The sequence below is a fragment of the Sapajus apella genome, unplaced genomic scaffold (genome assembly GCF_009761245.1).
Source record: "Sapajus apella isolate SASKATOON/1434 unplaced genomic scaffold, GSC_monkey_1.0 scaffold51, whole genome shotgun sequence".
NCBI lineage: Eukaryota > Metazoa > Chordata > Mammalia > Primates > Cebidae > Sapajus > Sapajus apella.
In genome coordinates, this window is record NW_022436991.1 from 8,420,757 (window position 1) to 8,492,057 (window position 71,301).

The 71,301-nt window shown below is 42.0% G+C and overlaps 3 protein-coding genes and 1 long non-coding RNA gene across 5 annotated transcripts in view; 2 read left to right on the forward strand and 2 right to left on the reverse strand.

The window, feature by feature from the left end:
* Positions 1-2,869: 2,869 nt before the first annotated feature.
* On the forward strand, positions 2,870-29,609 carry LOC116526541 (cytochrome b-c1 complex subunit 2, mitochondrial). Its single transcript, XM_032242902.1, has 14 exons — positions 2,870-3,256; positions 6,510-6,593; positions 6,692-6,841; positions 7,800-7,864; positions 12,022-12,078; positions 12,325-12,449; positions 14,910-15,007; positions 15,341-15,398; positions 17,729-17,824; positions 18,117-18,316; positions 20,985-21,065; positions 23,249-23,325; positions 27,954-28,107; positions 29,062-29,609. Exons 1-14 carry the CDS (start codon positions 3,224-3,226, stop codon positions 29,143-29,145), a joined length of 1,362 nt encoding a protein of 453 aa, XP_032098793.1. The 5' UTR covers positions 2,870-3,223; the 3' UTR covers positions 29,146-29,609.
* Positions 29,610-29,679: 70 nt separating this feature from the next.
* PDZD9 (PDZ domain containing 9) lies at positions 29,680-45,683 on the reverse strand. Its single transcript, XM_032242706.1, has 4 exons — positions 45,641-45,683; positions 42,573-42,752; positions 34,970-35,159; positions 29,680-30,593 (listed from the first exon to the last, which is right to left on the reverse strand). Exons 1-4 carry the CDS (start codon positions 45,681-45,683, stop codon positions 30,200-30,202), a joined length of 807 nt encoding a protein of 268 aa, XP_032098597.1. The 3' UTR covers positions 29,680-30,199.
* Positions 45,684-53,143: 7,460 nt separating this feature from the next.
* On the reverse strand, positions 53,144-54,368 carry LOC116526544. Of its 2 annotated transcripts, none has more exons than XR_004258190.1 (2): positions 54,230-54,368; positions 53,144-53,796 (listed from the first exon to the last, which is right to left on the reverse strand). It is a non-coding gene; the product is annotated as an uncharacterized LOC116526544 (long non-coding RNA). The 2 variants fall into 2 exon arrangements; XR_004258191.1 differs by lacking the exon at positions 54,230-54,368 and adding an exon at positions 53,914-54,223.
* A 96-nt stretch (positions 54,369-54,464) lies between these two features.
* The window catches only part of MOSMO (modulator of smoothened), a 75,916-nt gene continuing 59,079 nt past the window's right edge, over positions 54,465-71,301 (forward strand). Inside the window, exon 1 of the mRNA XM_032242903.1 lies at positions 54,465-54,745. Within this exon, the coding sequence (XP_032098794.1) occupies positions 54,640-54,745 (106 nt within the window). The 5' untranslated portion in view covers positions 54,465-54,639. The remainder of the gene's footprint in view (positions 54,746-71,301) is intronic.

Consider the following 71,301-nt stretch of genomic DNA (forward strand, 5'->3'; position numbering starts at 1 on the left):
TGGGATTACAGGCACCTGCCACCAGGCCTGGCTAATTCTTGTATTTTTAGCAGAGATGGAGTTTTGCCATGTTGGCCAGGCTGGTCTTGAACTCCTGACCTCAGGTGATCCACCTGCCTTGGCCTCCCAAAGTGCTGGGATTACAGGTATGAGCCACCATGCCCGGCCCAGGAAATATTTCATCAGAGATAGTATTTGACTGGGTAGGATTCTCAAAGGAATGGAGAAGGAAATGCCAACATCAAAATTATGCATTAGGGGAGCCAAGATTAATGCCTCTGGCCCTAAGATTGCAAGGTAATGTTGTTCCCAAGTATAACCCACATCACTTTCCTCTGATGTGTATTACCACAACTCTTGCCTACTTTCCTTTCACATTCTCCCACTGCATAAACAAAGACACTCACCACTAGGGCTGAGGGTAGGTTGTTGGGCTCCATAGAGTCAAACATGTTAACAAAACTAACAATTGGAGCTTTCCAGCAATGAACTCATCTGCTCTTCCCTCTCTACTCTACCTGTCTGCTTATTTCCTCTCCCAGGGCGTTCAACGTCTTCTACGCAGAAACCAGTTCAAGGACTGGGCTTTCTTTTTTTTTCTTTTTTTTTTTTTTTTGAGATGGAGTTTCGCTCTTGTTACCCAGGCTGGAGTGCAATGGCGCGATCTCGGCTCACCGCAACCTCCGCCTCCTGGGTTCAGGCAATTCTCCTGCCTCAGCCTCCTGAGTAGCTGGGATTACAGGCACGCACCACCATGCCCAGCTGATTTTTTGTATTTTTAGTAAAGACGGGGTTTCACCGTGTTGACCAGGATGGTCTCGATCTCTTGACCTCGTGATCCACCCGCCTCGGCCTCCCAAAGTGCTGGGATTACAGGCGTGAGCCACGGCGCCCGGCCAAGGACTGGGCTTTCTTCTGCAATAAAATGCTAGAGTTGTGGCAAACATCTCCACCATGAGAGCAGCCATGGAGTTGGGTAAGAAGGGACATGATGTGGAAGAGGTAGATGTGTCCACAAGAGGGCACTCCTAATTTGTAGTTTAATGCTTAATAGGAAATTTTGCAATGGACAAACTTGGGATTTTATGATTTATGAAGCTGATATCTAACATATGAACTATGTTTTAAATACTGCCACATTTTGAACATAATTTATTTTTGCCTCTTTCTGATATTGGGTCATAACCTAAGAATGAGAGGACCTTCTAAGCAGGTGCGTGTGTGTGTGTGTGTGTGTGTACACACACATGGGTGCGTGTGCACTTGACTGTGGACACTTGTGTGTTCCTCCTACCCAACTTGAATTGTTGAATGAAGTTACAATGACTGGACTCAGGTGCAGCTAAACTGGGAAATGTAATTTTGAAGTACTGGAGACAGCTTTGTATGCCATGTTAATGAATTTGAACTTTATCTTGAAAAACGTGGCTGTGCTTGAAGAATTTTAAGCAGGCAGGTGGCGTGGTCAGAGCACTGCTTCCCAAATTTCACTGAATGGTACCTGTATAACACATTCATGATTTTTGCCGTATCGCTGTATCAAGTTACTTAACGTTTTTACACCAACTTTTATTTTATAAATGTACTCAAAGAGGAAATTCACTACTAGCATTGCTTGCCATAATCAAGATAAATATAGTATTAAAATGGAACAGTGCAAAATAAGGTGTACACATGGACATAGTGTGGAATGAGACACTGGAGACTCTGAAGGGTGGAGGGCAGGAAAGAGGTGAACGATGGGAAAGTACTTGTGGGTACATGTATATTATTCAGGTAATGGGTGCACTAAAAGCCCGGACTTCACCACTACTGCAATATATCCATGTAACAAAACTGCTTGGGTCTCTTAAATTTGTAGATTTTTTAAAAGGAAAAAAAAAAGTGTTTATGTACCAACTTAAAATCATCTCATGTACCATAGTGTTAAGTCTACCACACATGGGGAAACTGTGGTATGAATTGGGCTGGGGGTGTCCCCAGCAGGCACAGAAATTGGGTTGCTGCCAGGTTCTTAATGCCCGGATCTTAAATCGTTAGAAAGCCCGAGTCTGTTGTAGGCCTGGAGTTGGAGCAATTCCGACACAAGGCAAAAAGGACGTGAATTTGCCTATGCCTTGTAACATCTACACCACCAGCATTTCTGAAACTATTGTGCATACGAAATCATCTCAGGATCTTGTAAAAACACCGATTCTGATCCAATAGGGACCTGGAGTTCATACATTTCTAACCAACTCCCAAATGTTATTAATGCTGATATTGTCAGTTTCCCAACCACGCAACGTAGCAAGGTACGAAACTGCAGGTCCCTGAAGGGCAGGGACCACGCCTCCCGCGTTAGCACCGTGCGGGCCCAAGGCACTTTCTGGGTTAACACTCACTGAGGACCGCAGAGAACGCTGTCACCTGACTGCCTTTCTCCAACTGCCGGTTTCGGCTCACATACACACCTACTATCCAAAACATTTCTACTTTCCTCACACAAAAACTACAGTTAAGTTTTTATGTTCTATGTAGCCCCAGCTTCGGACGTAAATTCCACAAGTAGAGACCTTGTGACGATTCCCCCAGGTTGCGGACTCTCCCGGTGTGTCCCGGGCCTGCTCTGGGAGACACTACGGCGAATAAGTTGAACAAGGCCCCTGTCTCACGGAGCTAAAGATCCAGGAAGGACTTCACCCATAAAGAGGCAATTAAGCTGGAATTCGATGCCCAGGACCTCCGCAGAGAGGCGGAGAGGCAAGAACCTCCTGAAGTCCCCAGTGTCCAGAGACGGGGAAGCCCAGGGCCCAGGACCCACCGTGCAGGTGTCAGCCCGGAAGGCGCCCGCGGAGTCCCGGGAGAGGCGCGTCCCATTGGTCAATCCCGAGCAGAAGAGCCCAAGGCTGAGGGGGCAGTTATGACTGGCTGCGGCAGATGTTCTTAGCAAAAGGGTGATACTGAATATTCAGGCCAGAAAAAGAACCCGAAAAGCAGTGACGTACGTTATCTTCTGCATATTTATTGGGAAATTGTGCGTCTCCCTATTCTAAGTCTTGGAGGAATTGGACTGGTCCAATCTTCCTCGGGGAGCAGTAGAGCGCGGCAGTATAGAGAGTACGCCTAATAAAGAGGGCGTGAGAAAAGCGTTCGCGGGGAACGCTGGGAAACTCCCGGCCTCCGCCACCATCTTGCTTTCCTATAATCCGGCAGTGACCGTGGGTCAGAACCGTCTTGAATCATGAAGCTACTAACCAGAGCTGGGTCCCTCTCGGTGAGCTCAGGTGGCGGGTTTGGGAACAGGCTGGGGAGGAGTGTGTCAGCAAGGTGATACGAGGTGGAAGTGCCTAGTCTGGGGTACTGGACCTTGGTCTTCTGTCTGCCCTTCATCTGAACCCTGCGGGCCTACTGGGCTGCAGACTGGGTCTGGCTTTGGAGGCCCAGCTCGTGCTGTGAGCAAGAGACCTAACATCGGGAAACCTGAAGAGAGGGGCAGGACCTGAGAGCGGAGTTGAAACGACTCCCTGGAGAGACTTCTGAAGGTCACCCCGGCACTCAAGTGCTGGAGAGACTGTGAAACCCGGGGAAGCGGGAGGACGGTGCAGACTTAGCCCCCCACCTTCATTTTATCCACTGCGGCCTCCGCTCCTTGGTTTATCAGGGAGCATCAGTTTCCCCAGCGAGTAAAAGTACCAGAAAGGAACTAATGCAAATGTAATACTCATCACAGTGTCTGGAACTGCGTTGTTAATTATTACGGTGTCTTAGTAGTCTAACGTTGCTCTCCTTGATCGTATGCTAGACGGTTCCTCCAAGACGTCTCTGTCCTCGAAAGCTCCTTACTTAAGTTTCCCCCTTCAAGCCTAAATTAAACATAGCTGTCACTTGGGGAAATCTCACACATCAGGGTTATATTACTGTGGAACAGTGGTTATTAAGAGGGGTAAGAGGGAACACTTGAAAAAAAATTATAGCGAGGGACAGTATGCCCGCGGGGAAACGGTGGCAATGTCTGGAGAAATATTTAGTTGTAACAACTTGTAAGGAGGTTGCTGTTGACATCGAGAGGCCGGGGAGGCTGCTAAACATCACCTTACAACAAAGAATTATCTAGCCCCAAGTGCCAATAGTAGTACCTGTGTTGAGAAAACCCCCTAGAGGGAGATGCAGAAGACCAGACATGGGCATGGAATGTTCTTATGCTTTATGTTTACATAAATGTACTGTGGTTATATAAATTTAGGCTGTATTTGCATTAACCTAACTGGTATACTTAGACAAACCAGTGATTAGCTGCCCTTTGAGGGCAGCACGGTTAAATTGGCTAAAGACCCCAAAATTTCCTTCTCCACTCTGTTTTGCGATAGGAAAAGCTCAGAGAAAACCGTTGGAGAGGCCCAAAGTAAACAAATTGCAGTCAACTTGAAAGCAAGGCCGGGCGGAGTGGCTCAGGCCTGTAATCCCAGCACTTTGGGAGGTCGAGGTGGGTGGATCATTTGAGGTCAGGAGTTCGAGAGCAGCCTGGCCAACAAGGTGAAACCCCCGTCTCTACCAAAAATACAAAAATTAGCCAGGGGTGATGGTGCACGCCTGTAATCCCAGCTACTAGGGAGGCTGAGGCAGGAGAATTGCTTGAGCCCGGGAGGTGGAGGTTGCAGTGGGCCGAGATCGCACCACTGCACTCCAGCCTGGGTGACAGAGCGAGACTCCATCTCAAAAACACTAACCAGATGTCACTAACTGGGCACATTTGGTTGGAAAACACCTAAAATCTCACTTGGTAACAGAGCTATAGATTATTCATATTTGAATTGCTATGCCCATATATCTTAAAGTTTACTTTTTGGAAAATCAGCCCAAAATAACAAAGAGAGTTAACTATACCATACCCAGCAAACTAAATTGATGATGATAAAGCAAAGCTAATTGTAATTCATAACTGAAAAGCAGTACTAAAAGCAAATGATAACCAACAGCCAACCTAGTACAGCATTCATGCTAGATGTACAACAAACAGCCTTGTAGACAGCACAGAGTGGAGGCATCGCAGCCTGTGTGGGGACGCTTGGGAAACTCCAGCGAGGTGTTCATTGGGTCTTGGGAGCACTAAGTTTTATTCATTCATAATCTCCTCTAGTAACCTCTTGAACTTCAGTCATAATCAGAACGATTTTTATGGCATTGTGTAACATTTGCCCAAACTGAATAAAATGAGTGCATTTTGGGTCCATTGTCTAATATTTAAAGGAACCCTTTTAGTGTACCAGTAAACTGCAATTTATATGTTGAGAATCTGCTGTGGATGAAGCCATTGTTAATCTCAGGATGACATACATGTCATAAATACTTTATTTAGTCAAAAAGGCGTGTGGTCTTAATACAGCACACAACAGAGTGAAGATAAAATGGAAAATATTGAGGGCTCGGCGGAAGTTGGTATACACTTTGTCTTTTTTAAAGGTTACTAAGATGATTAAGAAGATGAAACAATTTCAATTGGAAAATAGACTAAACAGGTGAGACTCATTGGGCAGATAAGGGAAGCAAGAAGCTGAAACCTATAAAAGGCCAGGCCCAGTGGCTCAGCTCACGCCTGTAATACTAGCACTTTGGGAGGCCGAGGCAGGTGGATTGCTTGAGCTGAGGAGTGTGAGACCAGCCTGAGCAACATGGTGAAACCCCGTCTCTACTAAAATACAAAAAATTAGCCAGGCCTGGCAGCATGCACCTGTAATCCCAGCTACTCGGGAGACTGAGACAGGAGAATCACTTCAACCTGTGAGGCAGATGTCGCAGTGAGCCGGGATCGCACCACTGCTCGGCTCACTGCAACATCCATCTCCCGGCTCACTGCAAGAGTGAAACTCCTTCTCAAAAAAAAAAAAAGAAAGAAAAAAATGTTGTGGATGTGGTGATCTGACACTTTCTTAAAAAATGCCAAAGCATTAGAAGCTACAAAGAACTATGAAACTTTAATAAGGTAACTGAAAGGTAAAAGAAAATACAGTGATTCTCTGTATCATAAAAATGAGCATCAAGAACTCTTATAAATACAGGAATAAATAGAGGTTTAAGAATGGCTTGGGGAAACTGGTGAATTAGTAAGTCCATAATAAGTTATGCAGCTAGGCTGGGTGCAGTGGTTCACGCCTGTAATCCCAACACTTTGGGAGGCTGAGGCAGCAGATCACTTGAGGTCAGGAGTTACCAGCTTGGCCAACATAGTGAAACCCTGTCTCTACTAAGAAATACGAAAAAAAATTAGCTGGACATGGTGACACTCACCTGTAGTCCCAGCTGCTCAGGAGGCTGAAGCAGGAGAATGGCTTGAACCCAGGAAGCGGAGGTTGCAGTGATGCTCTGTCATTAAAAAAAAAGTTACGCAGCTGAATCCTCCCATGGAGGTGGTTATTGCTCCTTTAATACCCAAACACCCTCTGTCACTTGGGTACACTAAGGTACCATGCTTTTATATAGAGTACTGTTCTTGTGAGACATGTGTGTAACCTGTGTTTTTTTGTGTTTAGAGATTTTATTCTCTCAAAGTTGCTCCCAAAGTTAAAGCCACAGCTGCGCCTGCAGGAGCACCACCACAACCTCAGGACCTTGAGGTTAGTCCCACTGACTTGCTCGCTGGAACCCCTACATGCCTTACTCTCCTTGGTAATATGAATACATTCGTTATATCTCTACTTTATTTTAAATACAGTTTACCAAGTTACCAAATGGTTTGGTGATTGCTTCTTTGGAAAACTACGCTCCTGTATCAAGAATTGGTTTGTTCATTAAAGCAGGCTGTAGATATGAGGACTCTAACAATTTAGGAACCACTCATTTGCTGCGTCTTTCATCTGGTCTGGTGAGTATCTTCACTACTTCAAGTGTTTGCAAATGCTGTAGTATCTTGGTCCTATGAAAAAGGAAAACTAAAGTCAGTGTCTTTATTTTTGCTTCCTTGACCTGCCATAACAAATTACCACGGACCGGGTGACTTAAACCAAATAAATTTATCCTCTCACAGTTCTAGAGGCTAGTAGTCAAAGTCAAGGTGTCTCAGTCAAGCCAAGATACCCGCAGGGCTGTGATCCCTCTAAAAATTCGAGGAAGGCAGAAATCCTCCCCTGCGTTTTCCTAGGTTCTGGCAGTTGCCCACAGCCCTTCATGTTCCTTGGCCTGCAGCTGCATCACTGCAGTCTTTGCCTCTGTTATCACGTGGCCTTCTATCTGTGTCCACATTTCCTCCTGATAAGGATACCAGTCATATGAGATTTAGTGCCCACCGTAATCCAATATGATGTCATCTCAAATACTTAAATCTGCAGAGACCTTATTACCAAATAAAGTCACATTCACACATTCTGGCTGGACATAAATTTGGGGGGAACACTGTTTAACCCAGTACACTCCCCTAATGTAAAATGAGAAATTAAAAGATATTTGCCACAGAGAAGTACTAAATTAGTATCCATATGAATGTTGCTGTTAGAGCATAAGAAATCAGTAAACAAATTTTTAAAACAAAGTGTCATAAATTGAAAGACAATTAACTCTTTTTCCCATATGCAAGTCTCTTTCAGAATAGACTAGTGAATCCAGTAAGCATGTATTTGACACAGGAAATTTTACATAAATGTACTTGATATAAAAATCTATACTTAAGCTTTTTGTTGAGGCTTGTTTTATTTCTTAAAAGGATGCAAGAATTTAGTAAAATTCTTTTTAAGGCTGCTCATAACAGACAACAGATGATCAAGTGTGATGTTTGGCAAACTTGGCATTGAAAAACTACAAAGATAATCATTCTTTTCTTTTTCAAGACGACTAAGGGAGCTTCATCTTTCAAGATAACCCGTGGAATTGAAGCAACTGGTGGTTTATTAAGGTTTGTTAAATAAGTAATAGAAAATAGTGAAAATGCCAGAATATACTCCATTGTAAGGGAACTTTTCTCTGTTATCAAGAGGTTGAGGATTTCTTAAGCAACACAAGAAGGAAAAAAACGGATGAATTTGACTACATCAAAATGTAAAACAAATCTTTATGTCTTAAAGTAGAATTTTAAGTAACTGCCTGGGAGTAGATATCTACAGTGTACAGGCATACCTCAGAGACGTTGTAGGTTCTGTTCCAGACCACCACAATAAAGGGAATATCGCAGGAAAGCAAGTCATATGGATTTTGTGGTTTCCCAGGACATTTAAAAGTTATGTTTACACTGTATGGTAGTCTACTAAGTGTACAATTAGCATTTTGTCTTGAAAAAAATTTTATAGCCTTAATTTTAAAATATTTTATTACTTTAAAAATGTTAACAATTAACTGAATCTTTAGCAAGTCATAATCTTTCTGCTGGTGGAAGGTCTTGCCTCCATGTTAATGACTGCTGACTGATCAAGGTGATCGTTGCCGAAGATGGGGCTGACTGACAATTTCTTAAATCAGTTAACAGTGAAATTAGCTGCATTGATTGACTCTTCCTTTTATGAAAGATTTCTCTGTAGCATAAGATGCTGTTTTTAGCCTTTTACCCACAGAACTTTTCAAAATTAGAGTCAGTAGTCTCAAACCCTACCACTTTTTTATCAGCCAAGATTATTTAATATTCTTTGTTGTCATTTCAACAGTGTTCACAGCATTTTCAACTAGGAGTTGATTGTGTCTCAGTAAACCACTTTATTGGCTCATCCATAAGAAGCAACTCCTCATCTGTTCCAAGTTTTATCATAAGATTGCAGCCCTTCAGTCACATCTTCTGGCCCCACTTCTAGTTCTCTTGCGATTCCCACCATATTTGCGGTCTCTTCCTCCTCTGAAGTCTTGCCTCTCATAGTCGTCCATGAGAGTTGGAATCAGCTTCTTCCAAACTCCTGTTAATTAACGTTGATACTTTGACATCCTCCCAGGAGTCACAGATGTTCTTAATAGCATCTAGAATGGTGAATCCTTTCCAGAAAATTTTTAATTTACTTTGCCAGGATCCGTCAGTGTTTTCACTATCTGTGGTAGCAATAGCCTTACAAAATGTATTTATTGAATAATGAGACTTGAAAGTAAAAATTACTTCTTGATCCATAGGCTGCAGAATGGATGTTGTGTTAGCAGACATGAAAACAATATTAATCTCCATGTACATCTGCATCAGAGCTCTTGGGTGATTAAATGCACTGTCAGTGAGCAGTGATATTTTAAAAGGAATCTTTTTTCTGAGCAGTGGGCTTAAAATATTCAGCACCCATGCTATAAACACATGTACTATCATCCAGGCTTTTTTGTCCCATTTACAGTGCACAAGCAGAGTAGATTTAGCATAATTCTTAAGGACCCTAGGATTTTGAGAATGGTAAATGATGTCAACCTGAAGTCACCAGCTGCATTAGTCCCCTAACGAGAGTCAGCCTGTCCTTTGAAGCTTTGAAACCAGGCATTGACTTCTCTAGCTGTCCTGGACAGCATCCTCTTCCCATGTAAAGCTGTTTTGTCAACATTGAAAATCTGTGGTTTAGTGTAGCCATCTTCATCAATGATCTTACCTAGATTTTCTGGATAACTTGTTGCACCTTCTATATCGGCATTTGCTGGTTCATTTTGAACTTTTATGTTAAGAAAATGACTTCTTTTCTTTTTTTTTTAATTTTTATTTTTATTTATTTATTTTTTTGAGACGGAGTTTCACTCATGTTACCCAGGCTGGAGTGCAATGGCGCGATCTCGGCTCACCGCAACCTCTGCCTCCTGGGTTCAGGCAATTCTCCTGCCTCAGCCTCCTGAGTAGCTGGGATTACAGGCACGTGCCACCATGCCCAGCTAATGTTTTGTATTTTTAGTAGCGACGGGGTTTCACCATGTTGACCAGGATGGTCTCGATCTCTTGACCTCGTGATCCACCCGCCTCGGCCTCCCAAAGTGCTGGGATTACAGGCTTGAGCCACCGCGCCCGGCCAAGAAAATGACTTCTGAAACCTCATGAACTAACCTCTGCTAGCTTCAGACTTTCCTTCTGTACCTCACCTCTCTCAGCGTTCATATAATTGAAGAGAATTAGGGCATTGCTCTGGACTAGGCTTTGACTTAAGGGGATGCAGTTTGATCTGTCCAGACCGCTAAAACTCTATTATCAGCAATAAGGCTGTTTGACTTTCATATCATTCATGTGTTTAGTGGAGTACCACTTTTAGCTTTCTTCAAGAACTGGACTGGTGCAGAAGGCCTAGCTTTTGACCTGTCTCAGTTTCTAACACACCTTCCTTACTTCCTCAGAAGCTTAATCACTTCTAGCTTCTACTTTAAAGTGAGACATGAGACACTCTGTTTCACTTGTATACTTAGAGGCCATTGTAGGGTTATTAATTGGCCTAATTTCAATATTGTGTCTCAGGAGTAGGAAGGCCCAAAGAGAGAGAGACTTGGGGAACAGCTGATCAGTGGAACAGTCAGGACAGAAACAGCATTTCTTTTTATTTATTTGAGACAGGGCCTTGCTGTGTTGCCCAGGCTAGAGTGCAGTGGTGCAGGCATAACTTATTGCAGCCTCGAACTCCTGGGCCCAAGCAATCCTTCTCCCTCAGCCTCCCAAGTAGCTAGGACTGCAGGCACAGGCCACCATGCCCAGCTAATTTTTTATTTTTTTGTGCAGATGAGGATCTCACTATGTTGCCCAGACTGGTCTTGAACTCCTGGACTCAGGTGATCCTCTCACCTCAGCGCAAAGTGCTGGCATTACAAATGTGAACCACCACACCTAGCCCAGATTTTCTATATATTGCGTTGTCAGTGATAAAGATGATAGAGACTCTCTCATTCTGCCAATAGGAGTATAAATTGATATCACCACTTTGGAAAGAATCAAGGAATATCTAGTAATATTGAAAAACCCCACAGTTTTTACTCACATGTGCAAAGGTATTCTTTATAAAGACCAGAAACTATCTTTAGGAAAACGGCAAAGTATGACAGAGTCGTGATGGGACTACTACACAGCCATTATGGAATGAACTAGATCTATACATCAACGTAGCACAACTGAAGGGGAAAATAGTGTGTGAACAAGCAAGATTCAAGATTTCTTTAAGGTGTTAGAATTTTTAAAGCAGAACAATACTGTAGTGCTCAGGATTGTGGTTTCCAGAGTGGGAGAGAGTAGGGCATTGGCCTTGGAAGGGTATGAAAAGACCTTCAACTATATTTGGCATTTTAAAAAATTGTGGTCAAATGTATATAACATAAAATTTATAATTTTCTTTCTTTTTTTTTTGAGACAGTCTCACTGTGTTGCCCAGGCTGGATTGCAGCGGCATGATCTCGGCTCACTGTAACCTCTGCTTCCTGGGTTCAAGTGATTCTCCTGCCTCAGCCTCCCAAGTAGCTGGGACTACAGGCGTGAACTACCACGCCTGGCTAGTTTTTGTGTTTTTAGTAGAGATGGGGTTTCACCCTATTAGCTAGGCTGCTTTCGAGCACCTGACCTCAAGTGATTCGCCCGCCTCAGCCTCCGAAAGCGCTAGGTTTACAGGCACGAGCCACTGTGCCTGGCCCAAAGTTATCATTTCCTAAGTGTGCAGTTAAGTGGCATTTGGTAACCTTCACCAACATTTATTTATCTCTAAAACATTCCTGTCTTATCTCACCTGAAACTCTATACCTGTTAAACAATAGCTCCTCATTCTCTCTCTTCCCTCAGCCTCTGGCAACTGCCATTCTCTTTTCTATTTCTGTAAATTCGACTACTCCGGGTACCTCATAAGTAGAATCATACAGTATTTGTCCCTTTGTGACTGGCTTATTGTACTTAGAATAATGTCTTCAGGGTTCGTCTGTGTTGTAACGTGACTGATTTCACTCCTTTTAAGGTTGAACTATTTGCAGTTTTTTAAAAAAAATTTAAATTTTAGTTGATGAATCTGTGTGGCTTTGTTAAATTATTGTTCACACCATTTATAATTCAGAAATTTTCTTTGCAAAGGAATTGGTTGATAAGATTATAAGGGAAATCTCACTATTGTGATTCAGATTATTTACTGTAGTTTATATTTTTCAATTCAGTGTGACTGCAACAAGGGAAAACATGGCTTACACTGTGGAATGCCTGCGGGGTGATATGTAAGTACCCGTGTGTGTTTAGGACTTCTGCTTTAAAAGAAATACTAAGCTGCTCACTTCTGGCCTTTGTAATGCATCATTGTGACCTCTGACTTCCGTTTTGGATTATTATTCATAAACTGCTCATAAACACTGTGCTTATTACAAGGCCTAAAGTTTCATTTTGAGAGCATTACAGCTATATAGAATCTCAAATGTTGGTTTTACATTTTTGACTCGTAATTCTTGTCTCAATGTCTTCTGCAGTGATATTCTAATGGAGTTCCTGCTCAATGTCACCACATCACCAGAATTTCGTCACTGGGAAGTAGGTGACATTCAGCCTCAGCTAAAGATTGACAAGGCTGTGGCCTTTCAGAATCCACAGACTCGTAAGTACATTTCCAGATCACATTCAGTTGTTTCTAACACACTGGCTTTTTTAGAATATCAATTTGTAGAAGGAAAAAAATGCTCTCAAAATTTTTATCTATTTTTTTTTTTTGAGACAGTCTCATTCGTCACCCAGGCTGGAGTACGGTGGCACAATCTTGCTTCACTGCAACCTCCGCCTCCTGAGTTCAAGGAGTTCTGCCTCAGCCTCCCTGGCAGCTGGAATTATAGGCATGCACCACCACACCTGGCTAATTTTTTCTATTTTTAGTAGAAACAGGGTTTTGCCATGTTGGCCAGGCTGGTCTCAAACTCCTGGCCTCAAGTGATCCACCCACCTCAGCCTTCCAAAGTGCTTCAGTTACAGGTATGAGCCACCATGCCTGGCCAAATTTTTTACTACTTGAATTTGAAAATATCTTTTTCAAAAATTTATTTAGATACATTATTCTTTTGTTTCTAAACAAATCATTTTTCATGTTTGATGGTAAGTAAATTGTTTGTAGGATCCTAGAACTTCTTCCTGTTTTCTTCCGAATGTTTTGTTTTTGTTTCTTTGTTTTTGAGACAGGGTCTTGCTTATTGCCCAGGCTGGAGTGTGGTGGCACGATCTCACTGCAGGCTCAACCTTCTGGACTCAGGTGATCTGCCCACCTCAGTCTCCTAAGTAGCTGGGACTACAGGCACATGCCACCACACCATGCTAATTTTTATTTTTATTTTTTTATAGAGATAGGGTCTCACTATATTGCCTAGGTTGGTCTCAAACTCCTGGGCTGAAGTAATCCTTCCACCTCAGCTTCCTCAAGTGCTGGGATTACAGGCATAATCCCCCATGCCTGGCCCCCACTGATTTTTAAGAGTTGTTTTTGCTTACATCAAATCCTGCAGCAGTTTATTGCCACTGCTGCTACTATTATTGCTTACTGTTGTATTGCTGTTATTGTTTAGCCATCTCCTATTGAGTCTTTCCAAAGTAAGTAACTTAATTTTTTTAAATAGGAATCTTTTTTTGCGTTTATGTTTTATGTTTATATAACATCTTGTTATATAATCTTGATGAGTACAACTGGTAAAACAAGTCTGTAAACAACTGCTGTTGACTCTTTGGAGTCATACAACTTCTGGTGGAAACAGAAATATGCAGCAAGTGCAGAAATAGGTCAGTTCAGGGGCTCAGCATGGGACAGGCTCCCCTCCGCATGCAGGCCTGATGTTATTTCATGATGATGCTTGGTGTCACAGGAGCATGATCTTTGTTGCTCAGAATTTCTGCTGAAGAAATAGATAGAATGGTACAATTTTAGAAAAGATGACCTGTGTATCCACAGTGGCTTCTTCCCCACTGACAGCAGTGAGGCACCAGCCCACATCCATTCTGCCTGAACAGTGACTGTGTGGTCTCCTGGCTGGCGTCTGCCTCCAGGTTTACATCTTGAGTCCATCTCCCACACTGCCATTATAGTGATCCTTCTGACATGAAAGTAAGCCTTCTTATTATCTGTGGGACAAAGTCCAAACAGCATATATGTATATGGCCTTGCATGATGTTACCCCAGCCTACTTGTCTTACTTTGTGCTCTACCCTCTTCCCCCAGCTGCAATTCCCATTTGAATCTAATTACTATTATACTTAATGACTTTGCCTTGTCTGCTTCCTATACCTAAAATGCTGTTCCCAAATGATTTCCCCTGGGAAACACCTATTCATTCTGTAAAATGGATCCCACATATTACTTGTATTAATTGTTTTCTAATTCCCACTGCCCTTCCCTTATGCCTCTACTGGACTTTTGACACACTGCTGACATTGCACCCATAATACTTTATTTCAGATTTTCATCTTAAAATTTGAGGGCAGGCATTGTATATACCACATCTCTGTATTTCGAGCACCTAGCACAGTGCCTCGAATAGGGAGGTTGCCAGATAATGGGCAAGTAAAGGAACACTGCAGGCAAAAAGGCATTGAAGCAGGGAAAGCACCAAGCACAAAGGAGGAGTAAGTCCTGGTGGAAGCTCGCATTGGTCCCCCAAAAGCTGCCTGACAACCTCCTTATACCTAGAAAGGAAACCTAGGAGTAAGTAAGATCCAGACTAAATGACTTGTACCGTGTCACATGGCAAGATGGCAGCAGAACCATAACTAGATGGGGACTTCCCGAAACCTAGGCCAGTATACCTTCCAGGGGATACCAGCTAGGTTAAAATTAGAAAAGTGGTTTAGGTGGACTCCAGTATACAGAAGCTGCTGCTATGTAATCTCTTTTATTTTTTCTCAGCACATTCTACTGGCAGAAACTGGCAGTTGCTAGAGATTAAATAATAATAAATTTCAAGTCCTCTTAATGCCAGAAGATGACCAAATTTGTATAGGCTTGATGCTTTCTAGGTTTTAAATATGTTGTTTTCTTTATTGAAAGTGCATTTCCCTAAATGTTTCTTTACTTATCTCATAGATGTCATTGAAAATTTGCACGCAGCAGCTTACCGGAATGCCTTGGCTAATCCCTTGTATTGTCCTGACTATAGGATTGGAAAAGTGACACCAGAGGAGGTACCCAGCCTCTTTTCATTCCTTTGTTAAATAACAGCTTTATTGAGATGTAATTCACCATACTAAGCAACCTATTTAAAGTGCACACAATTCAGTGGTTTTCATTATATTCACAGAGATGCGCAACCATGACCACAATTAGGTGCTAGTTGTTTTAAGCAATAGTTTTTATATTAAAATCCCAGGGTAATTCAGCTCAGTTAGTACCATGTAGTTCATTACAGCAGCTTTTAAGACTAAGTATTTATTTTCTTCCAAACTGTACTTTTACATTTTTACAGCTTTTTATATTTATGCCAATATAACCTAATAAGTGTTTTTAACTTCCCTCAGTTACATTACTTTGTTCAGAACCATTTCACAAGTGCAAGAATGGCTTTGATTGGACTTGGTAAGTTAAGTATTGTCTGTTTGCTTCCGTTAAGAGCAATTCCTTAAGCTGTAATTACGTGAACATAGGATTGAACAAAATTTGCAAACTTCAGCCTACTATTTATGCCAGACAGGCAATATATGATAGGATTTTAGTTGCTAGTCATTTGTTTTGGAAAGCAGAATCCAGCATTTAAATTCGTAAACCACTGGCCGTAAATTCTTTTCAATACTTGCAAACCAGTGACAAAGGTGAATTTCTCAAAGAGCATTTACTATTTTTTAAAAGGAAATGTAGCTTACTAGAAAAACAGGCAGAGGGCATAGACAGTTCATGGGAGAAATATGTATGTATATGTGTAGCCAACTATCTGTTTTAAATGATCAGCCTCACTAATAAGAAAATTTTAAACTGTGATATTGGCAAAATTAAAAGATTGACACTGCCCAGAATTGACCAGGGTATGAAGAAATAGGCATTCTCACAAATTGTTAGTGGGAATGTAAACTAGTACAACATTTTGGGAGATTTATTTGAATATATCTGTTAAAATTCCAGGCTAGGTCCAGTGGCTCATGCCTATAATCCTAGTGCTTTGGGAGGCCGAGGCGGGCAGATCACCTGAGGTCAGGAGTTCAAGACTGGCCTGGCCAACATGGTGAAACCCCATCTCTACTAAAAATAAAAAAATTAGCCAGGCATGACGACACATGCCTGTAATCCCAACTACTTGGGAGGCTGAGGAGGAGAATCACTTGAACCCAAGATACAGTGACTGCAGTGAGCCGAGATCGTGCCACTGCACTCTAGCCTGGGCAACAGAGCGCGACTCTGTCTCAAAAAAGAAAATTCTAAATGTTTATACTTATAGACCTAGTGACTTTTAAGAATTTGTCCTACAGAAACATTAGGTCAAGTTTACAAAATAGTTGCATGAGAATATCAATTGTAATGTTTTTTGTTTTATTTTGCAAATAACAGCTTGAGGTATAATTCATGTGCCATAAAATTCACCCTTTTGGAGTGTATAGTTCCGTGGCTTTTAATAGATTCAGCTATTACCACTACCTAATTTCAGAGCTTGTTCATCATCCCAAAAGGCCCCATACCCATTAGCAATCACTCCCCATTCTCATCTTCCCCCTGCTTGTGTGGCATCCACTAATCTTTCTTTTTTCTTTTTTTTTTTTTTTTTTAAGAGATGGAGGTCTCATTCTGTTGCCCAAGAGCTGAAGCACAGTGGCACAATCATAGCTCACTGCCTTGAACATTCCTAGGCTCAAGTGATCCTTCCACCTCAGCCTCCTAAATAGCAATAATCAACTTTTGACTGTTGTGGACATTTCATATAAATGGAGCCATACAATATGTGGCCTTTTGTAACTGGCTTTTCTTAATCTGCATAACATTTTCAAGGTCCATACTGTAGCATGTGTCAATGTCTTATTTCCTTTTATGGCTCAAGAATACTCTGTTACCACATTTTGTTTATTGATTGATTGACATTTGGGTTGTTTCCACCTTTCGGCTGTTGTAAATATAAACATTCATGTGTACAGTTTTCTTAGGACATCTATTTTTAGTTCTTTTGGTAACACCTAAGAATAGAATTGCCAGGACATATGGTAACTCCGTTTAACCATTTGAGGAACTGCCAGACTGTTTTCTCAAGTAGCTGCACCATTTTACATTTCCACAAGCAGTGCACAAAGGTTTTAATTTCTCCACATTCTTACCTACACTTATTGTCTGTCTTTCTGATTATGACCATCCTACTGGGTGGGAAGTGGTCATTGTGGTTTTGATTTTTATTTCCCTAATGACAAATGACATTGAACATATTTTCATGTGCTTTTTGGCCATTTGTATAACTTCTTTGTTTTTTGAGACAGAGTCTTGCTCTGTCGCCCAGGCTGGAATGCAGTGGCTTAAACCCGGGAGGTGGAGATTGCAGTGAGCCATGATCATACCACTGCACTCCAGCCTGGATGACAGAGCGAAACTCTGTCTCAAAAAAAAAAAAAAAAAAAAAAAAAAAAAAAAAAAAAAAAAAAAAAAGAAACAATATCAATAGAATGAAACATTTTAGAAATAAAGCAATTGAGGATAATAACTGCACAGAAAAAAAATTCTAGATGAATAGTAATACTAAGCATATAGTAAATAGTTTAATAATAATAAACTGTAATTGGGTATCTTTGGGAGAGTGGCATTATGGCAAGAAGACTCATTGTTTATTTCTGTAATGTTTGGATTTTATAATCATATTTTTAAAACAAGGAAAAAAATTTTATGATTGTGTTTTAGTAATTCTGGTTCTAGCTTTGTTTTTGCTTCTGTTGAAACAGGTGTGAGTCATCCTGTTCTAAAGCAAGTTGCTGAACAGTTTCTCAACATGAGAGGTGGACTTGGTTTATCTGGTGCAAAGGCCAAATACCGTGGAGGTAAGCATTTAATTCTATTAGGGTTAATTTATCAGAATGGTGTTTCCCCACTAGAATAGCATGTTGAGGTGGAATAGGCCTGAATGTTTACTACTGAACAGTCTCAGTGTAGAATGGATGGCTTGATGTTACATTTTAAGCATACATTTTGTGTGTTTGGGGATAGGATGGCATGGGAAAGCACGGAGCCACAGAAAAGGCTCGTGGGTTAATACTATGTTGTAGGAAATACTGAAGAATGAAACCAGTGGTGAACAAGTCATTTTCTTCGCTGTCCTTCACATGGCCTCAGGTGAAATCCGAGAACAGAATGGAGACAGTCTTGTCCATGCCGCTCTTGTAGCAGAAAGTGCTGCCGCAGGAAGTGCAGAGGCAAATGCATTTAGTGTTCTTCAGCATGTCCTCGGTGCGGGGCCACATATCAAGAGGGGCAGCAACACCACCAGCCATCTGTACCAGGCTGTTGCCAAGGCAACTCACCAGCCATTCGATGTGAGTCTGAACAGTTGATATCTCTCCTTTTGCTTTCAAAGTTTCAGTATTTAAAATGTAATTCTCATAATCTACTCTTAAAATGTAAGACAAACACACAGAAAATCTTTGTACAATTGAAGAGATAGCCAAGTTTGAGATTTTAGTATCTTTGAGGGTCTATCAAAAACTCACTGGCTTTTCTACTTTGTCTCTTACTTGTCATTAATAATATAGAAAGAGGAATTGAATGCTTAGAAATAAAGGGAATTCACACATCTGTTCCCTTTAGAATAAAGTTGTAGACATTAAACTTTCCCTTAGATTCTAACTAGTCTTTTTGTCTAGATTTTTTTCTGTCCCCTACTGTTCTTGTGTCTACTTCCTGAATCTCACTGTTCTTGGTTTTCCAACCAAGCGTACAAGCTGAATGCCAAGAAATTGTTTACAGACTCACTCCTTCAGCTTGAGATTAAATTTAAAAAGAAAAATGAGAGGCTGGGCGTGGTGGCTCACGACTGTAATCCCAGCACTCTGGGAGTCCGAGGTGGGCAGATCACTTGAGTTCAGGAGTTTGAGGCCAGCCTGGCCCACATGGTGAAATCCCCATCTCTACTAAAATTAGCCAGGCCTGGTGGCAGGAGCCTGTAATCCCAGCTACTTGGGAGGCTGAGGTAGGAGAATTGCTTAAACCTGGTAGGCAGAGGTTGCAGTGAGTTGAGATCACGTCACTGTACTCCAGCCTGGGGGATGACAGAGCAAGACTTTGTCTCGATCTATAGATAGATAGATAGATAGATAGATAGATAGATAGATAGATAGATAGAAATAGAAGGTGCCTTTTTATGACAAAAAAGTACTAATGCTTCAGATGTCAAGTAGATATTATTAAATATTAAAAAAAGAAAAAGTACTAATGCTTTCCAAATAATGCTATTGGAGCAAGGATAATGTAAAATGTCAGCGAACAAAGTTTTTGCTTTTTTGAGATGGAGTTTTGCCCTTGTTGCCTAGAGTGCCTGATGTGATCTTGGCTCACTGCAACCTCTGCCTACTGGGTTCAAGCGATTCTCCTGCCTCACTCAGACTCCTGAGTAGCAGAGATTGCAGGCATGCACCAGCACACCTGGCTAATTTTGTATTTTTAGTAGAGACGGGGTTTCACCATGTTAGTCAGGCTGGTCTCGAACTCCCAACCTCAGGTGATCCACCCACCTCGGCCTCCCAAAGTGCTGGGATTACAGGTGTGAGCCACCGGGCTCGGCCACAAGGTATTATTTAATTAGTAAGCATTGTTTGCCCAATGTAATATCCTACCTGACCTCCAGTAATACGCCTTTAAAAGGTGACAGATGGACTAAGTTGTCAGATTGAGCATTGTTTATGATTATAGTTGTTAGAGCACATGGCAAATATTGATTTATGCTTCAGTCAGTGTTTGGCCATTTGACACTTAACAGTGGAAATTAAGATCTTTTTGTTTTTATTCCTTTAACACTTGAAGTGGTAGTTTTTGAACTTTTTTTTCATTCAGCATAGCGGCCTTTGTTTCCATATGATTTTCCACCTGTGGTGCACAACATAAAAGTTGTAGCTTTTAAAGAAATTTTAAAGACTTGACTGTGAAACCCTTCGAATCTTCTGTACAGAGCCTTGGGTTCCCTGGAGCACAGTTCAAAAGCCATTAGCTTAAATTAGCCCTAAATTAAAATTTTGCTGCTGCTTTTTATATTTCCTCCAGATTTTGTTTCTCTTTGTTCATCGTCAGCTCTGTTTTCTTTTCTTCACACCTCTGTTTTCAACACTGATTGTTAGTGATGGCTTTGTGTGGCTGGAGTTTAATCCTAATCCAGTGAAGTAATTTAATAGAAATTCCTACTTCAGAACTTGGCCAGAAATTTAGAGTATAAATAGGATGGTCTCAGAATTATAATTAAAGACATTGAAGTCCATTCCTAGGCTTTACATGGACTGACCCAGTGGTTTTCAAAATTTAAGGTACGTAGCAATCACCGGAACACTTACTAAAAGTCTGGGCTCCCAGGCCACATCAACAGGGATCTGAGTCAGTAGGTCCATCTCAGGAATCTGAAAGTTTGTATTTTTAATAAGAACTTAGGTAGTTTTTATGTAAATGGCTCACATAAACACTGTAAATCAGGTTCACCCTAGGGAGCTAAAAGCTCTGCTCAGACTCGATAGCAATTTCCCTGTTATTCAGAGGCTAGATCCTTGCTACCTGGATAATAACCACTAAGCAGAAATTTTTCTCTTTTTGACTGGATTGTATAAGAGAAGTGAAAGTAAATTGGTGAAAACGTCCACACTGACAGCAGAGAGAAGAAACCAGGTCTGCCTTACGCAAAAGCCCATCTGTATTATAATAATGTTTGCAGATTAGTGTTTGCATTAACCTTTAATCATCCAAAGAAGATTAAAAAATACCCAGCATAAAGGAAAGTGAGCAGTCATTTTAGAAAGATTTAAATGAAAAAACAAAGCCGTAACAGTTCTGAAAGAGGTAACCTATATACAGAATACTTCAGTTCTTGACAGACCCTGTTAAGTAAAATATTAATCTATTTTGGCTATACTGTGAAGATCCAAGTTTTTTCTAGGCAACCTTAGAGAAATTGTGTCCTGTTTTACCTGGTAGACTATTATACAGTAAAGTCTCATTATATTTCAGGTTTCTGCATTTAATGCCAGTTACTCAGATTCTGGACTCTTTGGGATTTATACTATCTCCCAGGCCACAGCTGCAGGAGATGTAAGTTACAAACTCACCAAACTTGTTTCATAAACAAGTGTTTCTTTCCCCCCACCATGAACATGTTTTTAGTTAAAATAAGGAATGTTTGAATGCAATGCAATGACTTAGCAGAGCTCAGCATATTATGATATCATTGAAGCATTATCTGCTATAGGGAAATTTACACAGGTATACTAATGCCTCTAGGAAAGAGGAGAGAATTGCCTCCTTCATATTTTGGTTCTGGTTGGACAAGTTGCATTGCCTTGGCTCTGAGACTTACAAATTGAGAACCCAGGAGAGGGAAAGGCTATGATGTTTATTTGCAAGTCTTCAATGTAGAAATTGCGTTGAAATCAGGGATGTGTATGAGTGATTGTAGGAAAAGAAAACTAAAGCTCAGTTTCTGGGAAACAATACCATCTAAGGAGCAAGTGGCAAAGAAAAATGGCCCAGGAAAAAAAGAAAAAGAGAAACTGACATATTTGAAGGCTAGGAAAGAGAGAATGTTTAACACCATTTTGACCCGTAATGAAATAACATTGGTTACCACTAAGAAGTCTGGTACTTTTAGCAAACTAGGACATCATGGATGATCTTAACAGTTTTGACTAGAGTAGTGGAAATTAGCTAAAATGTGTAGTGATTAAGGAATGAATGACAAGTAAGAAATGAGAGGTTGGTGTGGGGCTAGTGGAGCTTAGACATTCAAGGAGCAAGCTGTTTTAGGAGAGTTTACACTGAGATTAAGTTGAAGGAGACATTCATACTAAACAAAAAGAAAGATCATAGCAGATATTGGAGATAGAAAATTATAAATGATCAGGTCTGAGAAAGGAATATGTGAGATGCATTACACAAGTGGCCCTTTTAGCCTTATGGACAGGCTAATGTTGGGAGATATTGGGAAGATGGGGAAGTACCTCCTCAGTGAGATAGGAGGCTAAGTCATGTTTTGACAGAGAAGGGAAGAAAGTTTCAAGAAAATACTGAAGTTTGGGACAAACGAATAGTGAGGTACACGAAAAGTGAGCATTTGCTGCAGTGTACGTATATCCTTGAAGTCAGCAACCACAAATTCATAGTACAGTCAGTCAGCACTGTCAATGTAATTTTTCTTCAATAGCATTCACAAGCCTAACGGAGAAATGGAGGAGGTAGGTACTACGGTTAATCCCAGGTTGGAATCCTGCAAAGTAGGCAGGTCAGAAGTATGAGGAGATAGCAAGGGAGTTGGGAGCATTGGCAAGAGTGATGAAAAGGATGATTCAGGGATCTAGGCTAAATAGAGAAGTGAAGCCAGAGGGGGCCTAATCAGTTGAAAGACTAGACAAGTCAAGGAACTAGAGATCCTGATAAAATGGAAGAATAAGGATAGTGAGATTAAAGAGTGAGGTTGGGATCTTGGAACTGAGCAGAGGTAGACAAGTCTAGGCTATGGTCAAGTCTGAGGTGTGGCTATGGAAATGGATAGCTAAAATGAAGGGGAAACTGAGGTCCTAGAATTTAGGTGATCGGGGGAAAACTAAGTAGCAGATTCAGGGTGGTGCCAGCGTTGGAATGGAGAAAATCATGACCAGATTTATTTATTCAACAAATATTTACCAAGTACCCACATCACTGGAGCTTTATCCTTTGTTTCTTTTTTAAAATACCATACAAAGATTCAGATTTCCTTCTTGACTCTGGCTTGGCAACTATGGACAAACCTTACAAATTGGCTGTGTATGGATTACTATTCTCAGTGAATAGTAGGAGATAGCAGTATTAATGGCATGACACTGCGAGAGTCTGGGGAAATTTTAAAGGTGCTTATTCTTTATGGGTGATTAGAAATCCATGTGTTTGCTGGGTGTGGTGGCTTACACCAATAATCTCAACATTTTGGGAGGTTGAGGTGGGAGGATCACTGGAGCCCACACATCTCTACAAAAAAATTTTAAAAATTAGCCATGCCAGGCCTGGTAGCATGGTCCCAGCTTCTTGGGAGGCTGGGGCAGGAGGCTTGTGTACAAACAGCTGCTTTATGGAATAGAGGAAGAATAACAAACCCATAGTGATGACAGCATTCCACATGGACACTGTGCTATTTCTCTGGAACTAACCTTGTCTGTGTTTTTGGCTCAGTAAAGGAGCATGTCAGTGCTGCAGGAGACTCTGCTACTGACCACAGATGACCAACTTTTACTTACCTGTCCTAGGTTATCAAGGCTGCCTATAATCAAGTAAAAACAATCGCTCAAGGAAACCTGTCCAACACAGATGTCCAAACTGCCAAGTAAGTCTCAGTATTAACTGTGTTTCATGTTTTTGTTATTTGAAAGTTGTATTCTTTTCAGATTATAACGATATAATATATGCTCATAAGGACTGAGAAGTACAGAAAAGCATAAAAAGGGAAATATACCTATATCCTACCACCTAAAGATACAATTGTTAACATTTTGGCCAGGCACAGTGGCTCATGCCTATAATCCCAGCACTTTGGGAGGCCAAGGCAGGTGGTTCATTTGAGACCAGGACTTTGAGACCAGCCTGGGCAACATAGCAAGACCTCATCCCTGCAAAAATTAGAGAATAGTTGTTTATATTTTTCTTGGTTTATTGATCATGCATTTTTAAACATAATTGTTAATACTGTATATACAGATGCTACTTGATTTACATGGGTTACATCCTGAGAAATCTGAAAATGCATTTAATACCCTGATAAAGCCAGTCATAAAGCCAAACAATCATAAGTCAAACCATCATAAGTTAGGGACCATCTGTATACTTTTTTATCGTATTTAAATAGCATACTTATAGAAGTTTGAAAATTACAAATAAAAGACAAAAATGATCTGATTCCCTACCAATGATTCTATGTTTCCATTGATTCAAATTACTAAATATTTAAACAATATTCATTGGTGTGTAAAAATACACTTGTGCATTTTCTGCATTTATAAACATATCTTTGGGCTTAAAATCTTTTTGTATTTCATATTACTTTCTTGGTGTAGATTCCCATAACGAAAGGCTCCATGTTAGGGTGGGTGTATGTGTATATGTTTAAATAATATATTTGACCAGGCACAGTTGCTCATACCTATAATCCCAGGACATTGGGAGGCTGGGGCAGGAGGATCGCTTGAGGCCAGGAGTTCAACCAGCCTGGGTAATGTGGCAAGACTCTGTCTTTACAAAAAAATATTTAAAACTAGCCAGATGTGGTGGTGTGTGCCTATAGCCCCAGCTACTTAGGAGGCTGAGGAGGGAGGATTGCTTGAGCCCAGGAGTTTAAGGCTACAGTGAACTAAGATCATGCCACTGCACTCCAGCCTGGGCAACTGAGCAAGACCCTGTCTCTTTAAAATAAAATTTAAAAAAGTATATATTTCTAAGTCACAAATCTAAAGAGATCACACCAGTTTATAATCACACCACTAGTATATAAGAGTACCTATTCAATAGTTTCTTTCTTCATTACTAATTTATACCCCAAAAAGACCTGATTTTGTTTTGTTTGATAAGAAAGACAACTAAAATACATGTCTGCTATTTGACAATTTATAAATCCCCACTGTCTAGATTGCTGACAACACCCCTAATTCATTAGTAGTTCAGGGGTTTTCTCTAACTAAAAGAGACAGACTTGGGACAAAGTTAGAGATCAATCTGCATTTTCTTTTTTTTTTTTTTTTTTTTTTTTTTTGAGGGGGGTTTTCACTTATTTTACCCAGGCTGGAGTGCAATGGCGCGATCTCGGCTCACCGCAACCTCCGCCTCTTGGGTTCAGGCAATTCTCCTGCCTCAGCCTCCTGAGTAGCTGGGATTACAGGCACGCACCACCATGCCCAGCTAATTTTTTGTATTTTTAGTAGAGACGGGGTTTCACCATGTTGACCAGGATGGTCTCGATCTCTTGACCTCGTGATCCACCCGCCTCGGCCTCCCAAAGTGCTGGGATTACAGGCTTGAGCCATCGCGCCCGGCCAATCTGCATTTTCATACAGCAGTTTAAGACATTTAAGTTTGACTCCATTTACTTAGGACAATTCAAAATGTGAATCTTGCAACTCCAGTGGTGGTTATGATCATTTAGTATTTGCCCACAGAGGAAGCATGACAGGGTGAATTACAACCAAGGATGGAACAAGCTTTTAGTCACTTCTGTTCCCGTTAGTATTGTTAGTTTTGTTATGCTGAGCACACTACAAAGTTGCATCTCTTGTATAAGCACAACACAATTTCTTAAATATTGTATACATAGAACCAAGAATTGATAGGATGCAGGGCTGCTTGATTGTACCAGAAACAAAACATTATGAGACAACATTGAAAAACTGGATTTACTTAAGAAAAACCTCAATTTTTCTAATTTATTTGAGAAAATATATTTTCTTAATAAGTGTAACACAGTTCTCATAAGGTATGGTAATATGTAGAAAGTAGAATTTTATTATTAATGTCAAGATATGTTTTCTGCCATTTTGATGGAGTTGATACCTTGTCTTGTAAGGTTCTTAATCTTTCTATAGTGAAAGAGAAAGTGAGGTGTCATTGCTGCAGAAACACACTAATAACCTCTTGGTAGTTGATTGCAGGTAAAATAATGTTTTAGCTAAGCTGACAACGTGGTAAAATTGCAGCATTAAATTGTAGTTATTCTTAAATGGAAGTCTTGCTATAGAGTGTTAAAGGATGATCTTTTTTTGAGGCTTAAATAACTCAACTGTCTTATCAAACACCATGTCTATAAGGAATAAGTTTCTGGGAGGATTATGAATTGGATTTTGTTTTATTTCAAGTGGAGCTTTTGTGCCCATATTTAAGCTGCTGCTGCTTACAAGACCTGTATTACCCTCCCCACCTGCCTTTTCCATCATGGCCTGTGCTTACTGAGACAAATCTCAGCAAGAGGCAGGAGTTCCTTCACTAATCAAAACCTCAGATTAAAATAGTTTTACCTAGATCTAAGGTCTAGTCCAAAATCAAAACACAGTCTGTGGAGTTTTCAGTATAGTTTTGTACTGACACCTTTCCAAACAGTAATGTAAACAGTGCAGTGCTTGGCGAACTGAAGAAATAGAATGGAGACCGTTAGCGCGGTAAGTTGTTAGTTTGCTTCTCTACCAAAAACACATTGAAGAGTTTTGGGGCACATACCTTAAAATTGCCCTATTTCTAAGAGGAACTGGCTTGACTCTACTTCACCCTTGGTGGAAACAAACAGGGCCTAAAAGAGGCAGCAACAGCTGAAATGGATATCAGAGAAATAAACAGAAGAAGCTATTCACACCCCCGAAACCTGCCAAAACTCAAAAGGTAATACAAGTGAAATGATAGTGTAAGAAGAAAATAAACATGAGAATCTTCAAACTGTCAAAAGACATCAAAAGTTATCCTCTATCCAAGAAGAGAACCCAGTTCATACAAGAAAAAGGCAAAAGGAAAAGGTCAAGACTGTGGCCTTTATAACACTGTGGCCCTAGCCATGGGCCAGTTAGAGTTGTCTGTGGTGACACCAACTCCAGGCCTGACACCGTGCTTTGACAGGGTTTTTAAGACCCCTGGTCTGCACACTCTAACAGCCAGAAGGTAGGCTTACAATACACAGTGTCCCCAACTTGCCATGGATCAGCTACAATTTTTCAACTTTACTATGGTGCAAAACCATCGCAATTCAGCTTCCAGTCGTGTGTCACATAGTGATGGGGATACGTTCTGAGAAATGTGGTGTTAGGTGGTTTCATCACTGTGTGAACTTCATAGTGTACTTACACAAATCTAGCTGATACAGCCTACTACACACATAGGCTGTATGGTACAGTCTATTGCTCCTGGGCTACAGACCTGTATAGCATGTACTATAGTACTGAATACTCTAGGCAGTTGTAACACAATGGTTAGGTGTTTGTGCATCTAAACATAGGAAAGGTACAGTAAACATACAGTACAAAAGTTAAAAATGGTATACCAATATAGGACATTTACCATGAATGGAGCTAGCAGGACTGAAAGCTCCTGCTTTCAAGTGAGTCACTGCATGAGTGGTGAGTAAACGGGAAGGCCCAGAACATTACTGTACAGTACTGTAGATGCTCAACACTGTAAACATAGGCTGCACTCAATTTATATTTTTTAAATTGCACTACAACATTATGTTGTCATTAATGGGAATTTTTCAGCTCCCTAATAATCTTAACGGGACCACCATCATATATGTAGTCCATCATTGACCAAAAATGTCATTATGTAGTGTATGTCTATACCTTGAATTTTGATCTTTTCCTAGGCTAGTGATATGCAGTACACTTTAAAGTAATCAACACTTTCTTATAAAATGAGCTTGATGTTAGATGATTTTTGCCCAACTATAGGCTATTATAAATATTCTCAGCACACATGAGATAGGCTGGGCCAAGCTATGGTGTTTGATACGTTAGGTGTATTAAATGCATTTTTTACTGCCATCTCAGTGGATGGCAGCCCTCCCACCGACAGCAGAGAGATCTTCCTCACTGTGCCAGTGAGCAGGAGAAAGAGCATGCTATGACTTGCCGGTGACGTGCAGAGGATCCAGATTGCACAACCAGATCCAGAGGCCTTGAGAAGAATTTGGGAGCTTTCCAGCTGTCTCACCCCAATCTGTAGAAGCATATGGACCCTCAAATGGAGGCCAAAGTGGGCCCTCAATTGGGCACTTCGGCAACCCTGAAGAGACTTCTTCCCTTCAGACTTACTGTTTTAATGTGATGTTCCAGAACAGGGAGTGGTATTCTTGGGGAAATTCAGGAAGAGGAAGGCACGCTATTACTGCATCTATTAAATAAAGCTTTGATACTCATAGCCCCCCACCACCCAGATAAAAAAAAGAATTGCCTTGCTCTATAAAACTGACTTCTGCCTTTTATTGGACAGGAACAAGCTGAAAGCTGGATACCTGATGTCAGTGGAGTCTTCTGAGGGTCTCCTAGAAGAAGTCGGGTCCCAGGCCCTAATTGCTGGTTGTTACATGCCACCATCCACAGTCCTTCAGCAGATTGATTCAGTGGCTAATGCTGATATCATAAATGTAAGCAAATGAAAACTTACGATTTGACAACAGAGAACTTAACCTTAATGATCCAATTTCAGAAGGATGCCTAGGCGTCCCTGGGCTGAGTATGTTATTCTCATGTTTGGTGCCTGTCTACTTCATGTGGAGGCAGGAGGGCACATTCCCATATGATCCACTGCGAGCTTCCTTGTCAGCTCGGGTGTATGTATCTTCCTCCTTCAAATAAACTACCATTAGGTTAAACCATATTCAACTCAAGAAGAGTCAAATATTGGCAATTTCATATGATCCAACCTAAATAGTGAAGTTTGCTATTTTTCCTCTTCAATCCTACCAGTATTTCACCATCTAGCACCTTAAGATATTCTTTATTCTTCTCAGCCTAGACATTCTCCTGTTCTTACTAATTTTTTTTCACATATATTACTGTTCCCTACAAGATTGAGCTGTTTTCAGGTCAAGGACTATGTCTTGTACTTCTACTTCTCTGTGTTCCCTACTGTGCCTAATAAGCACATGATCTACAGAATCAATCCAAAGTGGGCTTTTCCCGTTTTCTTTTTTTTTTTTTTTTTTTTTTTTTTTTTGACAGTCTCTGTCACCAAGCTGGAGTTCAGTGGCATGATCTCAGCTTACTGCAACCTCCCCCTCCCAGGATCAAGCGATTCTCCTGCCTCAGCCTACGGAGTAGCTGGGGCTACAGGCACATAGCACCATCCCAGCTAATTTGTATTTTTAGTAGAGACGGGGTTTCACCATGTTGGCCAGGATGGTCTCAATCTCTTGACCTCGTGATCCACCCACCTCAGCCTCCCAAAATGCTGGGATTATAGGCATGAGCCACCTCGCTCAGCCAAGACTCCATCTCAAAAAAAAAAAGTCCTATCCATAAATTCTTGAAATGGCAAATAAGTTTACCTGCTTGATGATAATATATTTTTGTTAACTTTGTCTTTTGTTTGTTTAAAGGCCGCAAAGAAGTTTGTTTCTGGCAAAAAATCGATGGCAGCAAGCGGAAATTTGGGACATACACCTTTTGCTGATGAGTTGTAATACTGAAGCACACATTACAGGAGAGAGCTGAACATTCTCAGCCCAGAGAAGCAAATACATGAAAGTCAGAAGTCTCTAATATAACATTTGTCTTTTTTCCAGTGAAGTAAAATAAGGCATAAATTCAGGTAATTATTGCCAGCTGACCTAAAGTCAATAAAACATTCTACTTAAGTGTTTATCTTATGTTTTTCTCAGTGAATTAATCAACAAGTATTTATTATCTGCTGATATCTTTGTTTTAGATGCTTTAAAGGAGACAGGAATATAGTGAGTATAGAAGCATCAGAAACTATTAAAATTAAGGTTAAGTGGCTATCAGGGTAAATAGTTCCAGATTACTGTTGGTGGCTTTTAAGATAAAAGCATGTTCAAATTTGTCATTTTGGGTATCAACAGCTAAGTGGTGTGGTTTTTACCCCTGTTTTGCCTTTTTTGCAATAAAATTATTTCTGAAAAACAAATTTCCTATCAAATCCTATATTCCATTAATTCATTTTTTATGTCTGATTTATCTTTACTGACAGAGTTTTGTTTTTCTCTCATCTTCTGTCTCTTATCTGTTACTGTCCTGTCTCTTTCAAGTAATTAACTCTCAACTCAACATTTAAAGTAAAAGAGCTAAAAAGTGGAAAAAAAATGCTAATGTGAATAACTAGCCAAGGAATCTATCTCTTAATTATTTTAATTATAGTACTTGAAGTTTACAAAAACAGAAACTAAATACTTAAAGAAAAATGTGTTTACATAAAGTGCCATTCTTTACTGTGTTCAGACATTCTGATACTAGATTTCTATACTGCATTTTCTAAAAATAAATTCTTCTCAGAAAGGAGGGTCTTATTCTGAAGAGATTTGTGAGGCCTGCAAGACCCCAGGGAAGTCTTTAGATAACGCTGTTGAAGAATATCTCTAATGGCTTTATAAACGCAGTCAGAAGAGAAGAGAATTGGTGAGTCTGTAGACAGTCCTTGATAAGTATAGCAAACTTTTGCATGGTGAGGCACAAAACTGGGGTGTCTGCAAGATAAATGCTTATATGAACACAGATTTGCTAACCAACCTCTGATTCCGGTTGGGCTTTACCCTTTTCAACTTGGGCACAGTCTTCCAGCCAAAATGCATCTGAGGTAGAGGAAGTAGAGGAGGAAGAGCTTTCATTGTCTTGCTTCACCATTATCCAGTATGGAGAAGGGGCCCTCACTTCTTTCTGGTAGTCTCTATGAATCATCACATCACAATTAGTGTCTTTTCCCACACTAATAATATGGTTCTTATTATTATATCCATGCCAGTCTCTGGAGATGGATATTGGTCTCCTTGCAGGGTGATGCGGAGTTGACCATGGATATCTATAATATTGAAGTCTTTTATCTAAAACTACATGTTCATTATCATCACCGCTTGTGAAAGATTCATCTTTTGACAGCTCAGTTTTCTTTGGTGTGCTGAAATGAAAAGAATAGTGAATAAAATAGATTTTTCATGTCCAAACATTTATGGTCCCCTAACAAGATGCCTTATTGCTCACCTTATTACTCGCTTTATGGCTCATAAAAGAAATACAGTTTAGCTTTAGCACTACCTGTGTCATTAAAATGTTTCTTTTTTAAACTATTTTAAAAAATTTTCCATTTCTAATTGGAAATCAAATTCTGCCTTAACTTATTTCACAATACCTTAAAAAGTTTTTCACAGACTTGTACTAGACTACTGACCAGAATATTAGGAGGTGTTAAAGGGTCGTTTAATTTCACTGCAGCTAAAGTGACAGGTTCAACCTGGCCATCTCCTGAGAACTCTGCTCTTGTCGCTCACATGGCAATAACACAATATTACTGATAACCAAAGGAGTCAGGACGTCAGGAAATAGTGGGCCTTAAGGATCTTCAGTGTGCTAGTCATTAGTAAGTCTTTGAGTCTTTTTTTTTTTTTTTTTTTAATGCAGAGGGTCTTGCTCTGTCACCCTTGCTGGTATGTGGTGGCACAATCATAGCTTACTGCAACCTTGAACTCCTGGGCTCAAGTGACCCTTCAGCCTCAGCTTCCCAAGTAACTGAGACTACAGGTGTGTGTGCTGTATACCGCCACACCTGGCTAATTTTTATTTTATTTTTTGGTAAAAACAGGATCTTCCTGTTGCCCATGCCTATCTCAAACACCTGGCCTCAAGCAGTTTTCACCTTGGCCTCCAAAGTGCTAGGATTACAGGCATGAGCCACCGTGCCCAGCCAGGTTTTTGTTTGTTTTGGTTTGGTTTTGTAACGTTCTCCAATTATTGGCTTTCTTAATTGTTGAAACTTGGTGGTGCTTGCCTGCTAGCACCTCCAGGTCTCTGAACTTTCCTAATGCCTACAGTACCTGTGCTTGTTCTAACTTTCCAGAGTGAATGCTGCCACCTGCTTTCCCTCATCCTGCTGCTGTTGCCCAGCAGAACCAAAACTAGATCTTTGTGATTATAAATCTGTGGTACATTCTGCCCTGCTAAAGGAAGTAGGTTTCTTCCTCACCAGCCTGTTAAGACCTACTGGTGTTAGAATAACCTTGGCAGTCTGCCTGTTATATTTGCTTCCAAGCATTTGAATGCCTTTTCCTAAAGTTTGTCTCTTCTAGTAATAAACAGTTGATATCGAGTAATTTTTACTGAGAGCCACTAGTCTTAAATAATGATTTTGTCTAATTTGCCTTCAGACACACCCAGGTCTTCCTGAACAGCACATGAGTTTTTTTTTTTAAATCCAAGTATTAATAACTTTTTTTTTTTTCAGACTGCAGGGGGAGTCCTTGGCAACTCTGATGCTTAGGTAACCATAAAGGACAGGTATATTGTCATTAGATAATAAAGCCACAAGCCTGCAGAGGTCAGAATTGGCTGGAAACAAACTTTATATACCACTTGGCCTACCTAGAGTGTTATATGGAGAATTTTCTCCAGGGTGTACCCAGTGCTGTTTTCTCCAGGAAAAGATTATACCAACTTTGTGAAAGCAGCTTTTTCCTTCCCCGTCTTTTCCGCCCCCTTCCACATAAGTTACTAAAATGCCTTAGATATGAGTACTTTGCTTAATTAAGAAAGGGATTCAGAAGGTGCTTGGTATTGTTAAGTTTGTGGATTTTCGCCTCATACTTGGTTGTGCTGTTCTATCTTTTCATTACTTTTGAATGGTCAATCTGCCATCCTTAGAATTTAATATTCTGGATTTCAAAACTCCTCCAGGTAGTGAAAAAGCTTAGAACATAGTTGTTACGTAATCAGATGAGCCCAGGTTTTTAGAGTCGTAGCCTCCAGTATAGGGGTTGTTGAGTAGGATTGGTTGTGAGTTGTGATCATGCCACTACACTCCAGTCTGGGCAACAAAGGGATACCCTGTCTCAAAAATAAGACTTTTAAAATTAGAAATTAAAAACAAATGAGCCATTGACCACATGAAAGTCCTAGGGCAATTTTAGCAAAACAAGACAGACTCAGTCCCTGCCTTCATGGAGTTCACGTTCTCCAAGGGAAGCACAGTGAACAACTGATTACACAGATTATTTCATTAAAACTGGGATAAATGTGAAGGAGCATGCTGTGAGAGCCTATGTCAGGTGGACCTGTTTCTAGGAAGACCCGTTGGAGAAAATACACTGGAGCCTTCAAGGGTGGCTACTGAAGAGCAGAGCCACAAGCATGTTGTAGAGAAGAGTAAGAGCAAAGACTCTGAGGCAAAGAGCAGCAAAAAGAGCTGGAAGCTAAAAGTGGGCTAGAGAAGGATGGGAAAGCAGTATGAGATGACTTTGGAATGGTATGTAGAGGCCAGCTGAACCCCGTAGAGCATTATAGGCCAATGTGAAGATTTTGGCATTTATCTAAGGAACGAAAGGTCTTAGATTTTTTGCAGGAATGTGCCAGGATCAGAGTTACATTATAAAAAATTGCTCTGTGTAGAAAATAAATAGGGGGCAAGAGTAGATGCAGGGAGCTGGTCACAGTGGCGCAAGCCTGTAATCCCAGCTGCTTGGAAGGCTGAGGCAGGAGAATTGTTTGAGCCTGGGAGTACAAGACCAGCCTGGGAAAAATTGCAAGACCCCGTCTCAAAAAAAAAAAAATTAATTTGGCCGGGTGCAGTGGCTCACACCTGTAATCCCAGCACTTTGGGAGGGCTAGGTGGGAGGATCACTTGAAGCCAGGAGTTCGAGACCAGCCTGGGCAACATAGACCCTGTTTCTACTAAAAATCAAAAGAGTTTGGCCAGATGTGGTGGCACACACTTGGGATCACAGCTACACGGGAGGCTGATGTGAAAATCGAGTGAGCCGGGAAGGTTGAGGCTACAGTGAGTCATGATCCCACCACTGCACTGCAGGTTGGATGACAGAGTGAGACCCTGTCACAAAAAGGAAAAATTAATTTTAAAAAGTAGATGAAGGGAGACCAAATGGCGGCTTTGTTGGAATGATCATAGTGGCTAGAGAGACATGGATGAATGTGAGAAGACAAATATCTTAATGTTTGGTGGGAGCAGGAGGAGGGAGATGGAGAAATCAACTACAACCCCTAAATTTCTGGCTTGTTTGACTAGACAAACGCTACCCCAGTAAGATAGAGCCATCATGGGCTGGCTTTTGATTTTAAGCATAATGAGTTTGAGGAGTTTATGGCACATCCAATGGAGATATCAAGTGGGTGTTTAAAAATACAAATTTGCCGAGCACGGTAGCGCATGCCTGTAATCCAGGCACTTTGGGAGGCTGAAGCAGGCAGATCACCTGAGGTCAGGAATTCAAAACCAGCCTGGCTGACGTGGTTAAACTTTGTCTCTATTAAAATACAAAAATAAGCTGGGTGTGGTGGCGTGTGCCTGTAATCTCAGCTACCCTGGAGGCTGAGGAAGGAGAATCACTTGAACCTGGGAGGCAGAGGTTGCAGTGAGCCAAGATCACACCACTGCACCCCAGCCTGGCGATGAGCCAAACTCCGTGTCCCTCCCCCCCCCAAAAAAAATACAGTTTTGGTGATAATACAATTTGAAAGTAATTAGCATGTGAATAGTCATAGAAACCAGGGGCATCAATGAAATTGCCTAGGAGAAAGGACACCAAGAGGAAATGGCCAGAGGTAACAGGAAAATCAGGGGAGTGTGGTGTCACAGAAGCCTGGGAAGTGCTATTTCAAGAAGAGTGTGGGTGGAAATTATTAAGTGTCTAATGCTGCTCAGAAGCCAAGCAAGATAAAGACAGAAGAGTCTTCTGGGATCAGAAGTGTGAAGGCTATGGGTGGCCGTGAGAAAAGGACTCAGCCAAGGGATGAAAGCAAAGCCTAGATTGAAGTGGGTTGAGGAGTGTCTGGGAAGTGGCGTCTCTCGAGGAAAGGGAGGTGTCTAATACAGCTTTCAGCAAGTTGGGAGGGGATGCAAGAGACTCCAGTGGCTGGAGAGGGCAGGGAGAGGAGAGGGGACTGAAGATAGAATTTGCTAAGACCGGAGAAGTTTAAAAAGGCTTAGATGTTATTGGGAAGGACCCAGAAAAAAGAAAGTTGGATAATGCAAAAGAAAATCGGATTCACAAGACGCATTTTAAGGACTGACTTGCAGGTAGGCATGGGGACAGAGTTCCCAACAGATGGCTTGTTTTTTAACTCCAAGTTGACTTTATCATGCTTTGTCATATTAGAGCCTATAGATTGTCCTTTCCAAAAACCAGAAACCCAGGAAATTACTGACAGTGTCACCAGTCCTCCTGTCATGATTCTTATCATTTGATAATTGTCACATTAAACCATCTATGCCTCACAGGCCCTGGGATTCTGTATTATAACAAACAGTTCCTAAAATGAACTATTTACCTTGTTACTGGGAATTTGGTCTCAGGGATTAAGTCATATATTTCTTGCCATTCTTCAGGAATGTCAATAAAATCTCGGTAAACCTTGATTTGTAGCACTGTTCCAATGGTGATATGTTGCAAAAGCTGTAAAAATTCTCGCAGAGTATATCCCAACACACTGGCATGGCCAACACTAATCAGAACATCACCTGAAGAGGGAAAAATGATATATCAGTATAAATAAGGGGCCATGTTGATTTCTTTATTGTGAGGTATTTCATTTTATATTCATATTGTTGCTTCATTTTATATTCATATTGTTCATATTGTTGCTTCTTTTTGAACCAAAACCAGGCTTCAGCCTTTATTTATAAAGATGTTCATCTTCATGATATGAATGTCCTTTGCATAATGAAGAATGTATGCAAGATGTTTCTTAATAGCAGTGTAATGGTAGACATTATATGATGTTTTTGAGACGTTTCTGAAGTTCTTAATGTGACAGAGGTCAAAAAACATTTATAATAGGAATCAGCCTTTAGGATTCTAAAAATAGAGTAGTTTCAAATAAAATGAATGGCTATTAGTAGGAAAGAAAAAACCACTTACACTAAGTGATGAATAAATGACCTACTTTCTATTATACCTGCCTGGCAATTTCCAGTGCCCTCCACAGTTAATACACCATATTAAACATAAAGCCTTTCATTTTAATTTTCTACCCTTGTGCAGTATTAGTTGAGCAAATAATTCTGTATAAAACATGGGGTAATTAGGCATGCTTTAATTAACTGTAAGATGTGTATGCAGTGAGTATGTTGGTTTAAAGGGATTTGACAGCTACGTTTCCCTATCTCAGGGCAATGCAGGGCAAGAAAAGAAGCAAGATGGTCAATCATGCAGTCTCTGAGTCCCCAGCAGGTGGTAAGAGGACTACATCTTGAGCACTAAGTCCCCAAACCCCCAAATTGGAGGACGCTAAAAAGACCAATTGTTCACTTGCTCTGACCTCCCCCATATCCCCACCTCCAGCAGCTAGGTCATGGACCTGTGAGTGAGATCCAGTCACTGGACACTCCCACCTGGGTCACTGAACCCTCCCACCTGGGTCACTGAACCTGGAGCAGGAGATGCAGAAGAGTGATGGGAGCTTCCAGTTGCCAAAACAGCTCGTGATTCTCTCACCATTTTCCAAGCCTGCTTCTCCAGCCTTTCGGGCAATTCTGTCAGACTCAGTATCCCAAATTCAGTGCATTAACAGAACTGTTTTGTTTTTTGCAATGAGGAACCCTGACTGCTACAAGAGCATTCAGCAAGACTTGAGAAAGGAATACAAAGGATTTGCTTTTTAAGGACCGACTCACGTTGGGCAAAATCTTAAGTCTTCAGATCTTACTAGTACCGACCTGCTGGGAACCCTCAATCACCCTCATTCTAAGACAGCTGAAGCCTAACCTCAGAGAAGGAAAGGGTCAAGAAGTGCCTTCTCTGATGCATTCACTGGGCTTCTATCTGGAATTAGACTGATCCCAAAAGAAGCCTCCAAGGAATGCCAAGGACAAATGTCCATAGCTCTAGATCCTATCAAAGTTTCCAGAATTCAAGAAAATGAATACTTAGAAGGGTGGAGAAAAACCTCCAACTTTGGTCTGAAGCAGTAGCTGGGGGTAATACAATCAATCATGTATCTGAAGCTCACTTCAGAATGAAACAAGGCTACCTGCAGCTTAAGCAATATGAAACAGCTGCTGATCGTACTGAGGTTAATTATAATGGCGAAAAAAAAAAAACCCTCCCTGGATGAGCTTACTTGCCTAATGTTAAAGGCAGTGTTTATAGCTGAAAGCTATGGTGTGGCATTCTGCTTAATTATGTTGTAAAAGGGTGACTTTTATCAAGAGGGCAGAAAATAAACAGCTTAATTTCCTGACCGTTCTGGCTGTAAACCAAACATGTCAGCATGTGAATGTGATTACTCCAGCAATAGATATTAACATTGCCCTTCATACAGAAACACCAATTTGGTATTTATGAATGCCAACCTCATTACATATTTTTTTCTATATTAATGGGCTATAGGAGTGACATTATATAAACTTTGTTTTGATTAGCTATATTAAATCAACTTTGCAGCAGCCAAGCCACTACTGAAAAATAGATTTTATTTATTTTTTTCATCTCTCCAAACTAGGCTGGAAGTTCCATAAGTTCCTCATGGCTAGGGACCACGTCTGTTTGGTTGACCACTACACCCCCAGTGCCTAGCTGGTTGTCTGCATATACCAGGCCTTCAGGAAATGCTTAGGGAGTAGCCAGTCCATGACTTGTATTTGCTGTTGAAGCTACATAATTTTTTTTTTTCTTGAGACAGGGTCTCACTTTGTCACACAGGCTGGAGTGCAGGGATGCAAATACAGCTCAAGCAACCCTCCCGCCTCAGCCCCTGGAAAAGCTGGGACTACAAGCTCAAGCACCCACCATGTTCGGCTAGTTTTTATATTTTTTATTGAAATGGGGTTTTGTCAGGTTCCCCCCACTGGTCTTGAACTCCTGAGCTCAAACAATTTGCCCGCCTCAGCTTCCCAAAGTGCTCAGATTCCAGGTGTGTGCTACCGTGCCCGGCCTACATTAATTAGATTTTATTATTATTATTATTTTTTGAGATGGAGTCTTGCTCTGTCACCCAGGCTGGAGTGCAGTGGCATGATCTTGGCTCACTGCAACCTCCGCCTCCCGTGTTCAAGCAACTCTCTGCCTCAGCCTCCCGAGTAACTGGGATTACAGGCACCTGCCACCACGCCCAGCTAATTTTTTTCATACTTTTTAGTAGAGATGGGGTTTCACCATGTTGCCCAGCTGGTCTCCAACTCCTGGACTCAAGTGATCCACCCGCCTCAGCCTCCCAAAGTGCTGGGATTACAGGCATGAACCACCGTGCCCAGCCAATTTCTTAAGATTTTGAATATCGGAGTCTGTTAAGGCCATACCGGCCAAAAAGAACTTAAAGTTAAGCCAGAATAAACTAACACTAAACTACATTAGGAAATCAACGTGAAAGAGAGAAATTTCAGCAAATAGATGAGAGATAATGGGGCTGGGAGGAAATGGGGTCAAAGGAACATCATGTTTCTACAATTATCATCTCCCAAGATCTCATCATCGTCTAAAACCACTGAATGACAGACTTTGAAGCCTAGACAGATGCTGAGGAGAACTGGCAGGTTTGTCACAAAGGTTTGGAGCTCTGGACTTCCTCTGTATTAAAATCTCATTTCTAGTTGTTAGGCAATTGGCTGAAAGGAATGGGTTTTCTAGACAGACATGGGTTCAAATCCCGGCTCTGAACACAGACTTAGTTGTATAACTAAAATGAACAAGTTATTTCATCTAATTCTCTGTATTTCATTATCTACATTTCAGTAGTGTTGCAAACATTAAATTAGATAATAGACGTGGGGCCAGGTGAGGTGGCCCATGCCTATAATCCCAGCACTTTGGGAGGCTGAGGCAGGAGGATCACTTGAGCCCAGGGGTTTGAGGCTGTAGTGAGCTATGATCGTGCCACTGCACTCCTGCCCTCCAGTCTGTGTGACAGAGTGAGACCCTGACTCTTACAAAGTTAGAATTAAAAGTGGAGTTAAAAAAGATAATAGATGGGGAAATATCTCCCACAATGCCTGGGACAAATGCTCACTTGTTATTTATTAAGCAAAGACATAACAAATGAGCCACTACTGTAGGAGTGACGGTTAATATTGTCAACTTGAGTGGATCGAAGAATGCAAAGTATTGTTTCTGGGTGTGTCTGTGAGGGTGTTGCTAGAAAAGATTAACATTTGAGTCAATGGACCTGGAGAGGCAGACCCAACCTTCAGTTTGGCTGGGCACCATCCAATCAGCTGCCAGCAAGGCCAGAAAAGCAGGTGGAAAAAGGTGGAATGAGCAGACTTGCTGAGTCTTCCAGCCTTCATCTTTCTCCTGTGCTGGATGCATCCTACTCTCAAACATCCAAAGTTCTTTGACTTTTGGACTCTTGGACTAACACCAGTGGTTTGCCAGGGGCTCTCGGGCCTTCAGCCACAGACTGAAGGCCACCCTGTCGGCTTCTCTACTTCTGAGGTTTTTGGACTTGGACTATTGTCTTCCCTGCTCCTCAACTTGCAGATGGAGGGGCAGAGTGATATGGTGTGGTTCTGTGTCCCCACCCAAATATCATCGCCAATGAAATCCCAACATTTTGAGGGAGGACCTGTAATCCCCACGTGTGGAGGGAGGGAGGTGATTGGATCATGGGGGCGGCTTCCCCCAGGCGGTTCTCATGATAGTGAGTGAGTTCTCACTAGAGCTGACAGTTTTGAGTGTTTGACAGCTCCTCCTTCACACACTCACACTCTCTCCTGCTGCCTTGTGAAGATGTCTGTCTCCCCTTCCAGCATGATTGTAAGTTTCCTGAGGCCTCCCTAGCCATACAGAACTGTGAGTCAATTAAACCTACTTCGTTTATAAATTATCCAGTCTAGGGTAGTATCTTTACAGCAGTGTGAGAATACACAAATTCAGTAGGTAAGTCCTGGACTTAAAAGATGAAATTCAAGACTGCTTCTAACCTCAAAGTGCTCACTAACAATAGCCCTGCCGTGAGATTCTGTGTTGCCCGCCTAAAAGTGTACTCCTGTCCCACTGTAGCACCCTGGAGTATGTACCCAGATCATCACCCAGCATCTGTCACCTGACCATGGAGAAGCTGAGACGCAGCAGAAAAGTCCATGGGACCTGTCCTGGAGTTCTTTTGATCCGGTAAGTCCAGAACTCTCCACCTGCCATTTGTTCTCCACCACCAAGTAGTGATGTGTGGGGAAAATGCTTTGGATATTAAAGTAGAGTAAACTGTTACATGATATCATTACGTATCTGCTTTCTTCTTTAATCCATTGCTTGGAACCCTTAGCTGCAAAATAGAATTAGCTGAGGAGCTTTTAAAACAAACTGCCCTGTCCCAGTCCAAGAACGATCAAATCAAAACCTCTAGGGAGATAGGGCCCAGGCATCTTAGTTTTAAAGTTCCCCAGGTGATTCTAATAGGTAAGCAGAGTTGCAAACCAGTAGCTTAATCCACTGGGACCCCCATTGCCAATATTTCTACAGTGCTTCAGTTTTAAAAGCACTTTCATAAAAATTAGTTCATCATGCTGGGCTCAATGGCTCACATCTGTAATCCCAGCGCTTTTGGAGGCCACATGGGAGGATTGCTTGAGATCAGGAGTTTGAAACCAGCCTGGACAACATAATGAGACAACACCCACCCACCACCTCCACTGAGCACATCTACCAGAAAAAATTAGCTGGGCATGGTGGTGCACGCCTGAGTCCCAGCTACCCAGGAGGCTGAAGCAGGAGGATCACTGAGCCAAGGAGTTTAAGGCCACAGTGAGCCATGATCAAGACACTGAACTCCAGCATGGGTGACAGAGTGATACCCCATCTATCAAACAAACATACATTATTTCATCAAATCTTAGCAACCTCTAACAAACACAGGATTGTCCCAATTCAAAGATGAGGTAACTGAAGCCTGAAAGGTTAAGTGGCTTTGCCCAGGGTCACAGAACTAGAAAGTGTCAGACCCTAGGCCTGAATCAGGACAGCTAACACAAAACGTTTTTTCCATCTCACCACTGTGCCAGCCCGTTCTGCCGCCCCAACTCCTGAGCACAGCATTAGGCCCAGGCCAGGCACTGGGAAAACAGAACTGCATGGAAAATTCATTCACCCAAAGACATGAGGAGCAGGGCAGAATTGGTAAAGCCCTTGGACACTGGAGTCTGACAGAGAGGGTTCAACTCCCAGCTCCTTGGAGTGGCCATGGGCGAGTTACTAAATACCTGATTCCTTGTCTGCAAGGTAGTTTCATACAGAATCTAGCTCAGGGGTTGTGAGAGTGAAATGAGATCATGCAGCTAAGTGTAACAATGCTTAATACCGTCTATGAAAGAAAATACCTTTATGCACCTAGAGCCATAGCTCTGGAGTAACATGGTCCCTATGTTTGAATCCCCACTTAGGAGAAAGAGGTGACCTGAACAAGGAACTCAATCTCACTGAGCCTCATTAAGTAAATTTAATGTTATTATTTTCTTAGAGATAGGGTCTCACTCTGTTACCAGGTTGGCATGCAGTGGCACAATCATAGCTCACTGCAGCCTCAGCCTCCTGCACTCAAGTGATTCTCTCACCTCAACCTCCAGAGTAGCTAGGATTACAGGCACGGACCACCATGCTGGGCTACTTCTGTTTTGTTGTAGAAATGGTGATATGGTTTGGATTTGTGTCCCCGCCCAAATTTCATGTCGAACTATAGTCCCCAGTGTTGGAGGAGGGGTCTTGGGGGAGGTGACTGGATCAACAGAGGCAGACTTTCTCCTTGTTGTTCTCATGATAGTGAGTGAGTTCTCATGAGGTCTGGTTGTTTAAACGTGTGTAGCACCTCCCTCTGCTCTCTCTTCCTCCTGCTCCAACCATGTAAGATGTGCCTCCTTCTTCTTCACCTTCTGCCATGATTGTAAGTTTCCTAAGGCCTACCCTGCCATGCTTCCTGTACAGCCTGGCGGAACCATGAGCTAATTAAACCTCTTTTCACAAATTACCCAGTTTCAGGTATTTCTTTATAGCAGTGTAAGAATGGACTAATACAGACAGCATCTCACTATGTTGCTCAGGCTGGTTTTGAACTCCTGGCCTCAACAGATCCTCCCACCTTGGCTTCCCAAAGTGCTGGAATTACAGGTATGAGCCACTGTACATAGCCAGAATTAAATGAATTAATATGCCCAACAGTGATAGTTACGTAAGTCATAGCCACTGACTGGCCCATAGAAAGTTCTCATCCAATGTTGTCATATCTTTTTTTTTTTTTTTTTCTTTTTTTGAGACAGAGCCTCACTCTGTCACCCAGGCTGGAGTACAGTAGCATAATCTCAGCTCTGCAACCTCTACCTCCCTGATTCAAGTCATTCTCCTGCCTCAGCTTCCTGAGTAGCTGGGACTACAGGTGCCCACCACCATGCCCAGCTAATTTTCATTCATTCATTCATTCATTCATTTAGAGATGGAGTCTCACTTCTGTCGCCCAGGCTGGAGTGCAGTGCTGCAATCTCGGCCCACTGCAACCTCTGCCTCCCGGTTCAAGCAATTCTCCTGCCTCAGCCTCTCAAGTAGCTGGGATTACAGACATGTGCCACCACAACCAGCTAATTTTTGTATTTTTAGTAGAGATGGGTTTTCCCCATGTTGTCCAGGCTGGTCTTGAACTCCTGACCTCAGGTGATCCACCCACCTCAGCCTACCAAAGTACTGGGATTGCAGGAGTGAGCCACTGTGTCTGGCCAATTTTTATATTTTTAGTAGAGATGAAGTTTTACCATGTTGGCCAGGTTGGTCTGGAACACCTGACCTCAAGTGATCTACCCACATTGGCCTCCCAAAGTGCTGAGATTACAGGTGTGAGCCACCGCACCTGGCCTGTTGTCATAGCCTTATAGTTACACTGAAACCCAGTGACCCGAGTCTCCCTGCAGGGAAATGGGCAGAATGGGTGGTTGGGAGGCATGGGGAAAGGGCATCACCTGGCTGGAGTTTCCCATCACTGGCTGCAGCCCCCTTCCGGATGAGGTGGGTGATCTGGAGGTAGGGTCCATGCTGGATGATGATGAGGCCTAATCCTAGGCGGCCCACAGTGAGTTTGGTCTGCTGCGTCTTGCTCAAGTCATGTACAGATGTTTTGGCTTTGATGCTGACTCCTCCTTCTAACCGAAAAAGGGAACTTATTTCAGTCCTTCACCAAGACAGAAGCATGGCCATACCCACTGGGGTTCTGAAGCCAGACCCCTGAGGCAGTTATTTAATCCCTATTCCACAGATTCATTGTTGATCAAATGAGGATAAAAAGTGTTCACCTTGGAGAGCTGTTCGGTGAGAATTAAATGGGAGCATTAAAGGGCTTTTGCAGAGTCTGGCATAATTAATCAATATTAGTTAGTATTATCTATTCACTTAACAAATATTTATTGTTATAGATGGTATGCTAGGCCCTAGGTTTATCATGGTGAGCAAAACAGATGTGCTGGGTTTTTTTGTTTTATTTTAACAGATAGGGTCTCACTCTTTTGCCCAGGCTGGAGTGCAGTGGCATGATCACAGCTCACTGCAGCCTCGATATCCTGGGTTCAGGGGATCCTCCCACCTCAGCCTCCTGAGTAGCTGGGGCTACTGGCATGTGCTACTACACACGACTAATTTTTATTGTTTTTGTAGAGACAGGGGTCTCACTATATTGGCCACGTTGGTCTAGAACTCCTAGCCTCAAGCAATCCTCCCACCTCAGCCTCCCAAAGTGCTGGCGTTACAGGTGTGAGCTACCATGTGTTTCTTGTCCTCATGGATTTTACAGCCTAATGGAAGGGACAGATATCGATCAGTCATGTAAATACATGTTGAATAACAAACTGTGACTCATGCTATGAAAGAAAAGGATGGAGGGCTCTAAGAGTGAGTAACAGAGGGCCAAAGTCTCATCTGGGCACAGCGGGTCAGGCTTCCAGCAGGGTTAAATTTGAATGAAGGCCAAAAGGACCAATAGGAAATATTTAGGCAAAGAAGGAAGGAGCAGGAGCACATTGTATTAAGGTCTGAGACAGGAAGGAACAGGCCCTGTCAGAGGAGGGGGAGGCAGTAGGAGCGAGGGCCAAGCAGACAGAGGCTGCTTCTCAGACCTCCTTAGTGGAAAAGCTCAGAAGTGAGTTAAGCTGGACATGATTAGATGAAATGGAATGAAAATGAAACGGTCGTGGCACCTGTCATGACAGCAGCAGCGGAAATCAGCACAAGATAGATCCAAAAAGCACGTGGGAGGAAAATCCAAAGGCCTTGGAGACAACAGGTACTAGAAGGGGTTGCAATATGTTTTCTACAGAACCAAATCTCACAAGAAGAGTTTCAGGGACTAAAGGGACATTCAAAACACCAAGTTATTTTCCCAAGAGACAGCTGCTTGGAAACTCCTTTTTGGTACACAGGAAGCTCCTGGGGAGATCTGTTTCCAGCACACTTTTCCAGCATTTCACACACAACTCCTTTCCATAAGGACAAGTGACACACAGGCTCGCCAAGTCCATGTGGCTGTGGTGTTTTCAGAGCCACTGCTGAGGGAAAGGCTCCACCAGCTCCCTGCCTCTGGCTGTGGGGAGTTGGAGGGGTTCGTGGCCCTTTCCTCTAAAGCAGACATCCTTGCCCAACCTCAACTTCCTCCAAACCAGATGCTCTCTGTTTGGGAAAATAAAACAGCATAATATAAACAAGATAACATCTTCAGAGACCTTTCAGGATTCTGGGAGCAATTGGGGGCAGGATATGCCCTGTCTGAGCCTCTGGTTCCTGAGCAAACGGAGAAGTCACATCTTGGGCAGGGTTCAGTGGTTCTAATCTCAGCTTGCAAATTCAATGTGCTTATAAGATCAGCTACCAGGAGCCCACTTTTAAAAATCAGCAGGGTTAAGTGAAAGAAGCCGGACTCAAAAGGCTTCTTACACACAGATGAAGGATGTGTCTCAGGAGCTTGATCCAGGCCTCTATAAGCAAATGCAGAAGTTCGGGAAGGCAACAAACACAAATACATCTTGCAAAATAAAAAAACTTTGGGTCAGGCATGATGGCTCATGCCTGTAATCCCTGCACTTTGGGAGGCTGAGGCGGGGGTATCACCTGAGGTCAGGAGTTTGAGACCAGCCTGGCCAACATAGTGAAACCCCATCTCTACTAAAAATACAAAAATTAGCCGGGCACGGTGGTGCATGCCTGTAATCCCAGCTACAAGCCTGGGTGACAGAGCAAGATTCCGTCTCAAAAGAAAAAAAAAAAAACCTGGACAAAGTGAAGAAGATGGATGTGAATCTTCTTCTTGGACCAAGTAAATACACACAATCTCCTGTCTCACATGCTAGCAACATACCAGACCACTCTGCTTCATTTTGGGAGAAAACTTCTCACACTATGGCAGCCATCCATGATCGTTTCACAGGTTATCACCTATATAAATTCACTACTTCAAAGCGCTTCCAAAAGCCAGTGAAAAAACTAGTTGAGAAAGAAGAGAAGTAGCTCACCCAGCAAGAAAGCACAGATACGGCAGTGCAGGAGCTGAGTCCGTTAATTTCATTAGAGAATGAAAACCAGCAGAAGGAAAAAGCTGAAGATGGAAAAAGTATTGTACCTGCCTTAGACAACGGCTCTTCACACAGTGCATGCTCAGAATGAACTATTAGATATGAAACCTGAGGAAGGTGCTCACTTGCGCCCAGTGGCAGGGACCCTGGAACCTGAAGGTGCTGACAAAGACGACCCTCCTGCTGTTGGGTGAGATCTTCAATGCCTCCTCCCTGGAAGAGAGTGAGCTCAGAAAAGAGTGGGCCGCTGTGTTTGGGGACAGCAAGCTGGAGGAGGCAGCACTACGACCCTGGAAGAGCCAGACGCCAAGCTCCAGACTCAAATACGAAAAACTTACAGGTCTTGCTACAGGGCTGATCAGAGAGCAATGTCAACCTTCCCAAGGACAAGCAGTCTAAATGACAACAGCCCGGCAGTCAGAAAGCCTAATGCTGCCTAGGACCCAACTGCGTGGTTCAGCCTCTTCACCAACCTCCAGTCATTATCAAATCCTGGTGCTGTTCGGAAAAAGCCATAAAGAACAAGAATTGCTCAATGCAGGAGTCTACAGCCTTCGGAAAGCCCACCTGGGCGCTGGCAGAAGTATAAAATGATTAGAGCCTAGGCAACATAGTAAGACCTCATCTCTACTGATTAGGCTAGGCATGGTGGCTCACACCTGTAATCCCAGCGCTTTGGGAGGCTGAGGGTAGGTGGATCACTTGAGGTCAGGAGTTCGGGACCAGCCTGGCCAGCATGGCGAAACACTGTTGCTACTGAAAATAACAAAAATCAGCCAGCTGTGGTGACTCATGCCAGTAATCTCAGCTACTCAGGAGGCTGAGGCACAAGAATGGCTTGAATGCATGAGGCAGGGGTTGCAGTAAGGTAAGATCATACCACCACACTCTAGCCTGGGCCACAGAGCAAGACTCTGTCTCAAAAAACAAAAAACAAAAAACCTAAATTAGCTGTGTGTGGTGGTGCATGCCTGCAGTCCCAGCTATGGGAGGCTGATGCAGGAGAATTTCTTGAGCCCAAGAGGTGGAGGCTGCAGTGAGTCAGGAGCACAACACTGTACTCCAACCTGAGTGAAAGAAAAAGACCCTGTCTCTAAAAATAAAATACAGAGACCAGTATGTTGTTTTAAGATTTATGTGCCATTTTAATAAAAATGAAAGGGCCAAAGTCCCTATTTACATTGGTATAATTTTTAAAAGGCACCTTACTATATGATTTCATTTTTATGACATTCTCCATGGAAAAGGCAAAAAAAAAAAAAAAAAAAAAAAAACCCTGTAAAAAACAGATGGGGGTGTGAGGAGCTGCAGTGGGGTGGGGTTGACTACAATTGTGCATCTCAAAGTAATTTTAGGGAGTGGTAGAGCTGTTCCCTATCTTGATGGAGGGGATGGTTCAACGTGGGTATAGGTTTGTCAAAACTCATACCACTGTACTTTTAAAAGGGCGGAATCTTACTGTATGGAAATATACCTTGATAAAAATAATGGTGGCCCAAGGCGAGAGGATCACTTGGGGTCAGGAGTTTGAGACCAGCCTGGCCAACATAGCAAAACCCCATCTCTACTAAAAATACAAAAATTAGCTGTGCGCAGTGGTAGGCACCTGTAATCCCAGCTACTAGTGAGGCTGAGGCAGAGGAATCCCTTGAGCCTGGGAGGCAGAGGTTGCAGTGAGCCGAGATGGTGCCACTGCACTCCAGCCTGGGTGACAAAGTGAGACTCCTTCTCAAAATAATAATAATAATAATAATAATAATAATAACTCTGGCGACAGGTCATCTCCCAGGCCAAGAGTGTGCCTTTGCCATTTTACAGAGGAGGAAAAATGAGGAAGGCTTGATCCCCAGGGCTTCACCCCCTCCCTTCTCCCCAATTACCTTTTTTGTTTTTACGGGAGGCCTTCTGCATGGCCCCGGAGGGCGGGTGGCTCGGGAGGGCCTCCCGGAGCAGAGGCTGGAGTCAGTTCCACTCCCAACAGTTTCGAACCTCACCCTTGGGCACCGCCCTCGGGATGGCCGCCAGGGGGCGCTGCGCCGCCGTTGTCCAGAAGTTGGGTGGCAGTGAGGCCTCCGCAAGGCTTCCCGTGGACCCTGCAAAATGTGGCTTGAGTATTGTACGCCAGTATACTGTGTAGAAACTTCTGCAGAGACTAGCACCGTGCCTAACCCACAATGGGTTCTTCATTCCTTCTTTTCCTTTCTCTTCTTTCTTTTAAGAGACAGGGGCTGGGTCTCACTATGTTGCTCAGGCTGGTCTCGAACTCCTGGGCTCAGGTGATCTGCATGCCTCAACCTCCCAAAGTGCTGGGATTACAGGCATGAGCCACCATGCTTGGCTTCTTCATTCTTTTTTTTTTTTTTTTTTTTTTTTTTTTTGAGTCTTGCTTTGTTGCCTAGGCTGGAGTGCAGTGGCACACTGCAACTTTTACCTCCCAGGTTGAGGCAATTCTCTGCCTCAGCTCCCCAAGTAGCCAGGATTACAGGCGCCATTTTTTTTTTTTTTTTTTTTTTTGTATTTTTAGTAGAAATGAGGTTTCACCATCTTAGCCAGACTGGCCTTGATCTCCTGACCTCGTGATCCACCTGCCTCGGCCTCCCAAAGTGCTGGGGTTACAGACATGAGCTACCATGCCTGCCCTCTTCATTCATTCTTGGTGAACCTAAGAAACAGGGAGGGGGAGAAGGCACAGAGGAGGGTGTCCAAAGATGTGAGGTGGTCTGCAGAGGAAGATCACAGCCAGAAGATCACAGGAGATCACAGAATACCTAGAAGATCAGAGAATCCCTGCTGTGCTCTGAATAATGGTATTTTTAAAAAAATGGTTACATCAGTAGCTCCAATGCTTTGGAACTGCACTTTTTTTCATGGATGTTTTGAATAAGAAAAGGCCCCAGGGTGGCCTAAAAAAAATGAGTCACTATTAGGAGAGGCACTATTAATGCTTCCTTCTTTTTTCCAAGATAATTCTTCCTCCCACACACATTCACTCACGCAACAAGTATTTGCAGGGAGCTGCTCTGTTGTTTAATGATACTGGGGACACAACAGTAGGCAAAACAAAGACAGAAACACAGGCTCTAACCTCTTGAAACCTGTACTTAAAAAACAGATGAAGTGGACACTTTTAGGAAAACATAAATTATCAAAAATAAATTCTAGGCTGGGTGTGGTGGCTCACACCTGTAATCCCAGGTACTCAGGAGACTGAGGCAGGAGGATCACTTGAGCCTAGGAGTTTGAGATCAACTTGGGCAACATAGCAAGACCCTGTCTCTATAAAAAAATTTAAAAATTAGCTGGACGTGGTGGTGTGCATCTGTAGTCCTAGCTACTCAGGAGGCTGAGGTGGGAGGATTATTTGAGCCTGGATTTGAAGCTGCAGTGAGATATGATCAAGCCAACCACCCTCCAGCCTGCATGACAGAGCAAGATCTTGTCTTAAAAAATAAAAAAGAGTAAGTAAATTAATACATTCTAGAAGAAAGAGAAAACCTAATGAGGTAGGTCCTGGTGTTATCCTTGGTGTGATGAAACTGAGAGGCTAAGCACTTTGCCCCATCCCTTCAACAAAGAGTTATTAAGCACCTATTAGGCATCAGGCACTAAGCAAAGATTTCCATGGTAAATCTGGTTACATCCCAGCTTATTCTGTTGTTTCTGTGGCTCTACACAGACAATAAGCCAGGGCAGATTCTTTTTGTTGTTGTTTTTCAGATGGGGTCTCATTCTGTATTCTGTCACCCAGGCTGGAGTACAGTGATGAAATCTTGGCTCACTGCAACCTCCACCTCTCAGGCTCAAATGAGCCTTCCACCTCAGCCTCCTGACTAGCTGGGACCAGAAACCTGTGTCACCACGCGTGGCTCATTTTTGTAATTTTAGTAGAGACGGGGTTTCACCATGTTGGCCAGGCTGGTCTCAAACTCCTAAGCTCAGGTGATCCACCTGCCTTGGCCTCCCAAAGTGCTGGGATTACAGGCATGAATGCCAGGGCAGATTTCTCATTAGATAAATCCTGTGTTGCAGAGACTGGTAGGTAGAGCTATTCTGTACCTCAAATCTCCTGCAGGTGGCTTCTTGTGACAGGTCACTTTTCCTCTTCCAAACAGTCTGGTGGGGGTCTATATAGATACCAACTTAATTATATCATAAAATACATCCTTTTCCTTCATCCTCCTACCATCAGGATAAGGGTGAGAGTTTGTGGGAATAGAGCCCATCAGCATATATGGTTCTGTGATAGGAGCACACTGGGGCCTGGCCCCCTCTTAGTCTTCCCTCCATCCCAGGCTGAGAAGTATCTTTAGAGCAGATGCCAAGGTCACGCTGATTGGTGGAACTGTAGGATACAAACTGTCATGGGTGCTGTGCTGTGTTGTGCTGCCAAGATCTTCCTTCAGGGCTGAAGGACTTACACCTCCCACCCTCACTATTGCTACTGCTGAAAAGAGCCCCTTGCCCAAGATCTCACCTTCCCAAATAAATTAGCATCTGGTGACTGGTCAATGCAGGGCCATCCCAGGTTCAGAGCTTACCCTGCGGTCCACTGAGGCCCTGTTGTGGCTGCATTGCAGCCTGACTTTTCCCTCTGCCCTGTCCTGCTTTTTTTTTTTTTTTTTTTTTTTTTGAGACAGAGTCTTGCTCTGTTGCCCAGGTAGGAGTGTAGTGGCATGATCTCGGCTCATAGCAACCTCCAACTCCTGGGTTCAAGTGATTCTCCTGCCTCGGCCTGCTGAGTAGCTGGTATTACAGATGCCTACCACCATGCCCGACTAATTTTTGTATTTTTAGTAGAGACAGGGGTTTCACCATATTGACCAAGCTGGTCTTGAACTCCTGACCTTAGGTGATCTGCCCACCTCAGCCTCCCAAAGTGCTGGGATTACAGGCGTGAGCCACCATGCCTGGCCCCTGCTTCATTCCTTCTTCCTAAGAATAGAGCTAGGATGGATCACCTAATACCCAGGTAATAATGAGGAGCCCATCCCTGGTACAGAAGGAGCATAGCTAGCCACTGGCAGGGGAAACTCTAAGATGGCTAAGTTTTTTTACAAGCAGTAAATGGGATGGGGTATCGCGGCGGGGTGGGGAAGCAGATAAGAGTATTCCATCACCAGGAAGGAATCGGGTTGAGACTTCGCATAGGGGCAGGGGAACATTGGGCACCTACGTGATCTATTTAGGTGTCTCTTAGTACTCCTTTACCCTATTTGGACAGTAAATGAACAAATACAGCAACTACTGCCTGCGAAGTGCACAGCAACTAGGTGCTCAAATTCTTAGGGATGGAAGTCTAGGCCACCCCACCACATAAGCCGCCTACATCATCTGAGGTGCTGGCAGTGGGGGAGAGGAATCTAGGATGGATAGAAGAAGGGACTGAAGGGTATGTTAGTTATGCCTCTAGATGGGCTGTAGCGGCAGCAGGAGTTGTGGTTTGTCCCACTAACCTTCCTCTGTGCGTTTCCCACAGAAAAAGATGCCCCAGGGTCCTGAAGGGCTGCTGTCCAAACTTAAGCAGCAAATGAGAGGCACAGCTCCCTGCGGCACTTTTGCAAATGCTGCACTACACTGCCTCGGTCAGGACGGAAGGACTATTCCCCGGCTACTAGGAGGGTGGTAGGTTGACAATCTCAGCTGTCAGCCCTCTTGAGGAATTGTCTTTGTCCAAAGTGAGCTGCCCTCCAAGCTAACGCTCCATGGCAGGTCACTGCAGGGATGAAAAGGCTTGGCCCCTTTACTCCAACTCAGGCCAACTCCGAGCAGCTATCCCAGCTTCAGAGCTTCCCTTGGGGTCTGCCAAAGCCTCCTGTGATGGCAGCACAGACTGACTTCTTCCTCTTCCCATCCTGCTTCCTTTTCCCCCAGAGGACTTGATCTTCAAAGGCTCTCTAATAAACTTCCTGCACACTGATCAATAATGTCATTTCTGAGTCTGCTCAAAGGGAACCAATCCATGAAACAAACCGAGATTTGAACCCCAGGCACAAGCTGCTAACACTGGATTTAGTTTCTTGTGTCTTCTCTAACCCCCAGAACCCCAGGTACACATGTGTGGTCATCCACCATGCTCTTGGCCCACATGGTAAACTTAACCCCTAGGGTGGCAGTGTGTTCTTTATTGAGATACTCCTTGAAGAGAAGAGTGATCACACAGTCCCTTCCACAGCTTTCCCTGCGGTCCCAGCTGGATTCAGCCTCTTCTGGCCAAGGTCTACCATCCATCACAATAAAGCATGCCATGTTCACGGCCCTTTAACAGCTGCAGAATGGCTATTTATGACTTCAGGCTGCCAGCACAGCTCCCTCCTGGAAGCCTTCTATGTTCTTCTGGATCCCCAAGGCTTTCTGCCATAAGGAGCCTCGTGGCTCATTTCTGAAGCCCCAGCTGCTCCGCTTAGGGGTGGGTGAAAGGATGGGATGCTTCTGTCATTGAGTCCAGGAGTCTTGTTAGGCCAGCTGGGGAAAAAAAGCCCAGAGAGGCGACATGGCTTTCCCAAGGTCAAATCAGTAGCAGGGCAGGAACTAGAACATAGTGCTGTACTTGCTTCACTACATTGCCTCCCCCAAACCCTTAGGGTCTGCCTGTACCAAAATCTAGACAGAGATATAGGGGAGAAAGGAACTGATCTGTCCTACAGATCTCAGAGACTGGGGACTTGGAAACACCAGCCAGGCACAGTGTTGTGGGCCTGTAGTCCCAGCTGCTTGGGAGGCTGAGGTGAGAGGATCACTTAAGGCCAGGAGTTCAAGCCCAGCCTGGGCAACATAGTGAGACCATATCTCTAACTAAAAAAAAAAAAAAGAGAGAGAGAGAGATACAGAGATAAAAACAAGGATTAATGGGAAGTCTGTAAACAGTTTGGCTTCTGCCAACCCCACCTCCCTTTCTGGATGGCAGGAAGGAATGGAATAGGTGACTATCCTCTGCAGTGATGTGTAGCCATTAATATAAAAATGTTTTAGATTATTTTAACTCAATACTGGTTGTTCTTGTGCTTTAATCTTAGACCCAGAACCAATTGTAGAGGGTAAAATGAGATTTTTATTATTTATTTATTTATTTAATTTATTAGAGACAGGGGGGGTCTCACTGTGTTGTCCAGGCTGGTCTTGAACTCCTGGACTCAAGTGATCCTTCCACATCGGCTTCCCGATTAGCTGGGATTATAGGTGCAAGCCACCATGCTTGGCTACATGTATTTACTTTAAACACAAGAACCTAATCATCATTCTATTCAGCTGGAGTTAGAATAGGTGCAAACTGTTTTAACATTCAGCTCTGGGATTCTTTTAAGCTGGTCAACAGAGAACATTAGTGGATATTATCTGAGAATTTAGTCCTGTATAGTTACAGTTTTTTCTATCACTGGGCAATAGAAAAGCCCTACAAGAAGCCCAGAGTATGGCTCAATTAAACTGCTCCAGTACTTACCAAAAGAAGAAAAGAAAAAAGAAACTAAAGACTATTGCAGTAATGTCATATGCATTATATCTGGATTCTTGGGACTATATCAATTATCTTGTGTCAATTTCTTTGGCAGAGGAAAAATAAATTATATAATAACAACAACAAAAAAAATCCTTTTCCTCAAGAGACCAATGTTTGGACAGAAGTCTACATAGCCCAGCAATCAAACCCTCCCTTCTCCAAGCTATGTAGTTACACTAATACTCTGTGCACATTTCTGCAAGGCTGTTGGATTTGGTGGAATTTGAAACCTCTTGAATTTTGTGGACATGTAAGCATTCCAAAAATAGAGACACATGTCACTTTTCTAGGTCTTTCTAGAGATGACCTATGTGGCATTTAAGGAGAAAATGAGTGTTTCGCTCCATTTGCTGCACGGAGAACTATTAGGGAGAGCTGGATCAAAAGTCAGGGTTAGTGGTGATTCCGCCCATGAGCTGTGGAAGAAAACAAAACCTCCCCACCATCGCATAATTTGCTGACAGATTACGCAAATGCCTTATTTTTTTTCCTGTTTATTCATCCAACTTAAGACGCTCCACACACAACTCAGTAAACGGGATCATAACACCTGGTTGCTCATGTCAAAAACTTAAGTTATTCTTGAGTTTTCTTTCTTTCAACTCCTTCCCCTTATCCCTCTATCTACAAAACATCCAAATCTGTCCATTCCTCCCCATCTTCATTACTCTCACCCTGCCAAAGCCATACTTCTCTCTCGTGGACTACTTGGCCTCTTACCTGGCGTCCCTGTTGTCATCTTCGCCTCTCCCCCATGCAAGCTACTCTATGGATCTTCACAGATTCAATAACATCATGGGACTCTCCTGCAAACAACTCCATTACCGTCTCATTGCACTCAGAACAAAATCCAAGGCCCCCAGAGCCCTACACCTGGCCTCTGCCTACCTCTTGTCATACTACTCTCCAGCCACACAGGCCATTTTGCAATTCCTTGGACCGGCCGATCTCTTTCTGCCCCCCGACCCCTAATGAGTTTTGTGCTGGCTGTTCCCTCTGTCTGGTCTTGTGCCAGGTCTTCAAAGTGCAGGTCTTTATGATCTTTATGGTCTCAGCGGAAATGCATCCTTCCCTGTCGCAGGTATCGCCCCGACTCCCATCACATTGACCTCCGCTGAATTCAGGGATCGGCACCTGAAATTATCTTTATTTTACAGATAGGTTCTTAATGTGTTTCTGTCTCTTCCCACCGGAGCGTGAGCTCGAGAGAGGGAGCCTTGCCTCTGTCCACCCCAGTACCTCTGCACCTACAGCGCCTGACGCAGAGGGGGTGTCGAGAGCTAAATGGGGCAATCCTGGGAGCTGACAGCCGCGGAACGGGCAATGAGAATACAAGGTGACAGGGACCGCGCGGGGCCCGGAGTCACTCGGCGGGAGTCGGCACCACCCTCCTGCTGGAAGACAGGCGGCTCCCCATTCCCATTCCGGTTTCGCTTTTGAGGGGCTCAGGAGGGGGAGCAGCCTGTGTCCAAACAGTCATCAAGAACGACAACAATCTTATTGTTAGTGGGCAGAAAGGCAAGAGGTGGCGTGGCTTGCCGGAAGAGACCGGGACCCGGGCAGTGACCTGAGCCCGGCCGGTCGGGTCCGGGTCCGGAGCTTGGAGGCCGGCGGTGCGGGGAGGGGCCCGGGACGGCCTGGAGGGCCCTGGCGGCGCGGCGGAGTGCCAAGCCGGGAGGACGGAGCAGGGGCGCGGCAGCCGGGGAGCCGGGACCGGCCTCGCCAGCGCCGAGACTTCGCTTCCGGGTGAGGGGCGGGCGGGCCGAGCAGTTCCGGGGCGGGCGGCGGTTCAGTCTGTGCGGGCCGCGCCGCGGCTGCTGGTCCCGGGCGCGCGGAGGGCGCGAGCGGCGCGCGGAGGCTGAGGGGGCGCGAGGCAGCGGCGCGGGGACTCCGGGCCCCGGCGGCGGCCCATGGGGCGGGAGGCGTGAGGCCGCTGCCTGTCCGGGGCTCGGGGGGTGGGGGGAGCGGGGCGGGGAGATGGATAAACTGACCATCATCTCAGGATGTCTCTTTCTGGCCGCCGATATCTTCGCCATCGCCAGCATCGCCAACCCGGACTGGATCAACACCGGGGAGTCCGCGGGTGAGCGGCGGGTGCGCGGGGCCGGGCGGGGGATTGGCTGAGGGCGACGCGAGGGAGGGGAGAACCAGGGTCCCGGCCAGGGGCTGGCCTGAGGAGCCCGGGGGCAGAGGGGAGACCCGGGCCGCGGAGGAAGGGGACGGAGAAGAGGACGGGAAAAGTGGCGGACGAGAAAAGGGTCTGGGACTGGGGAGGAGGGGAGCAGCCCTCCGATGTGAGGCATCGTAGAGGAAGGAGCTTCGTTCTGGATTTAAAAAAAAAAAAAAAAAAAAGTCAAGGTGGGAGACGGGAGGAAACTGCGGCGCCTGCTAGGGAATTAGAAACCAGGCGGAGAGGCTGGGGCTGGAAGTGAGGCAGCCTGCAGGGCAGTGCGGGAGCCACTAGAGAGCTGGGGGGCGAGGGGAGGCCGAGAGGGTCAGGTCCGACCCCAGACCCTCACCACTAGAGGAAGCTGCGGCCGGGGGCGAGGTGCCCGGGCTGCGGGCGCTGACCCCACCAGGCAGGGTGAATGGTGGGTGCTGGGAGAGCTGGTGGGGCTGGTGGGAGTGGGGGGGGGCGCCTGAATGGAGCCCCCCTATCTCTCCCGCCCTCGCCCATCCCCTGCCCGCTTGGCAGTGTTTGAGACTCTTGTGGCTTCGGATTTTCCCTTTGAAGTATGTATGTGGTTATAATTTTGCTTTATTTTAGGCCCGGGAGCTATAATACTACTAATAATAAACCTCATTTTATGGAGCGTCTTTCATTCCAGCACATCACAAAAACGCTGGAGAGATCTTAATAGTAGTTACAAAATTAAATAACACATTAGAGTTGCAGGCAGCCCGGCAGCGGTAGCAGTGCTTGCTGTAAACGCCACGGAGCTGTGGGCGGGAGAGGCAAGGTGATGCCCTCGGGAAAGAGGCGGGCATCTTTCTGAAGGATACCCCAGGTGAATGCGCTTCGCAGACTTTTCTCAGCTTGGGCCACTTCTTTTCCCTGCTACCTCTCCTCCTTCCCCGAGTCTCCCGTCTCTCTTTCTCCCCCTCTCCCAGACCTGTGAGACCAAACCTTAATTAATGTAAACAGCTGTCAGGAGAGCTGCTCCGATTTAAGGAATGGTCTTGTTTTTTAACTGCTTGTTCAGTGCAGGTGAAGGAACTGTTGGGGGGTTGGGAATGTCAGGCTCCCTCCGTGGATAATTTCTTATAAAAATGCATCACTGTGCTGTCAAAACTTCTTAAGTATTACTTATGGTTCTGTATTTATCCTGCAGTATTTTTAGCTCTTAAAAAAAAAGTGGTAGCTGGGACATTTGTTGCTTCCTCCTCCCTCCCTTCTCTCCCCCAATCTAGACCTAGTAACACAAAATCATGCTGTCAGATTCACTGGTTATTAAAATAACACTCTAAAAATTCTGCTACTTTTCTTGCCTATAGAGTTTTAGCACAGCTCTTAATTGTAAAACATATGAAGAAAGGATCAGGATGGTTTCGAATTTGGTGGTGCCATGGGCTTCGTTTATGAAAATATTGTTGCTGCCAGACAACACGGTTACATGTGTGACATCTAGTTCGTGACCTGTTGATGTTATCCTACTTATATGTGTATTCCCTCCTTTTATGAGACTTTCAGGCTTTACATACTTAGGGGAAAGAGGTTTTCATGCTCTAGCAGAAATGCCTTTTTACAAAGAAGTTTTAGATGGAATCCCAATAGATAAAATAGACCAAATGTCCATGAGAAAGATATAGTTGAAAGAGGAGAATTGTTACATGTAAAAAAGAAGAAAGATAAGTGATAGCGCAACGTTCCTTAAGATGGAAAAGAGCATAGCCAGGTGCGGCGGCTCACGCCTATAATCCCAGCACTTGGGGAGGCCAAGGTGGACGGGTCACCTGCGGACAGGAGTTTGAGATCAGCCTGGCCATCATGGTGAGACCTTAAAATACAAATATACGAAAAATACAAAAAATTAGCCAGGCCCGGTGGCCCATGCCTGTCATCCCAGCTACTCGGGAGGCTGAGTCAAGAGAATCGCTTGAACCTGGGAAACAGAGGTTGCAGTAAGCTAATATTGCACCACTGCCCTTCAGCCACTGCACTCCAGCCTGGGCCACAGAACAGCACTATGTCTTTAAAAAATAAAAAGAAAAGGGCAAAATCCTCTTGTATTCAGAAGAAAGCAAGGATAGGATGAGTATAATTCTCAAATTTGGAGGCAAAATCAGCTATGAGTTGCCACGGAGATGGGAGGGATGGACGTCCAAGGTTTCAGGAAATAGAAACTGTTTGAAAAAAAGTAATTGCCGAGAAAGCTTGTCAACTGTGATAAGTAGGATCGTCTAGCAGCATTGATGCCTCATGGAAGCTGATGGTCACGGACATATAGTGTGATAACCTATCTGCTCTCTTGACCTTCTTTAGTAGTGCTCAGTTACTTTGGTATTGAGATAGGTGAGTTTTCCAAGCGTTCTTGGAAATAAGGAAACATCAAGAATAATGTGAAAGCCAGTAGAAGGCTTCATTCAAGGTTGGGGTTTGCCAGATACGCAATGAAATGACAGCAGCCAAGGTATTTAGGATAGTGGCCAAAGTATTGTAATGATGGCTTGCGGAGCATCAGCTGGATAAAGAGTGAAAGTGGATAAAGACTAATGGATTGGTCAGTCAAATAGCAGATAGTACATGGCCAGTGGAACAGTGGACTCAATAAACTTGAAGACCAGTCAGAGTGGAAGTCATCGATCCAGCAAAGTGGAATGGCAGGGGATCATAGGCACAAGGACCAGAGCATAACAGTGAAAATGTGGAGCTGGTGTGGGATGGGGGAAGTGGATTTTTTTTTCCTAAAAGTTTCCCCTGCCATCTCAGGATACCATTCCATTAAATATTATAGCTAGAAAGAGGAATAAGAGATTCTAGGAACATAGGAAAAATTTTAAATTCTTATCTAGCATGTATTTCTTGCCTTACGTATATCAGGCGGTAAACCCCCCAAAACAAAACAAATGGGACAGTATGTTCCTTTGTTCACTCTTGTGCTTGAACTTGTATGCTGTACAGTCTCAGCAGGCAGATGTAGTCTTCAGTTAAAAAAAAAAAAAAAGTGCAGAGTTACACCTTCAAAACCAATGAAACATTTACAAGAAGTTCAAGTAAGAGCTCAGTGGTGACAGGTCTAGCTTTATTTCAAGGGCTGCACAGAAGCAACATAACCTGGCAACAAAAAGTTAATGTGTTGGTTCCCTTTAGTGTATTATATTCAATCTATAAAGTTTTGATTGTGATGTTTTCATTGCTGTTTTTAAACAGGGTAAAATGCATTTTCGAAGTAGAACTTTTGGAGCTGAAAGAGTCTGCAGAATGTAGCTTGAAAACCACTGGAGTGAACTACTTAGGGAAAGTTTCAGAATTCAAGACTAGACTTCATCACTTCATAGCTCTATGGCTTTAGGGCAGATTCTTTAACCTCTGTCTCTGCTTTCTCCTTTGTGAAGTAGAAAAAATAAAAGTACCCATCTTACTGGGATATTGTGATAACTAACTGAGTTAATCCATGTAAAACATTTAGAACAGTACCTGACACACAGTAAATGCTCAACAAAAATTACATATTGTTATATTGCTGTTCTAGTTTATAAGAACAGGTGTCAGAATCCCTGTTTTGAAAGGAAAGCCCAGAGCTGTGAGAAATGACACGCTTTCTTCTATTAGATAGTCTAGGAAATAAAGAAACATTAAGAATAATACAGCCAGGCTTAGAACAAGTTAAATGTACATCCCTCTTGACTTTGGACTTTCTCTGCCGCTTCCGTGCTGTTCTTTCTCTTCCGGTCTCACCTCTCCATACTCTCATAAGATTATGGACCATACTTTGGACAGCATAGTTTTTCATGTTTTTATTGTCCTGGTCTAGATACAGAGAAAGTACATTCCTTTTATTTTCACCTGTGTATTTAACATTTCATCTGTTCTAATGGCTTGTGGATTATACACAAACTTTTGAAGATATGAAAATATCATATTATGTGGATTGGGAAAGAATGTGAGGGAAGGCACGCTAATAAGGACTCTTTCTGTTAGTGTAACCAGAAATAGTAAATGGTAGATGAATACAGAGGCAAAATTATGTAATTCTGTATGCTAAGGTCAAATTTCTGCTGGTTGCTGGAACTCAACATCAATAGCAGTATGTTTGATTTTATATAATGCTTCATAGTTTTTGAAGCACTTTGACATCTATTACTTGATCTGATTCCTTAGGATGTTTATATTTGGCCAATGTAAAATAGCCATTTTCACATTTTTCCCCACACAGCAGTGCTTTGCATGTGAGATTTCAGTTTCGGTGCTGCAAAGATTTCATTCAAGAAAATTCCTCATTGAAGTATTACCTATATGTTATTTATGCACACCTTTTACTTAACTTAAATGAAATTAAAATTCTTCAATGGCTGGAGTTTTCCCCAGATTACCAAAGAGGGAAAGGAGGAGACTTGGGTTTCAATCTTAAAGTGATAATCTTTGCTTTGTATAAACTTAGAGACTTATACAAAGCTTAATTTATTTTTTAAGCTTATTAAATAACTTGTTTATTAAATAAATTTATTAAATAACTTATTTAAGCTTAATTTCACTGTCACTCTCTTCTCACCCCTGAAGAGACTTTTTTGGGGGGTAGGGAATTTAGTGTTTGTTAATTTTAACAGGATAAACAGTTAAGTAAAGCTGTTTCTCTGATAAATATAAATGGCCTACAGATCCCTTTAGTGAGGAAGGCATTATCTCTTCACAGTGAGGATTTCAGTGGCCGTAATCCTAATCATCCTAAATGGATTTGCCTTGTGTTCTTTATGAAGATTTCCAGATGTTCCCCAAAAGTCTCTTTCAAATATCTGAAAGAACTTCTCCCTTATGTCTCGTCAAAATTTCCCTAAAGTGGTTATCACATTCACATATAGTTTGTCGTGACTAATTTAAGGTTAGTGTATTCATTTCTGAAGATATTTTCATTCTTATTGTTTTTTAAATTGTCTAGATGGGATGTTACTGTTTAGAGGGGGGTCTCTAAAGCTGACATCCTCCTTCCTGCTTATATTCTGAACTAGTTGAGGGGCAAAAAGGAATAAGGTACTTAGGGGCTAAAATATTATTTTACTACTAGGAAAGAGGATATTGGAGAATGTCACTTATATTTGGGGCTTACTCCTGGACCTCAAAATTTAGCAAACTTAACTATCCAGTCCCAGACAGAACTGGGGGACCTGCCCCTAAAACACTTTAGCATGACAAAGGAGAGATGAGTGCTTACAAAGGCAAAATGTTGGTTCACATATGCCCAGTATTTTCTCCTAAACCAACAGTCAGATGAAGTCACTTCTCATGACCTGACAAGGAGTGCATGAGGAGACGCAAATAAGCTAACAGTATTATGCTAACAGGATTCTGTCCTCTCCTCCTGCTCTTCGTTGCTCATGGATAGTAAACTGGGAAGAAGAAGAAAGCCTTACCTGTTTAAAACCCAGTATATGTCTGGCATTTTGTGAGGGTGAGTTTTCATTTTCCTCAAATCTAAAGATTGGCAAGTGTTCAGGGAAGTAAAAGACTTGGTGAGGGGTATCATTTCCTAATCTACTGGCTCCTACCTACTTCATAGGAAATCCTGGTAAACCTCAGATAAGGGACTGTGATGTGTTACATCTATCTCATAAGGGTTCAAGATCTGCAGGTAGATCCTGGCCTACACACTGGAGATCCTCAGTTCAAGCAGACCTGTTCATTAAGTAATAGAACACTATTAAATAATAGTCCTTTCCCTGGAACTGTGACAGCTCCAGTGATCACAAAGGTACTCTGACATGGAAGAACTCTAACATCAGTTGTTAAACAAACCTATCATGAACCTCATTTTGATAATCACTTTGGGCATTACTTACAGAGAAGGACAGGATTTGGTTATCTAAAAGGGCAAAAGTTTTGAGATTGTGTTCTCCTTGAATTTAAAAAACATTAATAAAATTTCTTCCTTGGCCTTTCTAACCTGTTTCCAGTAAATTTCTTTTTTAAACAGCTTTATTAAGATGTAATTCACATAATCATAAAATTCATCCATTTAAAGTATACAAATCAGTGGCTTTTAGTGTCTTCACAGAGTTGTGTGCTACCATCACCATAGTCCGTCTTAGAACACTTGCATTACTCCAAGATCAGGCTAAGAGGTGTCTCTTAGCCTCCTAGGCAATCCCTAATATGCTTTCTCTCTGTTGATTTGACCATTCTGGACATTTCCAATCATAGAATCTATGTGATCCTTTGTGACTGGCTTCTTAAACTTAGTATAATGTTTTCAAAGTTCATCCATGTTATGGTATTTTTTTTTTTTTCTTTAAGAGACAGGCTCTTGCTATGTTGCCCAGGCTAGATTCAAACTCCTGGGCTCAAGCAATCCTCCAGCCTCAGCCTCCCAAGTAGCTGGGACTATAGATGTGGGCCACCACACCTGGCTATGTATTTCTTTTTATTGCCAAGTATTCCATTATATGAATAGACCACATTTATTTAGCCATTCATCAGTTGGTGGACATTTGAACCACTCCATTTTTTACTTCCAAGCATAAAAGTCTATGAAGGTAAAGTGATTAAAAGATGTTTTTATGATGAGTTCGTGGCCTTTGTAGGGACATGGATGAATCTGGACACCATCATTCTCAGCAAACTGACACAAGAACAGAAAATCAAACACCGCATGTTCTTACTCATAGGCAGGTGTTGAGCAATGAGAACACATGGACACAGGGAGGGGAGCATCGCACACTGGAGTCTGTTGTGGGGGGGCAAGGAAGGGACAGCCGGGGGATGGGGAGGTCTGAGAGGGATAACATGGGGAGAAATGTCAGATATAGGTGACAGGGGGGATGGAGGCAGCAAACCACATTACCATGTGTATACCTGTACAACAATCCTACATGATTTGCACATCTACACCAGAACCTAAAGTACAATTTAAAAAAGAAAATTAGATGTTTTTGAAATTTATTTTTTAAGTGACATCAGTATAATTTATTTCAGCATATCAAGTAATTATCAGTAAAAATTCAAAAAACGGTCTTTTTACAGTACTCACAGGACATGCTTAAAGCTTGAAATCATTTATGATACTGTGAATTCCCAGTGTAGACCAGATTTTCCAACAGTAGATTAGATGTCCTGAACAAAGCATTAATATTTCCTTTGCAAACTTAGTTCCAAACATCATCTCTTTTACCGAGATGGAACCACTTCGGAATTGAGAGTATATATAAGCCTAAATGTTTTTGGAGAAGGGGAATTTAGGATCAAGAACATGAACAGAAGGCATGCCTAAATGGAAATCACTAAGAGAAAGAAATTCAGAAGAAAAAAAAATTAAAACTGCTGATGCATTTGTTAGATTGGCCATACTCGTTGCATCCTTCCTTATCTGGCTGGCAGAACCCCTTTCAAATTTTGTGTAGTAATAGTTACATACATCAGTTCTCCACTGTTCCACTTAGTATGACCAAAAACATCATTGTTTTATCCCTTTCCTGGTAAATAGTGTGTATTTCAGTTGCAGTATAGTAAAATGGTTTAGGATTTGGAGTCAGGCATATCTCAGTTCGATTCTTGGATTCTCTTTTTATTAGCTTTATGATTTGGGGCATGTAATTTGATTTTTCAGCTATAAAATGGAGATGATATATGTACCTCAAAAGATAGTTGTGAGGAAATAAAATGTGGCATATGAGAGATTAGCACATTGTCCAGTATATAGTAAGTGCTCAAATATTAGTCATTTATTATATAAAAGTTCAAAACATCAGCATTTTTTAGGGTTTCCTTTTTGTACTGTCTGTCTTATTTATTTACTTATACCCTGCCTTGTTCCAGAAAGAGATTTAAGGCCACATGGTGTGTCTGTATTTGAATGTTCGTGAGCCCAGCTGGGTCCAATCTGGGAAGAGAAACTGCATAGTCAGTTACACTTAATGTAATACACCCTTAATGGGACACATGTAAGTACCAAAACCAAGGAGTACTCAGGTTTGTGTATTTCTGGAACAGATTGAAGAGGTTTTCTCAGTGAAAGACAGCCTAGCATAGTGGAAATGGCACATACTTTGGGGCAAACCAGCATGTAGCCAAGTCCCAGCCCCACTATTTACTAACCATGTAATTGATCTTAGACAAGTTGCAGTTGAGGATTTTTTATTAATAAAAATTCTGTCATTCAGACCTGATTAATACCTCTTTCTTCCAATATTTATGCTAGTTTAGACCCCAACTTTGTTCTCCTGTGGGTTAAAAAGTATTAACCACAGTGTATTGTTAAGATCATTTAGTTCAGAAGTTATTTTTAAAGGAATTTGTCTAAGAGCTGGTAGTACAGTTGCAGTATCAAGTCAATTTTTCTCACCTCAAAGTGTGAAAATAAGTTTGAAATATATGAGGTAGTTAGTTCTTTATAGAAACCTGGCAAACAGTATAACTGAAAATTTACTTTATGGAATAGATTTTTTTCTAGTTACTAGCTTCTGTAATGCAACTGTGAGTTCGTTTTTTCCATAACCCATTTCAATGCATACTTAGGCGGTGGACCATATTGCGTAATCTTATAGGGGAAATTTAGACATGTAATGAAGTGTAGCTGTTTATGAAATTGTTATTGTTGAATTATAAATAAGAACTTAAGCATGCAACCTTAATGCATAATTATTTACATAGTGACCTTGTTTGATTTGCTTCTCTAAGAAACCCAGGAAATTAGGTTGTACCTTGATAGCTGTGACAAGTATATAGGTATAAATTTCATATTTACAGCTTTACCTCTGTGATGGTTTATATAACATGACATTCATGTCTTTTTGGTTGTCAAAATGTTTTATTTTCAGGTTCTGAAGCTACACATTTTTTTTCCAAGTACTTTCTAGAATTCCTTACCCAACTAAGCAGCTAGTGGCTTTATAATTAGAAAACCTGATTCAATTGATAACAACAGATTGAAAATAGCACTTATTTCATCCTTTATCGACTACAAACTGATGAAAAAGTAATGTTGGGAAAGCTGTTGTAGAAATCCTAAAGAGGCGTAGATAAGAGCCATGAGGAAACCTGAAGGTCTTTGAATATCAAGATACCTTAAAATTAGTACTGGATTAAAATCATTTTTCAATGATATACCCTTACTGTGTATTTCACTTAAATATACTATGTTTGTAAATTTTACTGTATATTCTCTTGTTACCTGTAAATTACCCGGAGGAGAATTCTTGCCAGATATGCAATGAGCAAGTAGAATGTGATGTTCCTTTGGGGTTTAGCGTTTTAGAGTTGACAAAATAAAGAACATATGGCCTTAGGTGTTGCTATTAATGTACTTACATATACTTTTGAGTATATACCAACCAACATGTATAGTTTGCTTAAGGGAAGTTTCAGTGTGTGAGTCCAATTCGCTGTTGAAGTATATCGACGTTATCTTTGAATAACTGCTGTTTTTTTAATTAGCAAAAGGCTGCACTTTTTTGTGTGTCTCATTATACTAGCTTTGCTATAAATAAAATGTCACATTTGGCATTTTGACACTTGCCGTTATATATATTGAGCAAAAAGGCAGCTGTTGACTTTTAATATAGATCTGTTCATCCAGGGACCATATACTACTATAGTTAGAGATTGAACAGGAGTAGAAAAAAATGCGGTTGGGTGGGTCAAGTAAGAAAAAGAAAGAACGAAATTGATTATTGCGATATATTCACAGTAAGCTGTTTACCTGGAACATTGTTGGGTCTAATTTCAGCCATAATGATAGAAGCTCTTTTCAATCATAGGCCATGTTCAGATCAGTTCTGCTGACCAGGCCACTCACTTCCAAAGACAAAAATCTTTAAGGCCGCTTAGACTATCAAACAGATGTGACCATTTCATTTACAAAGTATTATTTTAATAAAATAAATCTTTAATTTACTATGGACATTTAAAAAATCTTCCCATAGGTATTCCCTATGCCATTGGACTTCATTCCAGACTGTCTTGCAACAAATGCTATTGATATATTTGTGGTCTATAAGAAATCTGTACTGAAATAATCAGAGAGATTATGTTTAAGCAAATGAAAAAAATCCTTGAGGCACCCTATACTCTAGTAAGATAAAATTGTATACATATGATCAGGCAATCAGAGAGGAGGTGGAATTTGAGCTTAACAGATGATACATTTAATAATGAGTATTTAATAAGGAAGACTTGGGTGGTTCTTGTTCTTGAAGAGGGAATGGCATGAGTAAAGGTAGATAGAAGGCAGGGAAATTTCTATTCCAGTCCATTTCTCTATATTGCAGCTTATTTGTCCTTTCTAAAGGACAGATGGAGTAATAAATACATAGCATTTACTTTGTGACAATTTCTTTTCTAGACATTTTACATGTGTTAATTGATCCCCACAACGTCCCTGTGTAAATGCTGTTATTTAGACAGCCCTATAAAAATACAGATAAGTCATTTGCCTAATGTCACACAGTGGATCCTGGCACTTAACTATTGGATGTGCTTGTACCAGAAACCTTCAGTGACTTAATCTTCCGCAAAACAAAAGACATTCAAGGATTTTCACAATATAGCTCCACTTTATAATACTTAATGGCCTTAGACCCTGCTTTTTTCCCTGTATGGATATACATTCTAGCCACTCTGTATTACTTTCTGTTTCCTAAGTACAATCTGTATTCTCATCTGTAATTCTTTTCCTATGTTTTTTATTCTCAACCTGAAATATCCTCTCCAGTCACTGTTTTATCAGTATGCTACCCATCTTCCAAGCGTATCAGCTGCCATCTTCATAAACCTTATTTGACCCCTTACCTAAAGTGATTTTCCCCCCTTGGTAACACTTTGCACATTTTTTATGGTAGTATATCTGTATCATGGTTATTTGTGTGGCACTTGCCCTATTTTCTAGTATAAATTTTTTTCTAGTATAGATTTCTTTAGGTTCTTTGAGAGCAGGGAATATGATTTATTGATCTTTGTACCTTAGGCAGCATTCAGTCTAAGCTTGCGCCTGGTAGGAAAGAGGAAATGTTATGGTTAACACTAAGATTTTGAACCTGGGCTAGGGAATAAAATTGGGAATTTAGAGAGTGAGGTGATTGTAAAAAGTGAGAAATTGCTTTAAACATGTTCTGTTCGAGGTGAGAGTAGGATGCGCAAGAAGAAACGGACTAGAGCTCAGAAGACGGGAATATTTGGCACTCCCAGTCTTTTCTCATTTTCATAAGGATGATACTTAAATTGTTACATTTCAAAGTAGCTGCATATCCATAGAATTCAGTCTTCATTTTTTTAATGTGTCAGTTGGTTTTCATTTGGAAAATAAAGTCCAGCTACTATATGAATCATTCCTGACTTTAATATTTTAAGATGAAACATAATTTGTAGGTTGTTTTGTTGATTCTCTGGGTCAATAAGGAAGTTCAATTTCTAGACTTGCCCATAAGACCATGTTGTAGCTGAAATATTTACTTTTGCAACAAAATAGTAGAAAGCAATATAGTTGCTTTACTAATTGCATCTTCAAAAGATGGAATAAGAAAGGACAGCTTGTTTCTCTGATTCTTTATCAGTTTGACCTCAAAGCTTACAACATTCCTCCTTTGTGATATAGTTGTTCACTGAGAGTCTTCTTATATATGTCAACAGTGTTTTGAGTTTTCTGGCTTATAAATTGCCCTGATAGAGAAAGCAGGGAGAATGCATGTGCAAGAGGTTTCCTGAAGTGGAATAAGCTGAGGTAGAGTTAACTCAGTGGAGCTGAGGAAGATATGTGTTAATGCATGCATGTGCGTATGATATGCGTAGTTTGCTATGGAGGGGGTGGGCAGGGGGTGGTGAGGAACTTGTAATGGGTAAATGATCTTTCCCATGAGGAAGCAAGATGAAATAGAAGAGGTTGGATCCAGTGTTCCTCATCTGAGCCCATGGGAAGGGCCATTAGTCTGGTTACTGTTTGTTGAGGGGACCTCCGTGGTTGGATAGTATAAGGAGAAAAACAGTATTTTGTGTGTCACTTTAGATATGATGAAGTGCAAATGAAGTCTTTTTAACTCAAAGAGTACATATATTGAAATCTGGGTTCTAATTCTGGCTTTCCCGTAGATGTTTTGTTTGTACTTGAAAAATTACCTGAGTTTTGTTATTCTTTATTTTCCTTCAACTGAAAAATAGTTTCTGTCCCCGCTTCATCTTCGTGAATATCCTTTTACTTGAAAATAGAAGTGAGTATATATGATATGTTAAATTCTTAGGAAAGTATTTTATTCACAAAGTTATAATTAAAAGATATGGGGGCCGGGCTCACACCTGTAATCCCAACACTCTGGGAGGCCAAGGTGGGCAGATCGTTTGAGCTCAAGGAGTTCGAGACCAGCCTGGGCAACATGGCGAAACCTCGTGTCTACAAAAAACAAAACAAATTAGCCTGGCATGATGGCATGTGCCTATAGTCCCAGCTACTCAAGAGGCTAAGGTGGGAGGATCTCATGAGCCTAGGAGGTGGAGGTTGCAGTGAGCCAAGATCGGGCCACTGCAGTCCAGCCTGGGTGACAGAGTGAGACCCTGTTTCAAAAAAAAAACAGGATGGTGTTGAAGTCAGAACTCAGTTCAAATATTCTGGTTCTGCTGTTTACCAGCTGAGTGGCTTTGAGCATGTTTTTTGGCCTCTTTGAGCTGTAGTTTTTTCATGTATAAATGGGAATAATACTTCTTACAATGAAGGGTGGTTGTAAGAATTAATGTATCTGAAACATCTACCACAGTGCAGGCACACATGGTAACTTGTTATTGTGGTAAGCAACTAAATGTGTTAATCTCTTATCACGTTTGATACATAGAGCATAAACATTGCAGTTGATGATTTGCCCACCATACAGTCACTGAAAACAATCTGATGTTTTTAAACTAGGATATATCATTGTTTTATCCCTGGCTACCCATATCAGTTGTTGTTGTTGTTGTTTTTTAATTAAAAAAAATAATCTCACTGTGTTGCCCAATAATCTCACTGTGTTGCCCAGGCTGATTTCGAACTCCTGAACTCGAGCAGTCCTCCTGCCCTGGCCTCCCAAAGTGTTGAGATTACAGATGTGAGCCACTGCCCTGGCCCTAATAATATCACCTTTATGATGTATGTTGTAACGGTGCCCCTGATACTTGGATTGCTACCTTCTTCCAGCCCAGTGCAGTAAGAGTACTAGACAGCCTATCCAAATGCTTATATGCAAGTGCTCTGCTGCATATCAAAGGTAACATGTATTTGTGGATTTTTCAAGTGTGATGACAGATTGTACCAAGCCACTAGCATTCTGTCAACCTTCCTACAGTAGCCAACATTTGCTAATTGGGTTATGAATGTATTCTGTAGTCCTAGGGTAGATTTCCCCAACTGGCTGGGTTTGTAAACCATGACACTAACCTCATTAGTTGAGGATAGTCACTATTATGAACTGAATGTGCCCCTCCTTCCAAATTCATAGACCCCCAATGTGGAGGTATTAGGCAGAGGGATTTGGGGAGGTGATTAAAAAGAGGTCTAGCCCTCTTTCTGCTATATGAAGATACAATGAGAAGTTACCAGTTTGTAACTTAGAAGACCCTCACCAGAACCGGGCCTTGCTGGCACCCTGATCTCAGATTTGACTCCAGAAATGTAAGAAATGAATTTCAATTGCTTTTAAGCCACCAGGTCCTTTGTTATAGCAGCCCAAGTGGACTAAGACAGTACCAAATGTCAATCAAGGGTTCTTTTTTTTTCCCCCCCACAAGGGTTCTAAATGTAAAGGATGATTGAAAATCACAGGTAGCCTATAATTTATTTTGTAGTCTTAATCATTTTTTATGGTGAAACCTAAAATGTGAGACTCTGTTTTTTCATCCTGTAGACAAAATACTTTGGGTTTAAAATTTTTTTTTTAGTTGAGTCACTTAAGAAACCATAGCAAAGAATCTTATTTAAAACAAATGTAGACAGTCATATATCAATATACTAAATCACCTTTTAGACTTGTACTCCGGATAAGATCTAATGGATTAGGATTAGAAGACAAACCCTTTTATGTTGACACGTTACTAATACAGGACTAATCCTGGGAACCTCAGACTCTTTCTAAAGTTCTTACCATTCAGTAGGTAGCTATTATCCTGTAACCATTTAGAATTGCACCAGTAGCTATGTAAGATGTCAGCTTTAAGTGGACCATCCTGTATTTAAGATTTGATTATTCTTTATTGTGACTATCTTGACAGTTATCAGGGATGTTGGGTACATTATGGGTTTTCTCTGCTGTGCTATTTTTTTTATTTTTTGCCTCTGTAAGTTGCTGGGCAGTGCTTTTGTCTCTTTTTCTTAGCCTAGAATTAACTAAAATATTGTTTCTCTTATCCATCACCTCCTACTGCACTCTGCCCTTCTCTTTAGGAGCCTGTTGTAGCAAATCTCCAATGGTCATTCAAACAGTTCGTACCCAGATGAAAAAGTTCAGGGTACAGATATCATCAGCCATTCTCAATGGTTAGTTTCCATTGACTTAACCAATAGCGCTCTGCTGTGCTCAGCTCCTGTTTCTCTGAGCTTGGGGTTTGACCGATTGTTTTTTTGAAAATCCATCAACTTCTCTAATGAAGAAGGCTGTCTTTTGACTGAATTGGTATCTTTTGACTGAATTGGTGTAGGCTATAGAGATACTCCTTTTCTGTGAACCTGTTTTCTCTTGTATACATTCAAGAAATTGTTCAGTGATTCTGCTTTGTTGATGGCATTCTTGTCATTTTCCCATGCTGCTATGGAATTTTGTATAAATATTTTATATATATACATATATATACACACACACTCTTAAGAAACAGTTTAACGAAAGGACTATAACACTATTTTACATTCTTAATTCTCATATAAAGCACATTTTCAAATTAGTTGCCAGGCTTTTTAAAATTATATTGAAATCCTAGACCTAGATATTTTTGACAATTTCTTTGGTATATTATATTGGTCATTTCAGTAGCCAATCTTTGGTCATTTCAGTGGGATTCGGAGAAGACAAGAGAATAAAAGGACTCACTTTACCTCCCAACGATGTTTAATGAATGTTGATTAAGTGAAATCATTGGTTAGGTAGGGGGCAGTTGATTTGGCCTAGGTAATATTTACAAATATGTATAAGAGATTTAGTCTCTTGTTGATTATCTTTGAAAGCATTTTTAATAGTGGGAAAGTTATGATACAATAATTTCTTAAGGTCACACATTTCTTAAGCCAGAAAAGGTTTAAGTTTTGTGGCTCCTATTTATGGCAGGAACATCAGTTTGAATGCAGGAGACATTATATTGAAGTGGCTAATAGCACAGACTGTAGAGTCTAGGTTCAAATTCTACCTGTTCTCTCCGGACATGGTGACTCACTTGCCTGTAATCTCAGCAATTTGGGAGGCTGAGATGGGAGGATTGCTTGAACCCAGGAGTTTGAAACCAACCTGGACAACATAGCAAGACCCCATCTCTACACAAAAAAATTTTAATTGCTAGTCATGATGGTGTGTGCCTGTAGTCCTAGCTACTCGGGAGGCTGAGGCAGAAGGATCACTTGAGCCTAGGAGTTCAAGGCTGCAGTGAGCTGTGACTGTGCCACTGCACTCCAGACTGGGCAATGAAGCAAGACACTGCCTAAAAAAAATTCTTTCTGTTCAGCTTACTAGCAGCATGATCTCGGGCAACACACCTCAGAGGTCTGTGTCATGTATATAAAACACTTACAGTGCTTGGCACATAGCACTATGTAAGTGTCAACTAAAGTTAATCGGACTAACTTTTGAAGTTAATATAGTCTTTTCAGGAGCCATAGGCAATTATCTTAAAATCAATCATAAATATTTTGTTGTAATAAATACTAAGTTGTAGATATAAATGTTACCATACTGATTCTACTGTTTACATATAAGTTCTAGTCCATGGACAACTGGCTAAAGTGTTTATCTCATACGAATAGTACCACTGCTGTAAAGAAGGGTAGTCTTACTATTGGAAAAAAGTAAATTTCAATATTGAATACAAATTGAAATCAGTGAGCCTAATTGTACATCAAATTCATCATGTAACCATCAAGGAAAAAAGAATTATCAAGTAACTTTTCAACATAAAACTCTAACTGTGCTCCCTTAGTGATGGGATATAACCTAAGGACAAAAAGGACTGCAAAGAAACACTGATCTTAGTAGGTAACAAACCCCTATAACAGCTCTGCAGGGGAAATGTCCCCATTTTGCTGTTGAAGAAGCATATTCAAAGAAGGGAATAATTTACCTGACATTCAATAATGCTGGAGTCATTATACCATACTGCTGTTTTTCTAGTATGCTGTTTCCCATGAGTCCTGTGCTAGCTATCCTGGTTTATTTACTACCTCTCTCTTATTAGCATCCTCTGTAACTATTAGAACCACATTTTTATGAACTTACTAACCATTTGAGTCTCCTTTTTTCAATAATTTCGTTCCATGTAATCAGGCCTAGTTTTTT

Coding starts and splice junctions, on each gene's coding strand:
- LOC116526541 (XM_032242902.1), top strand. CDS start 3,224: ATGAAGCTACTAACCAGAGCTGGGTCCCTCTCG. Junction 17,825..18,116: donor AAAGGCCAAATACCGTGGAG/GTAAGCATTTAA, acceptor ACATGGCCTCAG/GTGAAATCCGAGAACAGAAT. Junction 18,317..20,984: donor CAACTCACCAGCCATTCGAT/GTGAGTCTGAAC, acceptor ATTATATTTCAG/GTTTCTGCATTTAATGCCAG.
- PDZD9 (XM_032242706.1), bottom strand. CDS start 45,683: ATGGCTTTTTCCGAACAGCACCAGGATTTGATAATGACTGGAG. Junction 35,160..42,572: donor TGATGGGAAACTCCAGCCAG/GTGATGCCCTTT, acceptor TTCCCTCTTCAG/GTGATGTTCTGATTAGTGTT. Junction 30,594..34,969: donor ACCAAATTCCCAGTAACAAG/GTAAATAGTTCA, acceptor TTTTCATTTCAG/CACACCAAAGAAAACTGAGC.